Raw genomic sequence first — 72,089 nt, forward strand, 5'->3', positions numbered from 1 at the left:
TACTTCAATTCAGGTTTTCAGAGTATTTTTTCAGTATATTTTTCTTGAAATCAGACTAATTCAGTTTTCAACAGGCCGTAGTGGCTGTGAAACAGTTAAAGGTGTTGCTGGGGTGACAGTGATGTGTGTGTTTGTGCGTCAAGTAGAACTGTGGTGAGGTGTACCAGCTGCAGTGGCTCTCTTTCTCTCTATCTCCCTCTCTCTCTCTCTCTCTCTCTTTCTCTTTCTCCGTCGATCTGTCTCTCTCTCTTGCTCCCTCTCCCTCCCTCTCTCTAATCTACTAATTTTCAATAAACCAGACAAGGTGGAAGCTAGTGTTTGTTGCATTCTGCCGGCCCTGTGCACGCACGCCCACACACACACAAACACACACACACGTACACAAACACACTCTATCTCTCTCCCGGCAGACTGCCTGACAGACCTGAAATGGAACACCTGCACAAAACAACAACAACAAGAGAACAAGAAAATAGACTTTTGATAGTTGATAAACTATCAATGTAGTAGACACACACAAACACACACACTCATACACGCTCACATACACACACACACACACACACACACACACACACACACACACACACACACACACACACACACACACACACACACACACACACACACACACACACACACACACACACACACACACACACACACACACACACACAGTGACATCCACTTTAACCTCTCTTGATGAGAATGTAAAGAGGCCGTTAAGTTCCGTATGGAGGCAGATGAAAGAGACTGTCTTCACCTATACCAACACACTCACACACTCGGTACACGCACGTAAAAACCCTTCCTTGTCTTAGGTCAACAGGAGAGGAGATGACAAACCCAGAAGGAGGTAATCGCTGACTCTGCTGGTAAACACACTCTCGTGGTTTCATGCTCAGGAAGGCCTTTGTTTAAATTAAGCTGCTCGAAGGCAATGTGAACCAGAGTGAAAACCCAGAAAAGTTACATTTACTACGGCTTACACAGACTGAAAGGTCTGGAACCAGCGTAAAAATGTAACACCACATGAGTATTCGCTTTGGTCTTTTATTGTTTTTGAAAAAAGTACACTTATTCCTATTTTTACGTTTGGTATTGTGATGAAAAGCCTTTTGAAAACCCCTTCGGCAGGGAGTTTCCTGGGGAGTCAATACTATCACAAAGAAGTGTAACATGTACGTAATTATATGTTCTTGCACATATATATATATATATATATGTTTGTTTGTTTTGTCTTATGTCGACTGCCAGCTTAATGAAAAACTTTAGTCGGATTGACTAGGTGGATTCTATAAAAATATCTTAGGAAAATGAATATTTCCAGGAATGAAAAACATGTGGCCGTTGCATGTGTTTATGTGAATTTGGCCAAGAGTGATTTTGTAACAAATGAAAAATGGGTGGCTTTGGAGTGTGTGTGTATTTAATTGTGTTGCGGTAGCTGATTAACTGAGGTCTGGGAATGCGTACATCTGTTAAGTTCTTTAGTCAGCACCAGCTGAGGGTTGACCCTGCACAGACCCATGACTCACCTGCTGCACACACACACACACACACACACACACACACACACACACACACACACACACACACACACACACACACACACACACACACACACATACACACACACACACACACACACACACACACCACACACACACACACACACACACACACACACCTTGTAGCAGACAAATACTTCATGGAGCCTAATCCAAAGGTGGCACCTAGTCGCAACTTGTTCTATCCTCCTAGCATGCTGCTTAATTCTTGAGGAGATGCTCTAGGGAGGGCGATGCTCTGTAGTGTAGTACCACAGGTGGTTGACAGAGAGGGATGGCACTCTGTTTAACTGACGATCACCTACCAACAGCATGAATACGTGTGTGGTGTTTTGTCTGATTTATTCTGATTTCTGCCGGGTGTGTGTATGTGTTTTGCTTTAAAGTGCTTCTGTTTGGGAAAGCTCATGTGCGTGTGGAAAAAAATTGAGGGTGATCCAAGAAATGACATCAATCAAAACAAGCCAGACTTCCGCTGTCAACACCTGTCTTTATGTCTCCCAGCTCCCTTCCCCCTCCCGCCTGCCCCTCTACCGGAACATGAGGATAAGTGGATAAATAATTACAGGTGTAAACACCTCCGGGGCAAACGAACGTTGCTACTTCTTCTTCGTCGTCGTCGTCGTCGTCTCCTCCCTACTTCTGATATCCTTTTAAACGTTTCCATCCCTAAAAACGTTGATGTGTTTTCCCCCTCAGGGGCCGGTAAGCGTCACTTCAAAGCCGCGAGGGGAGGTGAGGGCCCTTCTTATCGTCATTTGTATTTTAATCGACTCGCCCCACCCAGACCCCCCGCCACGCAAACACCTCGCGGCCCCCCCACCTGACCCCCCCCCCCCCCCCCCCCCCCCCCCGCCGCCCCTCACAGCTACCACCTGTATCCACCCTGTCTCTCCTGGATGTGCTCCTCACTCTTGAAGTCTACCTGGTTCTACCTACTTGCTTTGCATACAATTCTTTACACTTGATTGGTTGCCGCTTTCCTCCTTTCATGCCTTCCGTTTTTTTATTAATTCTGTCCTTCCTTCCATCTTTCTCTCTTACTTTCCAATCCCTTTCTATTTCTCTTTCTCTTCCCCACTCCATCGCTCTTTCTACGCAGACATGAGCACCACATGAGGAACACTTCCTCTGCTAAACTGTCGAAAAACAAGACTTAAAAAAATGAATAAGTTACAATTCATCCCCCATGACGGTTTCTAAAGAAGATAATATTTGAAAGCCAAGCTAGCGAGGGAGGCCATGCCTGTGTTGTGAGTTTGCAGCAAATAAACCGACACAATAGTGCGCTCCCCATCGCTTGATTTGAAACAAGCCAGCGTGCCGACGTAACCTTTTGAATTGTGATACAATTAGTTTGAGAATCCACAGATTACATGACAACCTCATCCCTACGCCCGAGAACAACGCACAAAAACAAACAAGGACTTACAGTCCGATTCCCCTTGTTTGACTCATCCCGCCCGTTTCCCTCTGAGCGCCTGTACTACACTAATCTCCTACTTTCACCACAATAATCGTACACTACAGAGCAATAATCCCCCGCTAACCTAAAGATAATCTGGCACTTACACACAGCAATTGCATCTTAAGAGTCTGCCTCTCTCTATCGCTCTCTCTCTCTCCCTCTCTCTCCCTCTCTCTCCCTCTCTCTCCCTCTCTCTCTCTCTCTCTCTCTCCCTCTCTCTCTCTCTCTCTCTCTCTCTCTCTCTCTCTCTCTCTCTCCCTCTCTCTCTCTCTCCCTCTCTCTCTCTCTCTCTCTCTCTCTCTCTCTCCCTCTCTCTCTCTCTCTCTCTCTCCCCCTCTCTCTCTCTATCTCACTCTCTCTCTCTCTTCCCATCTCTTTGTTTACTGATGTATGACTGCATCTCCATCTTTGCTGTACTTCATGTGTAGCTTCATGAATACGCATATATTCCTCACATAGAGCAAACTTCATGACTAGAAGCACCGAAAAACGTCAGCTTCCAATCGCATTCTCAATGACTCAAGGAGGACCTTGGCCTGTCTATTCTTTCCGACAATGTTTACCAATAGTTGGTCCAAACTTCATCTCTTTCTCGAGGCCACTGAAGACTGCCGGGGTCCGGGGTTTATCGTGGCCCCTCAGAGGGGCACGGGGGCCTCTGGGCGGGGGCCCACCGCAGCCCTCATAGGGGCCAACGGAGCACAGAGGGATTAGGGCAGCATAAGCCACTGTCGCTGCCATTGTTTAGACAGCCCAAGCCGGTACAAGACACAACCCCCCCCCCCCCATCCAACCAGCACCACGCATCCCCTCATCCCACCAGCAACCCCCATCCAACCCCCCCCCCGTACCCCATCGGTCAACACCGCAACACAATGCACACGAGGAAGTGGCAAGATCCTGGTGGATATCCCTTTCTCCCTCGCACTGACGCACAATTCCCTTGATCTAGGGGATCAACGGTGTGTTATTAGGGGATTTGTGTGTGAGTGTGTGTGCATAGGAGGAGGGGAGGCTGGAGGGATCTTATTCAGTTGACTTTTGCCTTGACGTTCTTTCTAAACAGCTAAACTGGGAGCCCAGCAAGACCAACAAACTTCACATTTAAGGGAAAGGGTCCAGCTGATACGCTTGAAAGCAAACTTTAAGAGGCTGGCCATTATCATTTCATTCGAAAATAACACATTTGTTACGCTCTTTTCCGTTCAGACACATAAAGTTCATTCAAGACATAGTCAGAATTGAACCATTAAAAATGGTAATCGCTATAAAATAAACTATGGATGAAAACTCATGAATATAATATACTATTTAAAGAGTTCATAGAAACCATACATTGTTTGTATGGTCAATAACATGTCCATACAAACAATGTTAACCACACGCCAAAACATCCTCAATAGCCTTAAAATAAAGATAATAATAATAATAATAATAATTGTTATTATTTTGTTGTTATTATTTCTTTCTTTGTGTTAGTAGTTGTTGTAGCGCCTTATCATACAGCAAATCCCATACATTTCTCTCGAATCATTGCAGGAAGATATGATGAAGCGGCGAGAGGGTAGAGGAGACTCCACCACAGCCTCCCCATCACACGGCTACTCTTTCACAGCCTCTCCGGCACCACAAGACGCTACGCATCTGCATGCGGCCTGACATCCATGTATCTTCACATCAACCCTGTCTCCGTTACTACACAGAATGAAGTGCCAGCAAGTTGCCAAAGTTGGGTAAATAAAGTGAAATGATCTAATCTTATTTGCTTATAGCTTCAGAAACACAAAACATTGGTTGATATCTTCTTTCAGATTATGACATCTTGGGCCGCTCCTCAGATTAAAGCAGAAATCACTTTGGGCGTTTTCCAATATTTATGACAGTGCTGCATGGAACAATTATTTCATCAGTTGAAAAACTTGATTTGTTTTTGACATTAATTGATGACAGTGATGTAAATTGTGCAATGGCGCATTATCAAGAAATTATTGGATTAAATCAGCGAGTGTGTTGTTTTTCCACAGCTCATAGCTCACAGTGATGATAGCGATGATAACCAATGGGATTAGCCCATGCAGAGAAGTGGATCAGTAACATTTGGATATGATAAAAAAAGGTCAAAATGAACATAAAAACCAGCGTCACAGAGCTGACTTTCGGGCTCTCCTTTTTCTCGATAATTTATGTTCTTACTCCACACTTATATATTATATTTTCCTTTCTGTCATCTTGCCTCCACTGTCTGACTAACGTCTGCATGTTTTCCCTCCTATATATACCAGTGGTGGTATATGTACATTTAATGGCTATAATCATCCATGATTTGAGTGGTAGGGGATTTGAAATAATAAGGAGGTAGCTTCTTATACACCTATGAAGCATCTTGTGGTAATCAGCTTCCATGAAACACACACACATCTGTACACACACACACAAACAGACACACACACACACCCACACCCACACCCACACCCACACACACACACACACACACACACACACACACACACACACACACACACACACACACACACACACACACACACACGTTACAGCAGGCACTTTTTTTGACTTGCACAAACTCTGCACTACTGTACAGGCACAGACGGTCACAAGCCACGAACACACACACACACACAAACACTTATGTGTGCGTGTGCGGAGGAAACACGTGCACAGGAAACATTCACGAAAGCCTCGATACAGATACACACCCTGAGAAAAAAATCACAAATAACACACAGTCTGCAAGGCAAACTAGTGATAACTAGTGAGGACTCACATGCACAAAGTCACGTGGCTGAAAGTAACTCAAAACATCAACTCAACTACAATGACACGCTGATGCACTCTATTCGTAGGTGATCCTTTAGCTTCGGCGTCAACGCTCTAGGATTGCTTGTTCCTCAGTGGAATACATCTCCTTCGGACATTAACACACATTAGGGCTATAACGGCCTCCCCTTAGTAGTTTAATATCAAAAGGTGTGATGTGAAAATTGTTCATTCAGAAGAACTTGAAAGATGAGTTACCTAACAGAAAAAGCATCTTAAGAGTGGCAGCAGAGGCACAATAAGCTTTGCCTGACAATGTTTTCGTAAAGGGGCTCCCAGCGTGATCACATATACAGATAAAACCGTGGGGATGGGGCGCGGCAGAGGACAGCACGGAGGACCAGAGATGACATCGCATAGAGGGACACAAGGGGAGAGGTGGGTAGAAATCCATCACCCCCCACCCCTGTAAACAAAGATCTGCCTGTCTTGTAAACCCATACTTTTTACAGTTTTCCCATACATTGTGTCCAGTCCATCCCTCACACACAGTCACACACAAAGCGTCCAAACAGCCACTCCCCCACACATTAATCTCCAGGTTCTTTCATGTGGCAGGGGCATGCTGTAAGCTCTCTAGTTGGTGGGCTAATTACAAGGAAGGCTCTAACAACTGAATATTGTGTGGAGCCTCTCAGAACACCCAGGTAAGGAAAGTGCTCGTCTTCACCTGGCCCCGCCTACAACACTTAAGCACGCTCACAGACACACACTTACACATACACTAAAAATATATAGACAGGTAGACCCACACATATATACACACGCGGCACACATATACACATACGTGCGCACACACACACACACACACACACACACACACACACACACACACACACACACACACACACACACACACACACACACACACACACACACACACACACACACACACACACACACACACACACACACACACACACAAACAGCTACGTGTAAATACAGAGGCAGATAAACACGTGAACAGAAACACAGACATGATTGTAAGTTAACAAACATGTAGCCACACATGCACGTACAAATCTACAAACAACAAAGATGCACGTTAATTAAACACACAGGTTAAACACACAAGAATACTGGCAGAGCAAAGTTATATACACTTGTGTATATACACATTTGTAAACACGCATAGTATTACACACACAGACACACACATTTAACCACAGTAACACATATGGACTCCAGTCAGGGTTTGCTGACACCATCAGCTGGAGTCCTTGAGAGGAGAGGACAGGAGAGCTAGGAGGATATGAGTGATGTGGAGACACAGCGATACGCTAGACATGCCATTACACTTGTTCACTATGTTTGCCTGAGACAATGTGTTGTTGTTATCCAGGGATAACTACAGAGACATGGCGGATAATGTTAAGCGTAAATACAGGTTTACCGTTTTGCCGCAAACATCTTAGTTAGTCACATACCAAATAAAAACGCAGGCTTTGGGATTTAACAAAAACAAGGAACCTCTGGGATATAAGCAGGGTTGCATGCGTTGAAACATGCTAATTATATGGGCAGTGCGCATGCAAGTCCAGAGTTCCCCACCACACCTACCCCGTCCTCACACTCGTGCACACACACACACACGAACAAATGTGGAAACATTTAAAATTAGGTTTCCTAAAAATAAAGCGTGGTGGTTTGAAAATAAATAAAAAATAGTGATAGACAGATGTGATGATAATTTCATTCCTAGTGTAAAATAGAATTTGAAATGTTTATCTAAAGGGGGTTGGTGAACAAACTGTCCTTCAAACAGCTGTCCTCCAAAGAGGGATCTTGCTAAAGAAAAGATTCCCAATTTGTCCCAACGCACATTGCCTTCGGGCAATCTCAACAACTAACCCTGTTGTGAGGGACGCTCCTCAAAGTTAGGAGCGGGCAAGTGTGGAGCTGATATGACAAAATAATTTGATTGTAGTCCAAAAATAAAACGCAAAAACAAATTATGAATTCAAGCCTACTTCTGCAAAGTTGTTGGAGAAAGGTCAAAACAATAAATAATCAAAAACACACACACACACACACACACACACACACACACACACATGCACTCCACACACACACACACACACACACACACACACACACACACACACACACACACACACACACACACACACACACACACACACACACACACACACACACACACACACACACACACACACACACAAACACACACAAGCTTGACGGTCACATGTCCAGCAGTTAAATATAAAATAAATGAAGTTGGCATGGATAATCCTGACAGCCATTCAAACACAATTCAACCGATCACACGCCTCCCTCCTTAACGAATTATCTTTCTATGAAATAAAAAACCTGTGAGGTCTCATAAACACTGAACTTGTATTAACTGGGATATAAAATGGTCAAAGGAAAGATTTACAAGGCAATTACATTTTTGCAACATTTTTGTAAGCTTCAGTTACTATGTTTTCAGCCTCAATGTGAACAACACACAACAACAGACAACAATAACTTCCTTTCAGACTTGAAACGGCTCATTCCTCTATTTGACTTTGAAAATGGAAAGAAAACTGTTTTTCTCAAACTCAATATTTTTTTTAATTATTACTTCCAATTTGAATGTGATTGAAAACACTTGGTCGAGTCCCATTCAATCGGCATTGAATCAACGTGACCATGTCTTAATGAACCAATGATAGCAGATATAAACACACTCAAACCTTTCGACCATCAAAGTCTGGCAAGCACGGTGAAGGAGCAACAGTGGGGCAAATAATTGAATAACAAAACTTCCAAAGTGGACTACAGATTCAGACTTAATGTCTGAAGTCAACTTGAACTTTGGCCTCATGTGAAAATTCAAACTGTTTGGTCGGTGAGTGTCTGAGGGGCGGTTCACAAGGCCTCTGTGTTCATGTGTAGCTCCAGAATGACTTGTTTCAGTTCTGCTGAAGTGGAGTTATTGGAAACACGGTCAAAGCAGACCACTGAAGCTCCTCTCTAGCCCTAAACAGGGCTCGGCCGATCTCTGCATGCCAAACATCACAATGCCAACATATGATTTCTACTGACTTACAGAGTCTGGAGACCTCATAATGCCAGAGCAGAACTTCAACCTAGCCTATTTAACACACTTTTTTTTTTATGAAGCACAACATTTTCTATGAAACACGCTCAAAGACACAGTAAACAACAGCAACAACAAAAACCCACTCAACGCGAGCACCAACAAGCCACTTCCTACACAGGAAACACTGTATATTAACTCTATATTGACTTGTTGTGGACTTGGCTTGGGCTGTGCATGTGTGTGTGTGTGTGTGTATGTGTTTGTGTGTGTTGGCAGTAGAGTTTAAGTTACGCCGGAGACTTACAGATGGTGGCATGGAGCTGCTCTGCAGGTAGGGGTCTGGCAGCATGAGGAAGGGGTAGCCCGGGTAAGATGTCTTGTACATGCCGCCATCTTGTTGTTTTGTTACTGCAGAGAGACAGACACACACACACAATATTGATTTTACACATTATGCATTTATAACTTTTAAAGAAATGGTTTAGGTTTTAAACCTTGCAACCTGACAAACAATTTGAAGGAAAAAAATGTGCCATTTAAAAGGTTTTGAGTTTCAATTTTCAATTTAGAAACACAAGTTAACCTTAAAATACATTTTAAGGGGTAGGCCTAGTTATATCATTTTTATTTATGTCAAAGACACAAGAAAACAAACCTTTATTGCTTGAAAAATAGATAATGAAAAGAAAGAAAGAAATATAGTAGGACAATGCTTACACAAGTGTTTGCGTTTGAAACATATGTATGAAATCCCGTTTACCGAAATATCTGTGATGTAAAAAATGTTTTTCTCCCACGGCTCTGTCCATTACCATTGAAGGCTTTCACACTCGAGCGGAAGTGTCACTACAAACTTCTGTTTTAACAACAAGGCCTGCAGTCTCCCGTCGTCGACGTGTTAGTTTATCGCTCACACCACCATGGAGCCACAAGGGCTGCACTTTATAAAGCATCTGATCTGCTCCTTCCACTATAACCTGCTTATAACTCATGCGGACAGCAACTACAACACCCAGGGCCGGACACGGTCACCCAACAAAACCCTGCGCAGACTGGAGTATACCCACGCATGTCTACTGTAGAGAGTATCTCATGAAATCCCAAGTTATTGGGATTTGAAATAATCAGACTCAAACTTAAATAGGACTGAGCAAGTGCAACACTCGTGGTGAGTGATTAGTCAGTATATCGTGTGTAATATCATGACGCCAGAATCGGAGAAACTGAGAAACTTGAGGCTAATAAGCGGAGAATGAAGCGCTGTGCTTCAGTGCGTCCTCACCTCCATTGAGATGCTCTCTGTGTTTCTCCACGTAGCACCTCGGTTCGGGCTGCTGTCCCCGTCGGGCCACCTGGGAGGGACACACGGCACGACGCAAACCCGTTTAGTTCACCAAACTGTTTCCAACAAATATAACAACCTCATACGAGTGTTGTTCCCACATGAGAACAGCGTGTTTACTCATGGGACAGACAGACACGTTGTTTTCGCCACACACGCACACGCACACACACACACACACACACACACACACACACACACACACACACACACACACACACACACACACACACACACACACACACACACACACACACACACACACACACACACACACACACACACACACACACACACACACACACACACACACACACACACACACCGCTCTCCGCGGGACCTACCGCTGCGCCGGGACTCTGACTGATCTCGGACTCGTTGACCAGGGACGACTTGAGGTCCGCCAGGTCTCTCTCTGTGAACGCGTTCTCTTGAATCTTCTCCTCCTGCTCCCCTTCGTCCTTGAAAGCGATCATCTCATCGTTGGCTCCCATGTCGTCCCCGCCGCCGCTACTGAGCTGAGGCATTTTGCGGAGGAAAAAAAAATAACAAACTCAGAAAGAGAAGCGGTGGCGATCCTTTGATGTCTTCAGAGGAAACTTTCTATCAAATCTCAGTAGTTCGCGTCAGCTCCGAACCAGATAAAGTGCCGAACACAACCAAAAGTTTGCGCTTCTCTCTCCAACAGCCCCGTAAGTGGATAGAGGGCTAATGTTCCTCCACAGCAACAAACAGTGCATTTGAGCTCAAGACAAGTCGAGGAGTCCCGACTTCAAAGAACGCCGTCCGGGTGATTGACAGCTTGAATGACTCGTTGGGGGTTGTACGATTGTTTCAACAGAGCGCCCCGTTCTTAAAGAGACATCACCTCTGCGCCCCGCATTATTCATGACCTCTCTTTTACGCTTCATTTTTGGCTCTTTCTTTCTTGGTTCCTGATTAAACAAGACGATTTAGTTGTATTTCATATTAGCTCACATGTGGAAACTATCTTTGTTAGTGTCGAAAGTAAAAATGCAGCTTGGATTAGATTTATATTAGACCTAAGTATTTTTTTTATTAACCCAGGTTATTATAAATGGGTCATTACAGTTTACCTGTTTCGCCGATTTTAGCCCTACGACAATTCGCTGACCTGAGCAAAATCAAAACGTTTCAGTGGTGTTTTATTTTTTCTCTGGTTTAAGGAATTGTTTGATGATCTCGGAGTGTGACGTTAAGTTAGGGGCAAATAAGGGAAAAACAGTGTTAATAATTATCCTTTTCGATATAGTTTAATTAGTCGAAAAAGTAAAAATAGGCCTGGATGTTGATTTAATCTTTTGCAAAGTAAAATAGGTTTGAAACAGTTGATTGCATGAAATAACTGCCAAAATTTCCCAGCTTAGCACTTCAACACAGTTTCCCCTGGGAACTGGCAGGTTTTTTTAGTTCAATTCGTCCACAAAACATAATGTTGACTTATAGCGTAGCTATGGTGTTGTTCATGTCATTGTCCCACAAGACCAAGAAATAGTAGCCCTACAAATACTGTTGGTTTAAATCACAGGTGAAACAAATACAAATATGAACTGATACGGAAGACCCACAATGACACTTTGAAAGAAAAGTTATCTTTCTTGCCTTTTATTTAAAATGGCCTTCGTAAAAGACAGGTTATTTAACAGCTCACCTTCATCATATGCCATGTGACGACTAACTTCGGCTGAACACTTTTTATAGGAGAGACAGCTTTGAGTCAGACAATTTATGGATATTTTGCATTAAAACTCTCCATTTGCATCAATACCGAGGCGAAAGGCCCAGAGAGAAGAAAGTGAAATGTAGGACAATCTGGGAAAACATCAGAAGGCTTGGCGAGCTCATCAATAAAAGAGGCACACTATGTTTTGGGCTAGTTCTTACAACCCCCATATTTTGTAGTGATCTCCAAAACATGGTAGAAATATGCTGGTTGCAGAAAACAGTCATCGTGATTTGAGGGGCTATGAGGGGAAAAATAAACAAAATCAGGAAAATGAAGAAAAAAAACTGTTCAAAGTTGTAGACTTGCATTTCAGATGTGTTATCAAGTCTTGATGTATTTTTCCCAGTATACTTTCCAATGCATTTTTAATGTTGACACATAGCTAGCCCGATCTGCCTTTCAGAGATTCTTAATTGAGGAATATTTATACTCCTTCATGCTGTGACTTAATATTTGACTTAATCTCAGTCGGTTGCCTTGAATGAAAATGACGATTCACAGCTGGGAAATAGAATTAAATACAAACAGAAAATGGGTTCGGTATTTGCATAAAGCCGCATATTTATACAATATTGTCTATGCATATTAATGAAAAGATTAAAATGTGGGGTTTGTAATATATGCAAATCTAAATTATAAATGAGTTGTTTAAACTCCTTGTTTATTAGACTTGATTAAATATAGACAGCTGTTTTTCCAGAGAGATGTCGACGGTGGTGCTCGGGCCCTTGCTGTGTGTGTGTGTGTGTGTGTGTGTGTGTGTGTGTGTGTGTGTGTCTGTGTGTGTGTGTGCGCGCGTCCTGGCCTATGTGATGACGCTTGTTACACATGTTGGGTTCACCTGAGGCTGAAGAGGATGTGGGCCTTCCTTTCCTCCTTCTTTCCATTCAGTTACTGTCTCTCTCTCTCTCCCCCACCTCTCTCTCTCTTTCTCTCTCCCCATCGCTCGTTCTTCTTTATTTGTCAGATCCCAATTTAATTCTGAATAAGTCAATCTTATCTGCCTGTGTTTCAACACACACACACACACACACACACACACACACACACACACACACACACACACACACACACACACACACACACACACACACACACACACACACACACACACTCACACACACACACACACACACACACACACACACACACACACACACACACACACACACACACACACACACACACACACACACACACACACACACACTCTCTTATGTGATGACATCAGATTTCATGTGGGGTAGGAAATGCAAAATAAGAAGACATGATATACCCATATTTGAAAGAAAATATCTAGATCTTAGACAAAATGAAAATAATTACAATACCAAAATCTAAATATTTGAAACTTTCGTCTTCGATAGGATCATAACTTAGTTATCAACCAAATACAGCTTTTTTTTTTAAGGGAGTGCTTTTCCATTGCTCATTCACTGGCAAAGGAAATTTGCTTTTCTATAATGTAGCCTGGATTTTTTCTAACAGTACAAAAGATGAATCACGGTTGGTTACACAAAAAAAAGATTATATACTGTGCTTTCTAAATAAACATCAGGCACATTAAAGCTGCAGAGTAATTAAATCATGTCCTTTCATTGGGGTTAAGCCACATCCAAGCCAACAAGCCCTAACTGGAACCACTTGTGTGCTTTTTATTGGTAGTTCTGCTTCAATCAAAAACATGTTCGCCAGGGTAACTTCCAGCCAGCAATACACAACCCGAACAAATCTTTTCGTCAGGGTGATTTTTAACAAAACTGTAGCTGTATAGACAATCTTCTATGAACACCAAGTACTGAATTGATCCGCGCGCGCATCAAATGCTGCATAATGCAAAACGTTCTAGAAATGGTATCACATGGATTTGATCTTCATTACTAGAGGTTGGTATTGAGGCAGAGGCTTGGGCCAAAATATAGCATTTAATATCCACAATCCATCATTTTAGGTCTTATTAATGAAGTCATATTCCTTTCAAATTTGTATCAGTTCACATAGCAGTACTGTAGAATGGTTCAGACAGAGTTTGGAAACCGGGAAAGTAAATGAAGAAAAAGTAAGTGCTATTTTTAGCAATTTGCCTTTTATTTGTGTATGCCTTCCAAGCCATGGCTCTCTTGTTTATGCAAGGTTCTGAAACAGTAGGTGCTGTTCTTATTGTGTCGTTTTAAGGATTGCACATGGGGGCGATTTCAATTCATACCTAGAATTTCTTTTCATGTAAAAAATACATAGGTATCTGTTCATAAATAACATAAAAAAAACAAGATAATAATAAAATCCGATGAGGGGCTGATATATAGGACATTTTAATAACAGCTAAATGCCCCCCCCCAAAAAAACAGAGCTATAACTAAGAATGACGAAGTGAATGCATGTGTCCATATAATGACGGTTCTAGTTGTAGTCTGAATGCCTGCTCAGATCTCCAGTGAGTGCTTCTCCAGATGTATCAGAATGCATTCCCTGAGATGCCTCCTTATCAAACATGTATGACTTCACCACAGAGCTGCACCAGGCTTTTGGCGGAAGTCAACAAACTGAACGAGCAATGGAATGCTATCAGATTTTGTAATAAATCACGAGACATAATTTAAAGTGCAGTGTGAACAATGGTTTGGATTTGGTAGAGGTGGAATGTCATATTCATATGTAGGTTTTAATTAGTTTATAATCCCATGAAAATATGAATTGTTGTGTTTTTTTTTTACCTAAGAATGAGCCCTTTATATCTACAGAGAGAGCAGGTCCTCTTCCAGATGTTTCTACAGTAGCCCATCATCGATATCTAACTTGTAAACTATAGTGACTAAATAACTGCATACAGTTTCATAAATCTATCAAGTAAGGTCATCGCTTGACACGTGACTATTTGCTGTTGCAGACAATGTCGTCATGTTGGATGCACCTATTTGCACCTTACTGGCCAGTACAGAGCACCAAAGCTTCCCATGGTGGTTGGAAAGGAAGAGGTTGATTTACTGATCATTGAATCTGCAATCATGGATCTCAAGATATATGTAAACTTGTACTACTCTATTCCGCAAGTAAGTGAATAATTCATAATACATTTGACAATCGATATAATCACGTGATTTATATAATGGCCAAAAATGTCTTGGAATTATTCTAGCCCTCCAATTGTTTCCTAAACCAACCAGAACATCTCACATCCTCTTCAATGCCAGGGTCCATCTATTTTCTCCAGGTCCTTCTTCCTGGTCATGGTATTGATATAATCATTTACATGACATGTTAAACCTACAACATAGTGTTTACCTTTAGGTCCCAGACAGTTGCATTAGAATTGTATAACTGGTATAATGATGACCTAAAGTTGAATATTCGCCTCCTGTGAAATATATGGTTTAAAAAACTAGGGTTGAACAAGGATGCCCCCCCCGCCCCCCATTCCAAATACACCCAATTTATTACCAACAAGTACGGTGACATACTGCCTCAGCCCATAAATATGTGTAACCTTAAACTACTTTAGCCTTAACTGTGTTTCTATGATAGTGGCTCCACCTAAAATAGCACAACAGATAGCAACATCACATCCTGTGTTTGCTGCCGTGTCATTAAAGTGAGTTTAATGGAGACAGCTATTGTGTCTACAGTAATATTTTCAGTACAGCAGTGTTACAACTCCTGTGGTTACTCTGGAGCTGATCAGCTCTAATAGTATTTCTGTTGCTAAGTTTCCCTCACACAACCAGCTTAGTTTTGGTAATGCAAGGTAGCATGTTCAATGTTCGAAGGCATTGCCTAGGAAAGAATAGCATCAAATCTGTATAATATTGATGCTATTATGGTGAATCTTTTAGATATGTTTTCAATTAAACTAAGTTAAGTGATATTGGTTTATATTAAACTGCATAGAATCCCCCCTTTTCATAAAGTACTGCAAATGGGCGTACTGTGATATGGATTTATATTTTAAATGTTCAAATGTTCACTCAGTGTTATTTTTTATTGAAATTGACTCCCTCAATGCATTTGCATAATAAACATACTATTAAAACCTTTCACAAAGAATCCAACAAATTGAAAGCAAATAACTGAACTCTCTTCCGATGAATATCCTAGAAAACACAGAAAGCCATTTTAAGTGGACTCATGTTGGTTCTCAAATTAGAGCTGGTGTCGCCACACAATAATCATACAAATAATTCATTAAACTGTATTTAATTAGATTGAGAAGTCATATTCGGGTCATCATTTTCTAAATATATATATATATGTTGTCCTCAATTACTGCATAATGTATATCGGGGATCACGTTGATACACCTCGACAACCATATTCAACACTTCAACAAATTGGTAAAGCAGATGTTTTGGGCAGACCTACAACTCCGCTTGCTCAGTCCCAATCCCGTTGTTTTCACATCCTGAACCTAAAAGACATAATAAGATGTCCATATGAAGATGGGAACTGCCACTCAATTTCAAGTGCTACAAAAACAGTTACATTGCTATGGGAGAGAACAGAACACATATCATTTTGAACATCTTCTGAATTTTTTTTGGCGTATTTTAAGTCCTAATTTTTCTTGGCACATCGCAAGTAGCAAACCACTGAACAACCGTGCAACCGTGTAAAAGCGTATCAACTGAGGTGCCAAAAGGCTCCTCCCCACTAGGCAACGAACCCCCCGATAATGAGTCTGCTGACTCAGTCTGGGGGAGCAGGGAGAGGAGGGGCCAATCGGGGCCGATCTAGGCTCTTATGGCCGCATAGTTTCAGGGGGTGAAAAGACGCGTGATTTGCCGCCTCCCTTAGAGACGAGGGGGCATTTTCTAAACTGATTGATATTGATATTGATATACTGACCCATCTTTTCAGTAGAAATGACGAGAGTTGTCGATAAATCCTTTTTCACAGTCTGAAACCCAGGAAGAAGTATGGATCTCTGCGTGTCTGGCCGACATATCCATTCTGATGTCTTCACCCCACCTGAAGCTCAATCTGGAGAAGCCTGAGCTGATGTTCCTTCTAGGGAAGGCGTCTCCCATCCACAACCTCTCCATCAATATCCACATCTCTGTGGTGCCTGGGACTCAGACGGCATGGAACCTGTTGGGGACACTGGAGGACCAGCTGTCCTGTGCTGCCAACATCACTGTGACAACCTGCTCCTGCAGATTCGTGTTCGGCATCATCAGGAGGACACGCCTGTTACTCACCCAGAAGGCCACGCAGGTTCTGGTCCAGGCTTTTGTCATCTCACACACTACACCGCATCCCAATCTGCCCAGGCTACTGGTGGCTAAATAAATGTTATGGTGTGACAATATTCCTCACAGACCTCATTCCCGTCTCAGTGAGTGGACAGCAAGGCAAGACGGAAAGGCAAGAGTGATCCTCAAGCCCAGTCATTTATTGTGTACTGCCGTTTTCATCCCGACTTTAAAATTCACCTATTTGGCAAAAAATACACAACTTTGTAATGTTGAACACTAGGCTATTCAGTGAGGGATTTTATTCATGGATCATGTAAAATATGTTCATGTTGGAGCATCCTCAACATCATTTGACAAGAAACTATCACAGTAAAATATGAAACCATTTGTCCTATCTTAGTGGGGCAGCTAAACACAGTTAAAAAACGGGGATACCTTTCATGTTTGGGTGTGCTTTGCTAGTGTAACTTGGGTCAAGAAGAAGAAGTTCTTCTTGAGCAGATCTCAACCCCCGTTTCCCTACGGCACTCCCTCGCGACTCGAAGGTAATGACACTTTTTTATGTTTTATGATTCACTCATATTCAATACTTTGAGTTGTTGGACAATTGGTGCCCATGTAGCGGTATATGCCACAGCCATACACACTGTGGATCTCTTCCTCCCTGTGCAAACAATTAATCCCAGAGCTTAATGACGGGTCACCTCATCAGCTTTCCCCTTTGGTCTCAAATCCATAGTATCTGTCTGTGGTATTGAAACCACACTGGGAGCTTCTCTATGACTAAGATAATGAATAAATTAGGGGAATCAATGTACACATTGTCTCTGTATCCTCACGTTTACAGGTTAGTAACGGTGGACTCAGCCCTTGAATGGTACAGGCTTTATCAAGGGATACATACAATTTATTTTAAACTGTGTTCTGTATAACTTCTGTATTTGTATAATCTTTCTTTCAGGGAATTTACCAGAACAAGCCGGCACTGCATTTACTCTGAGCAATTAAGAAACACACAGCTTAATTAATTAATGAATTAAAGATAAGCAATGAAAAACGATGAACCGATACAGACTGGACTCTAGCCTCAAGACAGACAAAAACAAATCAAATACACACAGATGCATGGAGGGATTCACAGATACACACAAACACAGGCACGAACACACACACGTATGTACACACACACACACACACACACACACACACACACACACACACACACACACACACACACACACACACACACACACACACACACACACACACACACACACACTAAAACAAGCACACACACTGAGGGGGACATGTGCAATCTGGGAGACAGGAAACAAAAGCCCTCGTTAATGCAGAGACTTGTAGAGGCCTTTGATGTGGAGCCAAGCCATTCAATCCCTGCTCCTCTCTCTCACACACACACACACACACACGCACACACACACACACACACACACACACACACACACACACACACACACACACACACACACACACACACACACACACACACACACACACACAAAAACACACACACACACACACACACACACACACACACACACACACACACACACACACACACACACACACACATACACACACACACAGACAAACACACACACACACACACACACACACACACACACACACACATGGGCACACAGATTAACACAGAGCACAAATGTACGATGCGTTCATACATACAAATGAACAAACAAGTACACATTGTGCAGACACATTACCCGCCCTCTCACACAAACTCTCGCACACACACACACTCATGCGCACACACATACATTCACACACTCACACTCACTCTCTCTCTCACACACACACACACACACACACACACACACACACACACACACACACACACACACACACACACACACACACACACACACACACACACACACACACACACACACACACACACACGTGCTTAAAGTAAATCTAGATCTTGAAAACCTTGATTGAAGCTCAGCCTTACTGAACTTCTGATGAGCTTATTCTCACTTCAGGGGATATGAAAAAAAAACTCAACCGATTTTATTCTTTCCACTGCACACGTCTGGTCTTGTATGTGGTAACGTCAACACAAACAGTTGGTTCCATCAACTTCAAACTGGAAACAGAAAGATTTGACATTAAGATTAAAAGATGTTTTCTTTTTTTTAATATGACATTTTCCGTTAATATTAGATAGAAATATTGATATTAACAATTACTAACAATTTAAGTATAAACATGTAGTTTCCACAGAGTCAGAAACGTCTCAGGAAATATTTGATCAAGTTAATCTGACCTACAATAAACCAATTATTTAAAATAAGTAAGTAAAATATTAAACTAATCAATTATTTGATGTGTTATTATTTGTTCATTAATGTGTTGTGTGAACAAGGCCAATTTATTGAGTTAAAGTGCTATGGTTATAACCCTGTCTGTTGCATCGCCCTTTTCTGCAAAGTCTTAACAATGAAAGGTGTCCACCTTCAATTATTACAGACATTATTGGTTGCGGTGAAACATTACAGTGTGACAATGTTCCTACACTTAACCAGGCTCAGGTGCACACTCAGATACACCCACACACACACGCGCACACACACACAAAAACACGTAATGACTTGGGACAATACGTTTTGTGGAAACCTCAATGATGACGACAGCCACGGTCAAATACCGGACATCCAAATCATCCCGTTCATCCCAGAGCAACAAACCGACCGTTACAATTAGGGTCAGCTCAACTCCACCATTGTTGTTTGCAGCACTAGAAGCAATGTCTTTTTTCTCTCCTTCTTTCATGCGAAGAGTGTCGTTAGCCGAGAGAGAGAGAGAGAGAGAGAGAGAGAGAGAGCTAGAGCTCGTGGAGGCCTCCATTTAATCTGGTGGCAGGCCTATTAAACGCACGCGTCCACAGCGGTCTCTTTCTAGTGGTGAGTGGGCGCTTTGGAGCTCAGCAGGCGACAGTTAGCAGCCGATTCTGGGATCAGTTTTTCCGCAGTAAAGGGACTGATGTGGCCCGGAGGAGGATGTGGATTCATGATGGATCATTGTTTGGGCTCGGGGACTCTGGGTGTGTGTGTGTGTGTGTTTGTGTGTGTGTGCGTGTGTGTGCATCCAGTGTGTGTGTGTGTGTGTGTATGTGTGCGTCCGGTGTGTGTGTATGCGCTTGCTTGTGTGTGGTGTTGTGTGTTTGTATTTGTGTGTAGGTTTACAGTGTGTTATCATGTTGCGTTTCCATAGATCAAGAATGCAAGACTTGTCTCTGAGCATGTAATAGGATAATGTCCATTTAAAGTAATAGATAATATTGTGTTTACGTGCAAAAGAAGACAACAGCCTATCCCAGCTCAACAATACGGCCACTTTACACTACGATCAATAGTACCCTTTCTACTACTACTACTGCCACGACTATTACTTCTACTACTACTACAACTACTACTACAATTACTAGTAGTAATACTACATCTACCATAACACCCAATATTATAAATGTACTTCTATGCAAGGTTCTGCAATATTCCTTCAAAAAAGACTTTCGGATTATCATCTTACTGTAATTGACATTGGATTCTTAAAACAAACAATAGTAATTTAAATAGTAAACCAAAGAAACGCATATAAAATATTATACACTGGTACACTATGAGCACATGTTCCAAGCCATTCAGCTTTAGGTCTGTATTGGTGGTGGTTGTTTAGTTCTGGTGTTGATACCGACCGTTTATGCCAACAGCAACCGTGGCTTTCCATCCTTTACAATACCACCAACTGCCATTCATGTGTACACATCCAATGGAAAATAATCACTACGTGGTGAGTTAAAAACCACCAGGGAATGATAACATGAGAAAACAGTAACCATGGTGTTTAATATTGACTAAGAAAGAGAGACAGAGAGGGAGAGAGAGAGAGAGAGTGCGAGAGAGGGAGAGAGAGAGAGAGACCAGAGCCTAGGTCATATAAAGTAGAAGCAGGATGGAGGTTAAGAAATCATTCTGGTGTTTACTATTATTATTGTTATTACTTCTTATTCCTCCCGGGAAGTTGGCTGCCGTCGTGGAAACGGAGCGGAGAAGCCTCAACGAGACAGCTGCTGCTAATTGGTGGCCCGAGGAGCGCTGAGAGAGATCCAACATGGCCTCCCTCCATCCTCTCTGTTCATTGTGAAAGATTCACTCCGTACTCTCAGATTTAGCTGTTAACTCTAAACTCCACTAATTTTAGGTTAAAATGTGTTCCATGCCCTGTTTAAGATGTGTCAGTATGTGTTGTAGTTTCTTTTTCCCATACAACCTACTCAAATAGCACAAACACATTTTTATTTTGTTATTATTTACATGTTTGAAACAATAACCTAAGCTCCTTACACTTCTTCTACTAACAATCATAATATATAATAGTTATAGTAAAAGTACTCATCGAGAGCTTTAATTTGTATTAGATCCTATTGTGTAATTAGTAGCCTGTTTTGACTTTTATCATTACATAAACTTTGATCGGTACTTTTGACTTTCTTAACTCTAGCATTTTCTTCTCTTGATTCAGAGAAAATCACCCAGATTGAACATGTTCCTGTAACTGTCACTTGGTCATGTTATTAGGTGGTTAAAATAAACAGATTGTCTTTCTCCTCTGTTCATCACTTTCATTCTTTCAGTCATTTTGTTCATTTGTGCCTCTCTCTCTCTCTCTCTCTCTCTCTCTCTCTCTCTCTCTCTCTCTCTCTCTCTCTCTCTCTTTCTAGAATTTTTTATTTTTCTTTAAATTGTTGTTTTTTGCATTCCTTTTTGCTCATCATGAATACATTCAAATCAGTTCCTTTCTAATGTCTTGAATCTTTTAGCCTCCCTATTTACCCAAATGTGTTGACCGGGAGTGGTTAGAGCAGATCCGGCAAAGCCTGACCTCTTGAGGTACGAGGAAGAAAGTGTTGCTGGTTCTCGACCAACCACAGTCAGAAGTATCATTAGCCGTTATCACTCTAGCAGAGGGGTGCGAGTCAGCAGAATTTAAGCATTAAGCATTTATTACATTCAGTTCAATTTATTCAAATCAGAATGTTAAAATGGCTGTTATTCACAGTAATGATAATAAACATACTCTCTATAGGCCTATGCCTTCTCTTATTATTATAATGCAAACAATTTAAATGTATGTTATTTGGGAACTAGTTTGTATTGTAAGACTGCAAATTCCCTACAGAGCCAAACATCTTATGTAATTATTGTTTCTTTTGCATAGGCATACATTTTCTCTACGTTTCTTCACGTGAAGTTCGTTAAGGGCCTCAAACTCAATTGTTAGATGGCCAAAAAATGGAGGAGTTGATTCATCTTTGTATTCTATGTTCAGCTCTGAGAGAAGAATGTGGTGAGTTATACAGTAATACTAAACAAGTAGAAACCACATTATTCATCCAACCACAATTTGAGAAACGATTTGGCCCCATGTGGCTTTGATCCCTTATTCCAGTGCAGCGTTTTTCTTCTCCCGATACCCACAGAGCAAGATGCCGTGTATGAAACTGAAAACCCTGGGGGATTTAACCACCATTTTACAACGGTTCAAACGCTAATATATTACATACTCACACATCAGATTTATCGTTATTTTCGGCCACATGGATCCAATATTGACGCAGGGAACCTGATTCTCTTGGATTCTCTTCTTCATGAAGACAAACTGGTGAACTTTTTCTTCAGAGCCTTGAGTTGAGGAGAAATCCCTTTTAGATGCAGTCTTTGCAGTTACTCTTTGCCGAGATCTATAATCAAAAGCTGAAGTTGGGGTGAGGATAAAGGTAGCCTATAGCTAACCACACAAAAGATTTATGGTAGGATAATATTTCCAAAATAAATTATCTTATAATCAAGACAGAAGATACACCCATATTTTCTTTCTTGATATACATAAATGATTAATGCAGTAATAGTAAAAAAATAAAATAGCCAAAGTTATATTCAAAGCCAGGGCCATAAACATATAATTTAATATATAAAACACATACATTCAAAGTTGTATTAGTATTAAATGCATTTTTAACATTGATTTTAACTCAGTTTATTTTGTAAATACAATGAGATTTCCACCTCTCATGATGTCAGAACACAGCAAACATTCTGTCTGTCACAGAAGCGTAACTCTCACCTTTCCTTACAGAGCGGTAGCTGTTGACAGCTGTCTGTAGGGCCAAAGCTGAAGGGTTCATCACAAACTTGAATGTCAAGCCAGAGACACATCATTGCTTCCGCTGATCTGAAGCAGGGGCGAGAAAACTACCCCTCTGGGCATACAAAAAGATTATTACTTTTTTTGTCTGCACTATTGCGCATGCACATTTTTTCATAATGCTTTACCTAAATAAACAAAATACACTGTTTATTATAGCTTTAAATAGCTACCTGACTGCTGTGCTGCTTATCCTTAAACATCTAAAGTTCCATTCAAGTTATTTCAGAGTAAAATGAATACAAGTGAGACAGAATATATAGATGTATATACATATGGATGGATGGATGGATGGATAGATAGATGGATCTGACTGGGGATAGGATAGCTTGATTCACGGTGGTAAACAGTATGGTTATGTTTTTAAACTGTTTATTATCTTTCCAGAAGGCCTAGGCTACTTTATTTTGAGATGTCCCTGGAATCCCCATTTTTCTTTCTAAATAACTAACTATCATTAGTGACTAGAAGAATCATTGTATCACTTCTACACTGAATTTAATTATTGCAGTCCATAGTTAGCAGTATATATACCATTAAATATCGATAAAGTATATCTTTTTTTAATTTACCCAAGAATTATATTCGGAGCTAATCAAATAATATCCAGGGCTTTGGCCCCGAATAAAACAGCCTAGTGACACCATTGATCTGAAGTCTCCTCACCACAGGTCCAGAGGGGCTGAATTCTGGTTTACCTTGGTTCCCTCTTTCATGTGTGTGGGTGTGTGAGAGACAGAGGGAGGGGTGGGGTTAATTGTGTTAAACAAGTACAAACCAGCCCTTTGACAGCTTCTCAAAAAGCTATGTTGGGCGATGGTGCTTTTCACTGATGGTTTTTGCTTGTGAATGGGAGGGAATAGGGCTGAACCATTTGCATCATAACCTTAATTCTCTTTCAGTCTCCTTCCTGTTTCCATTCTTTTCTCCTCTGTCCTTCTCTATCCATTATCGCCTCACTTTCTATTTATTTTATGTTTAGGTTATTGCCTTGATCTATCTCCATGCATATTGCCTTCTTACTCTCTTTCTTTCTTCCTGTCACTCTATCCTTTTTCTGCTGTTCCTTCATTTCTGTCTGTCTTTCTTCTGTCTGTCTGTCCATTAATGAGGCCTTGAGTTCCTTTCTCTATGCATTCATAAAAAGAGATCTCTCTGCACCACTGTTTGTCAGCCTGGTGGTACCCAGCCAAGGAGGGCGGTGAGGAGACAGGCCAGGGGCCAAGCCCAGTTCCTCAGAATTCAGAGCCCGCGGTCGTGAACCAAGGGCCCTACAACAGAAGCTGGTGAGAACGGGATGTGAATGGGGCTCTTCTCACAGTATATCATCTATACACTTCCACCAACCCTGGGAAGTCAGCACTGTTCTTTCCCAGGGCCTGGTCGCAGGGCGGCCTGGTACACGCCAGACACTGTGATAATGATTTAGAGCGATGGGACCATGGGGTTGCAGTACAATCTAATTTGTCCTGGTTGATTCCCAATTGCTGAAGATTATAGGTCTGTGTTTGTGATGGTGACAAATGTGTAACCACAAATGCCTAGTTTCTGGTTGGGTTTCTCGTTTTTGCACACGCAAACAGACACATAAAGACACAAAGACACACACATACACAATTCAACACTTTTGTTGTTGCTGTTGACACAATTGATGTGGCCCTCATAGTTGTCTTCACATTGGTTCTATCATTGTGGGGAGTTACCCACACAAACACACACTCACAAGCACACACACACACACTCACACACAAACACACACACTCACAAGCGCACACACACACACACACACTCACAAGCGCACACACACACACACACACTCACAAGCACACACACACACACACAAACACACACTCACAAGCACACTCACAAGCACACTCACACACACACACACACACTCACAAGCACACACACACACACACACACACACACACACACACACACACACACACACACACACACACACACACACACACACACACACACACACACACACACACACACACAGAATGACACAATGTATTCCGCTGGGAAGAATCTTGACTGAGATTTTATTATGGAGAAGGATCTTTCTAACAGTAAAATGTTCTGCTAGACACTAAATAGCTGTAGCCTTTAACACAACATCCAAATCTTTACTTGTTTTAAAGCCTGGTGGACGACTCATTTTCCATTATCCATGGAGTCTGTAAAAAATTCTGTTTTCCTTCAGCAAAGCAAAGACGGGATTCAAACCTATGATCTTCGGTTATCAATCTTTTTTATCTCTAAATTGGTAGACAAGCTACAATCTAAGGAACTGGCTGTTATAAAAACAATAAAAAACAAAAACAATAATTGACTTAATGCACATTTAAATGACACAAAGACAAGCTGTTCATCATCTTCTACTTGCGGTTATAAACTAGTCTAATCACTGGCAGCAAATCTTACATAGACTTTCCTGGGTCCCGTAACAAAAAAAAAAAATTGACTGGCATATTCATTAAAGAAGCTAGTTGAATGTACCCAAACCGAAATTAATTAAATGGTGTCTGATTTCGTATTTAGCATATCTTGCATCTGCATGCTCAGAATCAAGGTATTGTTTTATCATTGATGAAACTCATTAATTTGACTATGATGAAACCTTAGCAGTGTCCAGGTGTAATCCCCTTCCTTAAACAAAATCTTATCAAACCGAGGCCATTATTTGGGATGTAACAGAATAACAGAATCCCTTAAATGATCTTAATGTCTGAAGCTATTAGCTAAAGCTAAACTTTAAAAGGAAAAACTGTTCAGTTTGCGCAGCGCTAATAAACCTCTAGTAAAGCATTTTCATAAACCACCACGTTGCAGGCGGCTTAAAAGGCGGGCCTTCCCGCTGCCAGGTAGTGGCGACATGGTAGTCACAGAATGGGATTTCATTGGCTCCATGTTTCCCAAGCATGCATGCCGCGGGTGTGCACGTGCTTCACAAAGCTAATACCAACACATACAGTAGGATGGCTTTAAGGTGCAGAAGGAGTGTGGAGATATCACTCTATAGTGCCTTTGATGTGTGTGAGACAATTGAGGTGGAATACACGAGAGAGAGACTGTGTTGATTCCAAAAAAAAATGGGTATGAGTGGTGGTGGTGTTCGAGGCTCAGTGACAGACCTCGGCTGCACCCCGCCTTCACGCGAGGTCGCTCAGTGTAGTTTCCAATGGAAAAGGGCGCCAAGCCACCAAAGAACTCTCTCTCCTCCTTGCCTCGCGATGCCAAGCCCGTTTTCTGTCGCGTAGATAATCATCCGCAGCTGTGCACGTGCGTAGAAGAATTTTGCTGTTAGGTTGAGCGAAAAATTTAAGTTTAACTTTTGACATTTGACGTTTCAATTCTTAATGGCTATAGCTTACTCGCAATGAGAAATTTGGTAGGCCTTATCTTTGTGGTTGTCACTTAGCATTTTCATTACAAAATCGATGGAAGTAACAATTAAATAATTGATTAATTAAATGAAAAGGTTGTTTCATATTTTGGCTAAAGTAATTCAGCACGGGCATCTTTTGGCCCTCAATATATTATCCGAGGGACAGAGCAGACAGACTCAAAATGTTTATCATGATTTCCCAGTCAAAATTTCTAATGCCAAATTCGACATACATTAATGACCAACATTTTAGACATTTATTTTATTTAAATTTAATAAAGTATTATTTCCAGGTACGTCACAGCATCATGATTGACTTTAGCCCTAATCTATATCTTCTTAGTAACTGACAAAAAGCACAAAATATGTTGAGGATTGTGTCACACAATACCACAACCTCATGTTTGTTCATTTTCTTCAGATAGTCAATAAGCAAGGTTGTGAGTTGGTGACTTTAAAGTTGTTCCACCATCACCTCTGTTTCACACGGAAAAGTGAGGTTAAGGCAACAGGTGGCGGGTTGTGTTATCAGCCCTCATCTCCCCATTGTAGATAGGAAGGAGGATGACTGTTAAAACAGCATGTTTCCTTGGACAGATAAAGATCTTCAACAGCGCAATCTTCCATGCATGGACACACATACACACTCACACACACACACACACAGACACGTTACCACACATTAATGCATGCATGCACACGCAGACACTAACACACACACACACACACACACACACACATAACCACAGTTGAATGCATGCACACACACACACCACCACACACAAACACACACGCACCCACACAGACACACACGCACACACACACACATGACCACACTTGAATGCAAACACACACACACACACACACACACACACACACACACACACACACACACACACACACACACACACACACACACACACACACACACACACACACACACACACACACACACACACAAGGATGGGGTGAGTCACAGCCTCTCTGCCGTTCTCTGACCACAGTGGGGTTTGACATTTTCTTGTGCATGTTTTACGTTCAAACAGGAAGGGCACATTTCACACTCCCAACACAAAACCCGGATATAATTACATACATACTGTAATATCTCTCGAAGCAATACACTAGGAACAATCAACAACCATTTTTAGTGTACAACTAATCTGTGGGAATTGAGAGATGTCTTTTAAGAAATAGCTAGCTGGAAGGGGCGAGAACTGTTGATGTGAGCCAGGCAAATGCTGTTTGCCTTCTAGTTATCAAACCATGTTAAAACAAAGCTTATTGGATATTGTTTGGGTGCAACATTCTCTTCAACATCATGATGTTGTTCAGATCTCAACGTCTTAGAACACAGGTCTCTGTTATATAGGTCTCATTCATGCACTGTAAACCCCTTGGTAAACCAAATGGTTCCTGTTTACAGTATTTCAAACAATAGTGCTGTTTTCCATAATTGTCCTCAATGCATCATAATGGAATTAAAAATTGTATTTGTGCTTACGACTCATTACATTAATGTGATTCTTTTTATTTCGATGCTATATATAATATAGCACATAATACTATATTTGTGTGTGTCAGCGAATGTTTCTTTTCTCCACAATAAACAAAGGGGGCTCTACACATCTCCAACTCCTGACAATGGTCATTTATTGGTATCTGTTTTGTGTGCTGTTGTTGCTTCGATTTGATCTGTTAAAAAGATACTAATCAAAAGACATATTGATCATAATTGCTTTTTATGTTGCACTTTATATCCACAAGGTAGGCCAACTAAATACCTTTTATTGTTTGCGATGCATAATTAATCTCATATTCAGTCAATTTAAATAAATAAATGTCTTGTTAACTAATAAGATTACTATGCTTATTATCTTATGAATGAATGGTGTCTTCACCCTTGTTCAATTTGCCATTGAACAAGCATAAATAAATTGTAAACATCAAACCATTTTTATAGAAAATTCCTCTTGCTATAAACATCAGAGCACCCTCGTGTGAGAGGGTACTCTGAGATTGCGCTTTGGCCTCCAGGAACATATAGATGAAAAATATGAATTTTCCTTGAGCAGTGCTCTGGGCAGAGCTGCTTTCTATTCCAATCTGGAAAAGCCAACGGTGTTGAGTGAAGTCATAGACTCATAAGAAGAGCTCTGGGACGACACAGGGAAGAACACATGACGGGCTGTAGGGAGGCAGGAAAGTTAGGTTTTGGACCATATTTGAACCATGGAATAAAAAAAACAGCTAAAGAAAGATGACGCTTCATTGATCCACATGTTGTAAATTACAGCATCTGTTTACAATTTCTTTTGTTTACACTGTGGATGCTGGGGCCGGGTTGATTAACATTTTGTGTTGTGTTTGTCGTCTTCTGGAAGGGGACTGGGATTGGCAGTTGGTGACGGTCGTTTGAAGTGAGCATTGCGTTGGCTTTGATGCTGGTGGATGAAAGGGGAGCATCCAGATATGACTTAAGTATGAACCAAGAATGCATTTTGGCCGTGTCTGAAGGCGACTAGCAGGCGACTAGCAGGCTGCTCGTCTCTGATTAAATATTACACTGCGAGATCACGCTGATGTTAGAGCATTAGAAAAAAACCCATAGTGTGTGCCTTGAAATAACTTAAACACGCATAATGACACCAAGCTGTGGATATTTGGCGGGTGTGAGTTGAGAATGGTCTCATCTGCCATGTGAAATTTTAACTCATAAATAATGGCTTTTTATTCACGTTGTTCTATTTGTGTATAATTTGTGCATCGTAGCCTATGTGGGATGCTATATCTGATGACTTGGGACAAATGCATTACGGCTGGAACCTCCAACTTTTACCCATTAATACACAGTATATATATATAAAAATAATTATAGCCTAGTTCAAATTATGAAAAACTTTGTTCAGGTAGAGAAGCAAAAGAAGTTCTGAAAACGAGTAAAACAGTAATTGACAGCAAAATAGATATGTTGATTCTTTACCTGATATATCAATCATTTGTAAATAAACCAATTAGTCTATAATGTAAAACTATGTTTACGTTTCAATACATTCAGTGTTTATTCAAATAAAGCCTGAGGTTTATTTAAAATATTTGAAGCCTTGAGATATGAATTTACAGCATCATAGAACCATTATGATATTAAATAATAAATAAGACAGCAGCACTGACAGAAAAATAGACGAATCTACACCAATATTTAGACATATTTTTGAATTACTTGATAATTCTGGTTGACATCAGCAACCTTCATTTCATCGGCTGTTTCAAAATGAAGGAAGGCTATATTTTATTATTGGTTTAACATGATATAATTATTATAGAATTAGCCTACTTTCCATGGCCCATGTAAAGATTGCAATTGTATATTCATCTCAAAATATTATTATTTAACCATCATTCAAAAGAAGGTTTAGTGCTGCAATCGAAGGAAATATTGTTAAAGTACAGATTGTTGACAACAGTGACTCCAAGTGGCTAAAGTTGATACTATGACCACTTTCTCCGTCTCTGCCACTGTCTCGGTCTCTGTCTCTGTCTCTACAAATCGCAGAAAAAAGCCAATGCATACCGAAGCCCCTGGAAAACTCCCTGAATTTGGAATTAACGCTGATTGAGCAGTTTTAATGAACGTCTTGAGTAAACAGTTTTCGGCGCTCCACCAGGGCGAAGGCGGGTTAATACCGTCTATATAGGAGGCATCCGGCAGGTGTATGTATTTTTTGTCTTTTGTGAATAAGCCTACTTTCCTATTTGAAACAAAGGACCATGTTTTATCAATATAGGTGTCTCCTTACCAGTGCTTTGGAGTCTACTGCAGAACATCGCACGAGGAATGCCTCAATCACATCCCACTGTTTCTGTGAAAATATACAAGCAAAAACGCATTTAGTAACCGGGTGAAACACATGCGACGCATAGTAGCCTACTAGGCTTATAAAGTAGCCTGGCTAGAAAATAGGTTTAGGCCTACTTGTGTCGTGTCATATTGGTGTGGGCTAAACAAAGGCCTGGGTCCTATTGAACTTTGTAAATGTTTAGAATAGATTAAAGGTTAGCATCTTTAGGATGACGACTCAAGTTGGTTCGCTATATATTTTTTGGCAGACGATTCCGATTCCTGCAAAAAAAAAGTCTACAACTTTTTTTTTTTCGTTTCATTGCCATTTTTATCATATCTTTTTTTCCAGGTCTATACTTTGCACAATAGTAAGCCAGTCCTAATCATTCCGAGTGTGCAGCCCTTTTGCAAGCAACCAATATGCGATGGCAATATGTGCACGGGGACCCGCAACCTGATAGCAGCTGAATTGCAAACGGGCCGGTTGAGTTGCCATTCTCAGTTCAGCGGCTGATGCATCGCTCCACGGCTTCACGTGATGTCGCAACCGAATCCCAGAGTCAACTGCGCACGCGCACAATGAGATGACTCAAGAGGGCGTGGCTGACCGGCGCTTCGTTCTTGGCTGGCGTGACATCTTGTGTGTGTGACGCTACGCCAACTTCTTTTACTCCTCCCTTCGTGCAGTTCACAAGCTACCCCTTGGACAGGTTCGGAAACCACTGACAGAGGTATGTATGAACACCGCATTGGTTTCATTTATATAGGGCAAATGTGTAAAGCTAACTGACATCCGATGAGGTTTGCCCGCGTGGCGTGCTGCGGCTCCGTCACGCGCTGCTCAGCGGGATGCAGCGGGAGGGCGGGAAGGGAGGGGAGGGATGCTCGAGGCCCGCCGCTAGTTCACACACTGACGTTAGCCTGCGAGCTACATCCTCTAGTGCGATCGTTTAGTTCACCTGGTTAGTTCACCTGTGATATTGAGCCTGCTCTATTTCCCCGTTGGGATAGTCGACCCACACACGATGTGTTGTCGCGCTGTGCTTACCTTAGACCTCTAGCTGATGGCCTTTGCAGCTTGCCAACTTTAATCTTTAGCCGGCTATGCTAACAGTCGGGATGCCACCTTGACTCGTCTCCTGCCTTCTGGGCTCCATGAACCGGGAGATGATCCTATGTTCTTCCCACGATGGAGGAGTGTCCACTAAATTAACTAAACTAATACTCAGTCACGTTATTTGAGTTCAGTTTGTTGGCTGAGCGTCATGTTTCATCACGTTCAGTACTGGTTACACCGGTTACACCCCACCAAGGGTTATTGAAGGTTAATGTTTGGTCTAAACTTTTGCATCAATCTCAGTTTATTTTCAAAGTTGAGCTAGTTTAGGATCTTGTGAATGGTAGGTCTACATGTGGGTCATCTTTCAAATGAACCACAATGAAGCCCACGTCAAACACTGCTTTTATGTAGCTACTTTGTTCCAGACCTGTGTGAAATGTCAGCATCTCGCCACAGAAAGGCCTCACGTTAGTTAAGCTATCGGTTCTCGGTGAGGGTTTGCTGGACGATGTTTCAGACTCAAAGGCTGCAGAATGGACGAGTGGTTTAGCTATTTGAGCGGCTGTGTATCCATGTTTATACGAGGGACAAAAAGGCGAGTGCTCCAAAAGCTTAACATTGTTCGGTTTAAATGCCAGCAGAGACCATCTGTCTAGGTGGAAAGTCCTGGGCCCGGAATGGTGCATTTTCAGACGAAACACTTCTGGACATTTTTGTGTAGGTTAATTTTGAGACATTTGTAATCCTTATTGCCATATTTCATGTAGATAACATGCAATATGATACGTTTGGGATGCTTTATCTTTGTCGCCAAATAATTGTATTAAACACGTCTACGTTTGTGGCTGTAAAAAGCCAAAGCTTGCCCCCAGAAATTCCAACGTTATCGACCGTCTTTAGAAAAAACTCAGCAGACAAAAGGGATCACCGCATGAACCTGATAGGTGTGTTCAATGGAAACTATCTGACGTCGACTTTATAAGGAAATGGAAATGTATTTCACAACCAATCAGTACGGTCAAGGTTAAACTAAAAGTTATCTGAAGGATCTTTTCATGAATTGCTAAAACATTGGCCAAAGACATTGGTAGTTTGGAATAAGTAACTGCATACAAGGGCGGTATTTTGGTAGTACAGTTGTGTATTTTATGTTTGGGTAGACAATATGCAGTCAGTGCTAGAACCTTTCTCTTTCAAAGACACTGCCCTTTGCCCTGTCTCATTGGATCGGTCAGTCTGTTGCTATGGCTACCTTTTCTTCTCCTAGCTGCTGTGTCACTGTTGGGTCTTGCTGTACTGAAGCCCTGCCCTACCAGTACCATGACTATAATTTATGTTATCCATTTTAAAGGGAAAAATCGTTGCAGTGGAAGTTTATTCCAGTGATTTATCTCCATCTCTGAATTGCTTACTATCGAATGTGTCGCACACCTGACTCCTCTAACCCTATGCTTTTTTTTTTCAGATAATGGCCGTACCTCCTACCTACGTTGACCTTGGAAAGTCCGCCAAGGATGTTTTCACTAAGGGATATGGTGAGCGCTAGGGATGAGCTGAGGGATGAAATTATTATTTCTGGGAATCAGTTCGTTCAGTTCTGGTCACTATCACGATTTGTCTGTTTGATTTGCTTGTTTGATTCATTCGTTAAGTCAGATGGTCTGTTGCGTCATTTGGCAGGGAATCGAAAATCATGGAATAAATGTTAATCAACATGCATATAGCCTACTACTTTCTAATGTTCTTACCCAGGTCAAGTATAAATATTAAGCATATATATAAAGCACATGCGTGCCTTTTTTTTTGCTCATAAATATCCTTAATACATAATGGGGTGCAGTAAGGATTTAATGGCGTCTTCCAAGTAGCGCTAATAAGCAGTGAAGAGCGTAAGCAAGCAGCAGCACCACCATTGTGCGAATTCCCTGCTAGACCAAACGGGACTCGTAATGGTAGGTAAAAAAAAACATACTTTATTAAAGCATGCAATTGTGATGTAGAACAAAATAAAAATAAAACAAAGTGCTTGCATGATATTGAAGCCTAGAGTGATCGTTAACTACAGCAGGTAGCAGATTGCTACCTGCTGTAGTACTCTCATTGGCTGAATCGTTGAGAATGTTTTAGACTCAATCAAAGGGCCCGACCGATTTAATCGGCCGATTATAGCCTTTTTGAAAATAATCGGCATCGGCCAAAAAGACGCCGATTACAACCGATTTTATTTTATTTTTTATTTTATTTTATTTTTTTAAATGTTATTGCGCTTAGTATCCTGCAGATTGCGCTCCTACTCGCCTTGCTAACTAACAACTTTAGCTGGAGTAAAAAAGAAGAGATTGAATTTTACCGTACAACATGAAAGCACGCTCGCTCAGGCAGCTGCTCGCTCACCTCACCAATGTACACAAGACGCGTTGTTTGAGCATGTTGTGCCTGTTTTTCTTTAGGTCCCAGGCCATGTTAATTTGTTATACTGTAGACTCTAACGGTGAGACCATACTGCTCAGCACGCACGTGTTAGTCACTGCTCACGAGCGCAGCACATTGGGAGTTAGTTATTTATTTTACATTACACTAATTTTTGACTGTAAATGTATTCTAAAACACTCAAATGTTCTGCATTCAATTCACATATTCGTCAAAAGTGTTTAAAGTATATTTAAGGTATCAAAAACTACGTTTTATATGCTTTTTTTCTTGCTTTTTTTTAATCGGCCGATTAAATAGTAATCGTAATTTTTCTCTGAAAATAATCGGCATCGGCATCGGCACTCAAAAGTCAATATCGGTCGGGCCCTAATCAATATAAGGTCGCGGGGGGACAAAGCTCCGTTCGTTTGTATATTTTATTTACGTGAACATATTTTTGTTATATGTTTAGAAAAAAAGGAATCAGTTCTCTTGTTTTTGGAATCAGTTCTCGTCGTTCACCTTCCGGATTCGTTCGTTCTGACCGAATCGTTCGCGACCGACCCATCACTAGTGAGCGCCCATGGGCCACAATCATGCGGACTGCAGTTATTGCGATATTCATGGTCAGATTACGTCAATTTAGCTGGAAAGTTGCGAAGTCAGTAAAGCGGATGTCCTTGGGTCATGTTTGTGAAATATGCACTGCTGTGCTTAACCACACAACCCATTGAGAGTTCAAATTTTTATTTCCCAGTTGAGGCCTGTTTTTGGTTAGATCATGCATGTCTATTATCAAGTGAACTCTTAAAACATGTAATGGAACTGTTCTAAAGGAAGTAGTGCTGAGTAGGGACAGATCTCCAGACATCCCTCAGTCCGATAACTCTTTAGGTCAACCCTTCAGGGCAACTTAACCTAGAAATGATGGCATCAGAATGGTCATAGACATGGGATCAATTATCCTGTTTAGTATTCTATTCGCATATTAGAACATTAATGGAATAGCTCGGTATGACACCGTTGAGATGGAAAATATGCAAGACCAATAGAGATGGACTCTAAACTCACTGGTTTTAATAATACTGAAATATGAATTGAATGTTCTATGGTTCTCCCCAGGCTTTAGTTTTGGCACGACAAACTATTCATTTGAGGTCATAGAAATTACATGTTTTGGCAAGCAGGGGGTTAATGTTTTTAAGAAGGGTATTCATAATGATATAAAACGTAGTTGGATGCTATTTAAATGTTTTAAACACGGCGTGTGTTAATGGGAAGTAGGCCTCCTCTGATACTATGGGAGCAATGGGTCAGACATGAAACAATGACAGGGTGTCCGCGGAGGTCTTAAAAGTCTTAAAAAGTCTTAAATTAATTGTTCTAAATTTAAGGCCTTAAAAAGTCTTAAATTCGTCAAAAATGTCGTATGCTGGTCTTAAATTTATAACTCGGAGGTCTTAAATTTGTCGGGGCAGGGTTATTTAAAAAAAATAAATCTCGCGGGACTTTTCGGGAAGGAGATGTACGAGAGGCTACTTTCTTGCTAGCTGCATATATAAACGGATGTCTGCGCGCTTGCTAGCTAGTCTGCAACAATGGGTAAATGCAAGTTCAACGTCAGTTGGCTGGAAGACGTCCGTTTCCGAGGTTGGCTAGCGTCCGTTGCCAACCCAGAACAGGCCAGATGCATTCAGTGCAAAAGTAGCCTACATTCAAGCTCGGCACCATGGCTCTCGTCAGCCATATGCAGAGCCAAAAACATAAAACCTCTGCCAGGAGCCAAACACAGACCCCAGCCATTTCTACGTTTTGCATCTCTGCCCCGGCGCCACCGCCGCAGACGGTCCGCGCTGCTAGCACTGACCTGAGGGTAGCATTTGGTGCGACACCAACACTGAAAGCGGAGGTGTTGTGGATTCTAAACAGTCACAGTGGTCAAGCACCAGTCCTACAACTCGAATGAGGGGATAGGAGATCTCTTCGGTTTGATGTTCCCTGACTCTCAAATCGCGAGCACCTTTACTGCTGGAAGGGACAAAACGGCGTATATAACTCGCTTCGGACCAGCGCCTTTCATCCGAAACGAGCTAATCTGCAGCGTCAACAAGGCTGATTTTGTTTTGATATTTGAGACGTTGAACCACGCCACTAAAAGCAAGCAACTCAACGTGTACGTACGATATTGGGTCGGAGATCGAGTGCATTCCCGGTACTTGGGCTCGCAATTCATGGGGCCCCACATATATGGGGGTAAAAGGGGTGATGATACATAATATTTTTTAGACAATATGCAGAATCTTTTCACTTACGAATTAACACGGTCAGCTATTTTTGCCAGCACGCCACCCTAGCCATATTATGGGTAACCGTGTTCCCCTTGGCTGTGATTTGAACTTTGAATTCCTCGTAGGAGTTCATAATAATACATTGCTCGCCTTGGATGAAATACACCGCTCTTGCGTGATTTATTTTGCATAAGGGTGAGTCAAATGACGCGAGAAACGCCCCTTTTATGTGAACGCGCATAGAATCTAAAGCGGAAAAACCTGGTTCAACTAATTTAATCTAAAGTGAGCGTTGTGGTACCATTTAACTGTGATTGCGAGTTGCAGCTCTATCGAGCCAGGTTTTCCCAAGAAAGCCTGGGTATGTTCAACGAGGTTCGTGGTATACCCCCCAGGTCTTACTGAAGGCATTTATTTAATGGTGAAAATATTATTAATCAGTGGCGTGAATATCGACGGTGCAACCGGTGCAGCTGCCCGGGGGCCCAGACGCTGTCACCCCCCTCTCAACAACTCAAAACTTGGGTGCACCATAAATACGTGCTGGTGCACCCAAATAAAAAATGTAGGCGCACCAGTGCACCCAAGGAAAAAGTTAGTCTGGAGCCCTGGAGTATCACTTTATGTTCAATAAACAGACAGATAGTAAACTTGAATGAGTCTCATTGAGTGACACACATGCTATGCTTGGGTTGTAATACAGCGGGATCCCCCCCACCATCGCGGGTTTAAGGTCTTAAATTTCATTCAAGGTGGTATTAAAAAGGTCTTAAAAAGTCTTAAATTTGACTTGCTGAAACCTGCAGATACCCTGAATGACAAAAAACAACAAAACGGTATTAAATATGTTTGTATGGTCCATTAGCATTGGCAGTGTGACCCCTCCAAAACTGGTCTTTAACACCTAATTTCATTGATGAGTAGAACAATAAACAGGGGTGGTATTCGTATTGTACTGTAGATCTACCATCAAAAAGGGTTGCGAGATGTACGACTTATGAATATATATGCTTGTGTGTGATTTTGCGATAAGCCTTTAAGCCCCCATTGTGACTGTGACTTTGACCTTACCTATAAGCATATATGTAGAAGAGCGGTGGACAGATCTAAATCAATGTCATTCCACAAACGGTAATTTTCTAACTGCATTCTAAATATCCTAGCACCAATGAGGGTATAAGCAGGCAATGTGCACATTGTTCTACCATTTCTAGTACATGTACAACTAGAAATGGTTCTTGTATGTACATGTTCAATATCTTGCACCACCTTAGTGACTTATTTAAATGTGTAGAGGTTGTATGTAGGTACATGAGGACATCTGAGAAGCCATGCAGCACTTCATCATTGTTTGGCATCTTCCGCTAATGGTTTTTGTGTTTTAGGTTTTCAGAGATATGATTTAATATTCTTCCTCTCTTTTGTTCAGGCTTTGGTCTCATCAAGCTGGACTTGAAGACGAAGTCTGAGAATGGACTGGTGAGTGTCTCTCCAGAGTGGTTTCCCATTACTAGTCAACACTCCTGCCAGCTTCCTCTCAACCCTCCAAAGGGCCCTTGACTTCAGAGTGCTGTCGGACACGTAGTGAAGTGGCCGCTTATCCGACTACATCCATTCATGCCACAGGTCCTAACGGCCGACACAGCTATGTTAATCATTCTGGATTGGCGTTTTCTTCCAGTAATTTCTATAAATGGAAGAATAATTTTTCGCTTTTGTTATCCAAATATGCCCTATTGTTGGCCTACAAGATATTTTTGTTTAAATATGTTAAGAGAATATATTGAACGTATTGGGTACATGATTTGCAAGCCAGCTAATTGTCAGGAACGTAAAAGATGATTGATGTATATGCCTTGCATGTTTTGCTGAAGATTTCCTCAGAACAGCGGGTTGCAAGTATTATCTCTAATGTCTACTGTTTTGGTGCATCACATGACAGCATATCTTTCCCCCCTACATACTGCCTCTCCCCCCCCGGTAGGAGTTCAACAGCACCGGCTCTGCCAACACAGAGACCAGCAAGGTGTCCGGTTCCTTGGAGACCAAGTACAAGTGGGCAGAGCACGGCCTGACCCTCACAGAGAAGTGGAACACGGACAACACCCTAGGCACTGAGATCACCCTGGAGGACCAGGTGAGGCGCTGTCCTGTTCAGCCAAGCTGCTGATGGCTGCACATGGATGGTTTAAGGATATGAGCTTAGAGTTAATCTTCCTCTTCCAATATTCCATTCCAATTTCATTCTTTATTTTTTATATTCAAATTGTATTTGAAATTTGAATGCTCTCATTAAGCCTATTATTAATACTTACTATGTATCTACCTATATACTGAATACACAGGCTTATGTGTTGCCAATGCCACCTATAGTTATCACTCGATTATATTTATTGATCCTTTATCTCAATAGCAGTTGGCGCTACAAGAGAATGTTTAATTGCAACTAAACTGTTGTGTCCCAACGATTTAGTTTTGGACACTAATTTTCTACGCAATTCTACTCAACCCCTGAAATCATTTCAATTATGAAAAAGCTTAGAAAATATTATGAACTAGCCTCTTGAGAAAAGAGGCTCGCTGTGTAATCTTGTGCTGAAGCATGCTATATTTCACACTATTGCTTTGGGAGTTAACTTGGATATTGTATTTGACAAGTAATCAGTTGTTAATGGAGACTTCATGCCATCTTTTGATCTTCTCTTTGTGTACAGCTGGCTAAGGGACTGAAGCTGACCTTTGACTCCTCCTTCTCGCCCAATACTGGGTAAGAATAGCAGGCGGTTCTCTTTGGTTGGAAGATAACATTTGTTAACAGTTGTTTGGTGGTATGGGCTGGACATCTAGCAGGAAGGGCCCTGGGTACCTCCTCGGCCCCGGCATTTCTAGAGCCAATAACTGATTGGTCCCACAGGACTTCTCTCATTATCTGAACAGGCAGGAAGCTGCATGTAAAGAGGAATACACTTTGTGCTGTTGATTTTCTAAGCATATCAAAATGACCTTATACAACAACTGATGATCTCTCCAAGTTGTCCCTGGAAGTTTCCGCTAAGAAAAGATTGTCGTTTCCTGGAGCAAGTCTGTTTGATGGAGGAATTTTTATTTTCCCTTCACTATGGAAACTTTGTGTCCAAAGTGCCTACTTGAATTGGTACTATGATGCTTACCAATACAGGCATACTAATGTTAAAGTTCTTCAAAACCCAAGTAGAACTAGGTTGGAATTACCTCTCTCACCTCTTCCTCTACCTCAGCAAGAAGAGCGGCAAGATCAAGTCTGCTTACAAGCGGGAGCATGTCAACGTTGGCTGCGACGTGGACTACGACATCAACGGCACAGCGGTCCATGGTGCAGCGGTGGTGGGCTTCGAGGGCTGGCTGGCGGGCTACCAGATGACCTTTGAGGCCGGCCGCAACCGCGTCACCCAGAGCAACTTTGCCGTGGGATACAAGACCGAAGAGTTCCAGCTGCACACTAATGTGTAAGGCATTTTTTGCAGGGCTGATGATCGCAAAAGTTTTTTTAGAGCGCTACTTTTATTTGGGCCATATATCATGTCATCTAAGCCAGAAGAAACTATTAAAATGGATTAGTAATCATTTTGTCAGAACGAAGTCGATGCCAGAGGTGATGATGATTTGTGAATGATCCATGGCAGTTTCTGTATTGCAGTACAGGGTGTAATTTATCGGGATAACAGCCGTTAGTTCAAAATAGATTTAGATTTTTTTATTTACTTTTAGTTTGGTTTGTGCATGCAAACAAAGGACGTCCCCATTCCAACACAAGCTAGAACCTATCCTAGATGCCATCCTTGGCCACCCTGAAGGAAGAAAAAAAAACCCCACCTCAGACCTTAACCCGACGGAAGCAAATGAGCTTTATCCTTTAGCTAACCCTTGTCTGATGAATAGCCTCCCAGCCACTACATTCCCTTTTTAGAACCACGGTGATTGGATTTACCGTCGTGTCGCCCTGGGTTAGGAGAGTGACGGACGGGTCAGCATGTGGTGAGGTGGTAGAGCTCTACGAGAGGAAGGGTTGGCGAGAGGAAGACATTGAGCTGAGGGTGATTTGCACCCTGCTGGGCTCCTGGAACCCGGTCTCTTATCGTCTCTTATCAGAGATGTTGACTCCAAACTGGATGGGGAGTTGAAAACTGATGCTTAAGAAGCCATTCAATGTCACGAAGCAGAAGGTCTTGTTAAAGATATTGACGGGATGATTTCACTGGAAAAAAGAAAAGACTAAGTTGGCATAATAGTTGCAAAATATATTTCGGTCAAGAACTGATGACGATTAAAGGTTTCGTTTTTAAAGATCCAACTTCACCTCAAATAACCTCTTCGCTACAAAGAACCTTGTCTGGATATATCCTTTATGCAGGGTTCTAATGTCTGGGCACAACATTGTATTAAAGTCCCTAGAAAGATCAAACCAGCTTCACCACGAGTTCTTGCATACCAAATATGACGTTTTCACTTAATGGGTTCCCTCTTTGTCTCTTCCTCTCCTCCTTCAGCAACGACGGCACCGAGTTCGGTGGCTCCATCTACCAGAAGGTCAACAGTCAGCTGGAGACGGCCGTCAACCTGGCTTGGACCGCGGGGAACAGCAACACCCGCTTCGGCATCGCCGCCAAGTACCAGATTGATGCCGACGCAGCCTTCTCTGTGAGTGGTTTGGTTAGCTTCATCACTTCGACAGTCCTTCCCAATACTTTGATCATGGTATTCGGATTGTATTTTAGTTGAGGTTATAATATAAATAAAATGTTCGGTACTTGGGCTTTGGCGGACCCGTGTGGATGCAAAGGGGAAGAGACATTTCTTGGCAGAATTAGAAATGCTATTTTAACTGTAATTATGAATTATATAATCAATCATGATTAAAATAATGTTTTTATGATTTAATATTGGTTTCTTTTTATTTAAAGTGTGATTTAATACGTTTTTCTTGACTTACAAGTTGAAATGATTAAATATAATCTCCTTCCTTCGCAGGCTAAAGTGAACAACTCTAGTCTGGTGGGCCTTGGCTACACACAGACTCTGAAGCCAGGTGAGGGTCTACAAATGGCATCATGAAGGGTTATAAACTAAATTCACAGGTTGCCAACGATTTGCCAGTTCAAAATATTATTTGACAATGCGTGGTGTAAAAATAAATGGCTATCAAACGCCATTACGGTAACCGGATTACTCAAGAAAGTTGGAGGGACGAGTTGGAGATCGCAAATACAGTTGTGTGTGTGATCCATCCGTCTGAAACAAACCAAGTAAAATATGTCTTAAGTAAATTAATTCAATGGTACACGTGCGCTTGCATCTATGCTCTGGTAGTTGTAGCCCTAGCACGGCTTGGTGCACACTCACTGGAAACACTGGAATGTCACAATAGTTCCTGGCCTTGGATTGCTTTATTGCGGTGCCTGAATAGCCAAGATCTTTTCCACTTTAACTGGTTTTAACAAGATCAACACGCGTTGAAATGAACAGATCGCTGAACAACGATTCAACCTGACTATTCAGCCCTAGGTGGAACCCTTATTGAGTAGAGGAGTGTATTATACCAGTATTGGTGTTTGTCTTCGTAGAAGGTTCTTGATGCATCTCTTCATATTCATCTGTTCATTGGATCGATTGAGACATTCGTGGATGGGTTTTATTTTTTTTACATTTAAAAAAATTGAGATTGCTGCAGTGCGAGAGACTCTAGTGTAGGAAAGTGAATTCATACAGAAACATTAATTAATACATTATAATAAATAATCTGTTAAACCTGCGACCCAAGGCCATCTCTTAGCGAGGTAGCCCATGTTGGATCTCCTCTGAGGTTGTTCTCCTCTGTGCTGCAGGCATCAAGCTGACCCTCTCTGCTCTCCTGGATGGGAAGAACATCAACGCCGGGGGCCACAAGATTGGCCTTGGCCTGGAGTTCCAGGCATAGAAGAAGACTAAGTCCCTCTGACCTGCCTACACACCATACCACCAATCGAAAGCCCGGATCATTTGATTGACGATAGCTAACCTTCACCCCCTCTCCCCGCCCCCGTTGCTCCCTAGATGTGCCCAAGTTGAATCAAGGCACCATCATTATAATCATACTTTTCCAATCATGATCTAGCACACTGGATCTTAACTGGAACACTTTAAGAGAATATATTTTGAACATGGGGCCCGTGAAGGATTACAACGGGACTGGAATTAGAATTTTTAGATTTGTAAAAGGGAACAGGGAATTCTAAAGCGTGTAGAAATGTGCCTGTGACCAATTTTCATTCCACTACAATCATGCTCAATACTATTTGTTCATCCTTTTTTAATTTTAAGTGGATACAAATAAAAACTAATGGCACAGAATCACACTATGGACCTATTGCAAAAAGCTGGAACTGAAACGTTTCATATCTACAGTAGATGGTGCTGTTGCTTTCCTCCAGATGCCACCCTGAAGTCAAAGCATTCCGTGTTCGGCCACATTCCATGTCTGGCCAGTAGTCCCACACTATACAGTAGAGAACTGTCCTAGTATGTTCTAGTTAGGTCCAGACTGAGGGAAGTGTGTCCTAGAGTTATTTATAACGGGAGAAGTGATAGTCAATGTTTTAATCTAAGCAGCTGCTGTTTAGCTCTTCCTCAACCTGTTGTGTACATTCTGTGTTATTTGTTTCACTTTGTCTTATGTCTGTGCATTTGGTGTGAATCATGTCCTTTGTTAAATATAGTGAAAATAATTTTATTTTACCACTGGACTTTACATATTTTAACCATAATCTGCTTATATTTACAAAGGCAAAGACCTGTCAGTAGTTCTTGGTCTGACCGAGGGAAGTGGTCAATAGTGATCAATACTGTTTAGAGCCTCAAGAGGAACACAGTAATGAGAATGAAGAAACAACATGATATGAAAAGATAGTCTTCCAAATGTGGTTGTTTGAACAAAGCCTGGTGAACCTGACAGTATTGTTACTCCCTGACTTTAATAAAGATCATCTTGAACCAGATTTCCCTTGTTATGATCAATTTCTTATCACCCAGCCACATGGAGTTCATTCAATATTACACTCTACTCTATTTTTTGCCAAATTTGTCTTATGCTTGTTCGTCCAGAATGAAATGGAAAGCAATTTTTGAAGTAACTTCTTGAAAACATGTTTGCCTTAGGTGTACTAAGTTCATAATGGAGAAAATGCCTTGGTAGAGCCTGATGTCCATCTGATTAACACGGAAACTGCAGCCCACCTCCACGTCCTCGCGCTGCCCTAGCCCCTCAGGCCACGCCCCCAGTCATTACACACCAAGATGGCGACGTGTAGGAAGATGGTACTCGGCAGGAGAAGCCTCTACGCTCTTTCTATTTGTATTACTCTACAACTGTTCACTCAATGTTCTCTATCGGCCCCCACAAACAATTCCTCTGACGGTAAGATCACTTTTCTCCATTTAAATCCGATCCACAACCTCGATGTTGCTATCATTATAGCTAATATTAGGCAATGCTAGCAAAGTGTACAGTTACCAAGCTAATGACTGTCAGGTGAGAGACGTGATGACAGTCAATGTATATACTTTGCATTTTTGATACATCAAGGTGGGTGTGCTTGTAGGCAGGTAAAGTCATCATAGGACGAGAAGTTAGCTCTGTAACTAAACGACTGACGGACTTTGCCCGCGGCTGTGACGTCATGGCTCTGGGGGTGTTATGACCTGGTCGGTCATATATTACAGGATGTAAGGAGCACCCACTGTCAGGTTAATAACTGCACATCTGATTCAAACCCTTTGAGGTGGTCGATCGTTATCTCAAGTCCTTCTGTGGGAAAAGGAGAGTGAAGTAGTCCAAATAGTGTCAGCATTGTCACAGTTTGATGTTGATGACTGATATCGTATCCTGTTGTGACGTCTCTGTATCATTTATTTACTTTCCCTTTGACATCCAAATTCATCATCACATGTCGGACATAGAGAGGTTGTTCAACTTAAAAACTTAAACACACTATTTGAAAATTGTAATCTTTGAATAGACCATATGATTTTTTTCAGACTTTGGGAAGACTGAAGTATCCCTAGGCTATGTACACTCAAACTGATCTGGACAGGTCCGCTCTATTCAGTTACAATGGGACCACTGTCCCAGTTAATCGAGGAAGGTGGAATATTTATGATCTTATACTTGACGATTTGGGCAGGCCTCCCTCAAACCAGCTGGAGCCAGTTCACGAGAACGGCCATTACTCTTAGTCACCCAATTAACATGACAGCGCCTTTATTTTTGTCATGATGGCGTGCCGTTTTTTATGAGTGACTGATCTCTTCAAAAGCCTTATAGCCTTCCTTAAAATTACAAAACAATTGGAGGTAAACAAATAACATGAATAATATGTTGCTTTAAAAAATGTTCAAGTTAAAACAATCTCGGCATTGGCTGAGGAACCTAGACTGGACCTAGCAAGATTTCATTGCAAATTCCTGCAGAGACGTTGGCAGCCATTGGTTCCACAAAGCTGCCCTGTCTAGCAAGTGTTTATGCAGGCTTCCCGGGGCCCATGTGTATGAATGTTACCTTTGTGAGGAAACCTGTTCAACTATCCTTTGTTCACTGTCCCATATCGGTCAACCACCACCAGTCATCCACATAATAACATCATTCTGACTCTTCTTGGTAATAGTATTTATTAGCTAGGGCTGACAGACTTGAGAGGACTGTCGTTGTGTGTGGGGTAAGGGGTATATGTATGGGTTCTAACTACTAAGTGTGTAAAAGGTTGATGTCGTTGTCGCCATTTGTTTATATCCTACCACTTCTCAGGCTTAACAATGTAGGCCTTTTTCTTGTGTAACCCTCTAAAATGAAAAACACTACAGTCATTCTGTCTCGGGCATAATATCTACTAAACTTTGTAGAGCGCTGTCTTGGGCCGACACGGTAATGTACTGAGCTTGGTTTGGGCCTTGCACAGGTTTGAGCCCTTGCAAAGGGGGGGGCACATTATGGTGTCTACTGTAGAAGTCTTGGTGATGCAAGGTTCCCAACATTCATGCACACCCTTAAACCAACCATCTTTAATGACAAAAATTCAGCGTCTTTATTACAATAGATGCTCTACATTTGGCATGTTACCTTGAGTGGGCTCACTGTGAAATACTGAATGATGAAGGCTATGATTATGCCATGAGATGGTGTCATAATTTTTTTCTCCCTTTTTCTTTTATGACAAAAGTTGTCCTTCCTGGGTCAAATGATACCCACGAAGAACTGACAGCCGTCGAGGATAAAAAGAAACCAGAACCCGACGCAGGACAGACGACAGCCAACGCCGGCCCCGTGCTCACGGCAACAGCCTTGTCTGCTCAGACTGGTTCCTCTACGCTGGATGACCATCATCTGAACGCGCCCCTCAAACCAATCCAAACCAATCCTGTCACAGTCCAGTCCCCTGAGACACGCGCGGTGGTACTGGATGAGTCAGATGGCTCCAAATCAGAGAACAAAAAGGAGGAAGTGACACCACCGGAGCTTTCCACAACCCTCCCTACTGCGGACGCCGAGACTGGCCGAGACACGAGTGCTCCAGAGGCTCCTCCCACCACCCCTGCGCCTAACCCCCCCACCACCAACACCACCACTACCACCCCCACCACCACTACCACCCCCACCCCCACCACTACCACCACCCCGAACCCCACCACCACCACTGCCACTGCTCCAAAAATCACAGAGCCCACCGCCAAAGAGCAGCCCCCAGCCCCTGCCACAGAGCCCCAGCCCTCCACTACTGACGGCCCCTCCCCCACAGAGCAGAACACGGCCCCCCAGATGTTCCCGACCCTCGAGGACCCGGCAGAACCAGACTCCTCCGACACCACGGAAGAATACGACGACGACGAGGGGAATGTCTATGGGAGCCACCTCCCTAGTGAAAGCAGGTACCGGCTGCCAGACCATGACACAGATAGAACCAACGACCAGGGCAAGGAGCTGGAGGGGAACCATGACCAGGCACCGGGGCCGGGCTACACGGCCACGGAGGACCAGGACTCCCACTTCTTCTTCCACCTGGTGATCCTGGCCTTCCTGGTTGCCATCGTCTACATAACCTACCACAACAAGAGAAAGGTAAGAGATGGGGACGGATGGGGAGCACAGGCGGACAGTTTTATAATGGAAGTCGGGGGGGGGGGGGGGGGAAAGACGCTGACCTCAACCACTCTAGAGTTGACAACAGGGGGTGCTACAACTCTTGATCAAAGTAAATCAACAAAACGTAGTATAATGGCTAGGGCCCGACCAATATTAGTGTTCTAGTCGATTCTAGGGTCTGATACCGATGTACGGCTGTTATATGTATACAATGTATATATATATTAGGGGTGGGAAAAATAAAAGATTCTTTGATGCATCGCAATTATCTCTAGAACGATTCCGTCTCGATGCAGATAAAATAAAATATTAGATAATTTAATTCATCTGTTGATGTCTTTAATGATCATCAAAAAAGTAGGAAGTGATTAGCAAACTCTGAGTAGCAAACTCAGATGTGTATATATTTTGGAAAATCATGCATGGAAATGTACATAAAAAAAATTGTTGCATCGACGCATCGAGATGCATCGATAATCGCTTTAGAATCGAATCGTTGACCTCATAATAGGAAGGAATCAAATCGATATCGTGAGGTGCCAAGAGATTCCCATCCCTAATAAATAAATAAATAAATAAATAAATAAATTAATTAATAAATTTAAGCAATAGATCACGCCAGGCTGTGGTATGTGCTCATTATACCACTGTTAAGGGGCGTTGTCCGGCCCCGACACGCAGCGGCAAAAGCAAAAGCTCCCATAAAAAATATGGGAGCTTTTATTTAACTCCCATATTAGGGATGGGAATATTATATATATATATATATATATATATATAGCATGCTCACAGAAAACTGCATTAGACGAGTTGGCTCATGCAACCCCATGCATTTTTGGCAGAAAAATAGCATATTTCAACCAGTTATATTTATAGTTATATATCCTCAACATAATACAAAATGTATGTATAAGATAAGCGATTTTTGATTACAATATTTCTGGAATCTTTTATGGTTTGCTTAACGAATACTCTCTTTTCCCTAGTATCCGTTTGCAGCCCAAGTGTCTACTGTGTTACTACCTAACCACACAACCAAATGAATGATGACCTTCTCCCTCAGATCCTACTTTTGGCCCAGAGTCGCCGCTGGAGGGACAGCTTGTGCTCCCGCAACACGGTGGAGTACCACCGGCTGGACCAGAACGTCAACGAGGCCATGCCCTCCCTCAAGATGACGCAGGACTACATCTTTTGATCCAGTGCTTTAAGTCGACGAGCCACAGCTACAGACTGAACAAAGCCGGTTAGCTTTCACTAGGTGGCTCACACTGCTCACATTGCTTTAGGCTTTTGTGTGTGTGTGTGTGTGTGTGTGTGTGTGTGTGTGTGTGTGTGTGTGTGTGTGTGTGTGTGTGTGTGTGTGTGTGTGTGTGTGTGTGTGTGTGTGTGCGCGTGCACTTTCTCTCTATGCTTTGGAGAGGGTCTCTAGGAGCTAGGGAGCCCTACAGGATGGGGGTGGAGACGTGTTGTAAGATGTAAACAACAATGGATTACAATCATCTGCACAGAGCAGGATCTTTTTCCTTTTCTTTTGTAAGTCCTTAATGCCTTGGTTTCTCGGTTGGTTTTTGAGGGGTCATTTTTTTTCCAAATGATTGACTTATAGTTTAATAAGTCATTCGATATATTAAACGTTTTTCATCTCTGTTAATGAGGACGAGCCTTAAACTTTTCCATGTTGTTTTCAATGTTGCTTTTATCCAATTGTGCTTGATACTCTCTTCAGGAGTAATAATAATTAAGATGGATGTTATCACGCTAAACTGTAAAGAAATGGTAATGATCAGACTCAAAACAGATAGAGGTCCATCTAAACTTTTTAAACAAGATCAAAGTTCACGTCGAAGAAACTACGGTAACAATAAAGAAACCCACAAACATAAAAAATGCATTAACCAAAGCATTAGCTGCTTTAACTTTGAGAAAATTTGGCTTATAGGTTTTCTTTTCATTAAAGTAGGAATGAGGTGCCTCTGCCTTGGTGTGAATATCGGATCTTAGTAGAAGTGTGTAGGTGCCATCGTTCATGCACTTCTCACTGCTCAATAGGATGCAGGCAGAACCATATGTAAAATAGTCAGCAGCGACTGAGATAAAAATAATGAGCTAGACCATAACATGATTTATCGAAGGATATAGGTACATTCTGTGAAGGATTCACATTCACTAAGCTATGGCTCTAGATACCATCAGTTATATTTTTATTACCATATATAACAATGAAAAATGTTCCATTTCCATTTTCCTTTCCGTGAAATCATGCACACGTTCTCTGCTGTCAGTGTTTGAGCGTTCACGCATTCTCTGCCGTCGGGCGGTTCAAAGCCTCACGCTTTTATTTAACTCCTCTATTACTGTACGTTGTCACCAGTGAGCTGTGGTTCGTCATGCACAAATCACCAGGGTTGGGCCCTCTGTCTTTGATGTGAGACTTATGCAGAAACTAAATAAGTCATTGTGGATCTTTCAAATACATAGCTCGGATTCCCACACATTGGAAGACCCTTTTCTCTTACCCCCTGCAAATATAACGCTTTCTCACACAAAGAGAAGAGACATGGATCGAGATGATTAGCACACGCCTTTCCCCCCAATCATTTACTGCCTTCTGCTTCGTTGCCGTATCTCCTTTGTAAATATTATATGTATATATATATATTTATATATATATATATATATATATATATGCATTCAATGCCTGCCACTTTATGTAAAACGTGTCGTAGAGTGAGAAGTTCTGCCCCGAAGGAGTGCTACTTTCTGGGGGGACCGCAGCCCTCTGTGAAGTCCTACAGTAATACTTCGCAGAGTACGAGGGGGTAGGTGTGTGACACGCTGCTTTTTGAAATCAACAGTAGAAATTGAACAACTTCTTTTTGTGAATAAAGCAAAAAATTGGTCAGAAATAAAAAACTGTCAGATTGTGGTTGTTATTTTTTGTTAATTTAATGTGTAATACAGGAATCAGTTGAAAAGCATGATGTGTGAAACATTTAGTTATGTAAGCATTGAGAACACAAACGATGAACACAGGTAACATTATGTCCAAATGACCATAGATAAAGAAGGGATGTCCATTACAACATCAACTCCAGAAAATAGAATCAAAAGAAGAACGAATCGAGTCTGTAGCTTCATGTCTGAACAATAGACTGAACCAAAAAGAAACGGATTTTTGTTTCTTTATAAAGTTGAATGTTAGTATTAATTCATAAAATCCTCATAACGATATCAGCACATTTTAATTTCAGTCTTTAGAGGGAATGTTACAAAACCGAAACTAATTTGTAAAGGACTGATCAATGCAATATGTAATCTAACCACTAGGCGGCAATAAACACACACAAATAAATCCTTCGACAATCGACATGGCCGTTTGCCTCAATAAACATAACATCAGCCGATTTGTGATAGTGTTTCTTACCCGGTGCAGTAACATTTATCTCGAAAATAAACAAGTTATTCCTTATTTTTCCGGACATTCTTCCCCACATTGGCAAATGGGGAAAGATGGCGGGTCTTTCAAAATTAACATTCCCCACAGCGAGCATGGGGAGAAGGCTGCCTCATTTCAGCTCGAGACAGATGCCTGGGTCATCAATCAAAATGTGAAATAATAGGCAGGCATACATAGGCCTACAAACTGTGAATACATGATAATAAAACATTCACATGGCTGCTCCCCCATTATCAGGCATATACACTTAGAGATTGTAGCATAGGAAGGCTATTTTAAAATAGCAAAATAGGAAAGGCAATTTTCATTGAATATAGATAGATGTGCTGTTCCGATTTGTATAAGCGAAACATTGAAAACAAACAAAGATTGCTTTCTACATATCATAGCTACTGAACAGCTAAAGGTAAAATAGATTATGATCATCAAACAAATATGCATTTCATAAACTGGACAGAAAATAAGAATATATGCTGACTTCAAAAATGAAGCTTTCAAACTATAATTGAATGAATGTGTTTAGTTAGGTCTTTGTGTCGACACACCCGTAATGGGATTTGTAACTAAGCTAAACACTAAAACACACTAAACACTGAAACCGTGTTTTAGTGTTTTACACTTGCAATAATATTGGATATTAAAACTTTTTATACAAGGACAAGTTTAAAGGCACCCAGTGCAACTTTCGAGGCTTAAAAATAAACATTCAATTTCTAGTCTTTTTTACACGTAGTAAGTTTCATTAACTCCATACCATTACATACCGACATTCAAGCAGCAAAGATGAGACGTCGTTGTGTGGTGAGAACTGATAGAAAATCGATAACAACAATGCCGCCATTTTCTTTATTTTTTGTAACCTACAATAAATAAAGCAGGCTTCCAGTCAATGGAAAAATGGCTTCTCCCCACCGGCGATTGTTGTTGTTTACGATTTTCTATCAGTTCTCACCACACAGCGACGTCTCATCTTTGCTCCTTGAATGTCGATATGTAATGGTATGGAGTTATTGAAACTTACTATGTGTAAAAAATACTAGAAATTGAATGTTTATTTTTCATTGAATGTTTACATAAAGTTGCACTGGGTGCCTTTAATACTGCCGTTAATGAAGTCCCAGGTTGACCACCTTACTTGATAACAAATACTGAGGTAAGTTCATAAGTTATCTCAAACTAAACAAAATAAACCAAACTCTTACCGTAGATCATTGGTTGGGGGGAAAAGCAGTTCCCAGGAGGCCTTCTAATATTAGCCTGCATCTTTAATGGGTACAAACTGATGATTAATTTCCTACCATGTCATTTTCCAAATGACGTTATTACAATAACTCGCAAGGAAGGGAACATCACAGCAATCATCTGAAGGTGTGAGGGACAAGACATTGATAGGTAGCCCACTGTTATCCCAGTAAGCACATGTGTCTAGTCTTGTGACTATCGGTTTCTGTTACATTCCATCTTTCTAGCTGTGAACTACCTTCAGGATAAGGGAAATATATAACCGCATGAAATACAACCAAACAATAAATTAATAAACACTGTCTCCTGATAATAGTCTCAACTTTTACAGATCTTAACCATCGCTCATTGGCTACCTGGTTACCTTTAATCGTTGGCATGGCAACAAATCAAACGTGTTCATCCAAATCTGGAAATGCTGTTTGGACAGCTCAGCATGGAGGCTTTCTTTAGCTCAAAATCTGGCTGAAACTATTCTCTTCTTTAACACAAATTGGTGTCTCAGCAGCAGACCAGTTTGGGTGGGTCTTGACAGCTCTGGCTTTTGATATCAATTACGTATTTTCGGTTTTCTATCCCATAACAGCATGTGTCTACCTTCCATCACACGTCAATATAGGGGGCCTTCTTATGGGGAGGGCGGGACGGGGAGGGCTATAATAAAATGATTGGCCGCTATAATAAAATGATTGGCCACCAGGGCTAATCTAAGACTCAGTCCTATTGAAGTGTTTACATATAGACCAGCTGGTCGATATTTAAAAAAAAAGTTTGAAGTAACAAACTACTTTCAACATCCAATCTCGGATTGAGTGTATTAGCGATCTACAACATTCATAAACCATGACTATATTCAGTGTTTTTGTTCGTAGGCCTAAATACTGATGCTCACTACGATTTCACCGAGGCATGTTTTGAACTGTTGTCCGTTAGTTTGTTAGTATCCTCTGACTTCATTTTTGCTATCAATGTATTATCCATTCGTGGCACATGCAAAATAATATTTTTTTTGTGCACATTGCAGTTACCAAACAGGAGGACCATCCACGCAAACTCGTAGCAAAAGACCTTGAAAGCCTGTGGAGGCTGCTAGCTAGAAAGGACTTGAGTCCTTTCTAGCTAGCAGCCTCCACCATAGTACCATTCAGTGACTCATCATCAGATAGTTAAGGAATACTGAATTATTAGAACATCACTTCTCCACTGTTTTCTGGACCCTGCAATTGAAGAATTTGAAGTTATCTTAAGGTCATGTGGTGTTGGTTGTTTTAAATGAACACTAGGCTATACACTAAAGTCCTTTAGCGTTCAAGAGAACAATATTAGTAAAGATATTAGTTTTGATAAGGAGTACATATCTATCAGCAGACTGTAAAGGCAGAACTTGTATATGCTACTGCTCTGTCTGATTGAATAGTGGTATGGCGTGAGATGATGAATTATGTTTATCCTACTCATCGGTACCTTTCAGGTACCAGCTCTAAATTACAAGTTACAAGAACTGAAAGTAAATTACAACCTCATTCCTCCGAACCGTGGTGTTCCAAACTCAATGGTAAACTGAACGAGCTGCTCTTTTATAGATATTTTTCATTTTTCATTTAATTCATTGAATATAAATACAAACATCGCAAAGCAACGTTTTTATTTGAAAATAAACATTTATCTACATAGATAGAAATAATGGTGCGTTCCAGGCAACACGCAACCCGTGTTTTCAGCACCTTCTCCCCGAGAAAGTGCCCTGGAACTGCAGTCCAACCCGCAACTCAATACCGTGCACTCGTACCAGATTGATGTACTCCCAGGGCACATATTAAAGCAAGAATAAATTATAAAATGTACAAAATAATGACTAACCATTCACTTCCATAAAGAGGAATATATTTCTAAAGAAGGTAACAGGAGTGATGTAACAGTAATTATAACAGTGCTGCCATGAACCCAGTGGGCTGGCCACTGGGGTCTGGGTATCGGTCTCATATGCTGCTCACTCCTGTCGTGCCGCCTGCTGATGCCGTCCCTCTTCCTCGACCCACCGGTCTTCCTCTTGCCGCACCGATTGCTCTTCCTGTCCCTTTTCTTTTTCCTGTGGCCGTCCCTCTTGTGTTTCCCTGTGATGGGTCTTGCCCCCTGCTATAGGGGGGACTCCAGGTCTCATCAACAGTTGAAGCTCTCAGTCTTCCTTTAGCAAACAGTATTCACGTGTCAACAAAAGCACAAAAAAGTCTTGAGCTACAGAGAGCACCTGATCAGTTGACAATATTTATGTGGCTACATTGAAAGAGCTGTCATGTGTTTGAACTCAAGTTATTACTTATTAATGCTGAGTGCAGAAATCATTTAGCAATATATTTCTTAAGTTTAACAGTCGTTAATACAATTAAAGCCTTGCTTTTGTGGTTATGAAATTACAACAAAGTTTTGGTTTTAGGCCATGAATATGGCAATGACTTCCAGTACAGGGGATGTTATACATAATATAATGATATACATAATTAGCAACTCAGCCTGTTGCACCAGCTGTGCGTCATTTCAAAATGAAATGTAAGGCGAATACAACTTTAATACATTAGCTCGTTCTCGAACATGATTGCTGCTGAGTCGTTTCAGAATTGATTTTCACCAGAAACGACATCATCCAAATAAGACTTTTGTTATTGCTTTGATTGAGAGACCCCTCCCCCCCTGGAAATAACATAAACCATATCTACCTTTAATATGTGATGTATACATTTTTTTTATGATAAAGTTAAAATATAACTCAGGTAAGAGAGAGACAGAGCGAGGGAGAGAGCGAGAGAGAGAGAGAGAGAGAGAGAGAGAGAGAGAGAGAGAGAGCACAAGATAGAGAGAGAGTGAGAGCGAGCGAGAGAGAGAGAGAGAGAGAGAGAGAGAGAGAGAGAGAGAGAGAGAGAGAGAGAGAGAGAGAGTCAAAGGTGAGGCTGTGAGAGGAAAAAGGAGACAAATTGATGGAGAGGAGATCAGTGTGAGCAGTCCTCCCATCCTGGAGGGTCAGCCCATATTTCCTCATTAGTGTCAGAGGGAGGAGATGGCGAGGATGTGGGAGCCAGGTAGGCTGATGGATGCAAGCTTAGCCTTCCATAGGTCAGAGTGCCACCCTGCTTTGTGATAGCACCCGTGGGCCCGCTATCAAAGGGCACTTCAGCAGCGGCGGCAGGCTGGAACCACATCCTCGCTTTTATAACACTTCCTGTTCGCTCCCCGCAATGCACCCCCTCCTTTCTCCCCCTCCTTTACCCCTAAGTACACCCCAACCCAGAGCCCCACATCAACTGGGAAGAAAAAATGTGCAGGACAAATCACAAGCACATTAAGGACACATCTTCAACACTTTTACAACGCACATTGAGTGTGCAACCACGACAACTTTTGTTCACAGATAATTAGCACTAATTTTGGTGCTTTTATGTTACCATGGCTTGTGGCTTGGTAGTCTACGCAGGGCGTAACCTCTCAGCCTCGCATCAGGTAGCCTTATAATAACAGTGCAAATAATAGTGCTGAATTAACTGGGAGTTTGACGACACATTATAATCTTGTTGCTTGGTTACTGGCACCTGTTTGAATCATTCCCCAGTTGCTGTTTGAAGCAACTATTCTATCGGCTATCGAAAGAAAATACTACCCAGAATGTACAATGGAATACTTTCAATACTTCTGCACGGACATTGATGACTATGGAATTAAACAACTCATCTGAATAAGGGAAGGACAGGCCATAGGCAATTGAAATATATGCGTATACTTTTAAGTCTTTTTTTGTTCTAAAATAGAACAAGTTAGTTTGTGAGTCTCCCCCACTATATTTGATGTGATTAAAATAGCTCCCCTCCAAAGACATTGCCTCAGTGATGACAAGGGTAGACCATTAATCCATCTCATCACTGTTCGCAACCGCCATGCCTGAGCTGTGTGTGTGTGTGTGTGTGTGTGTGTGTGTGTGTGTGTGTGTGTGTGTGTGTGTGTGAGTGCTCTGTCTTTCTCTTCTAAGACCACTCCTCCAGCCTGATTGGCCGTCCTGTATTTGGGTTAGTACCCTACAGTCATTCTAACATTTAGAACAGAGCCTTCAGTTCTTTCTCCACTGTCTACGGTTCTGAGATCCTTGTTTGCGGACAGCCGTAAGGGTCGGTGCACCAATCAGCCTCTTCACGTTTGTAGTGTAAGTGAGCCCCCTTTCAAACTCAAAAGGGGGGGGGGGGCTCCCCTGGCCACGCCTCATGGAGAGTTAGTGTTGTTGTTGTTCTTTTACTGTGAATAAATCTGTTGTTCGTATACGTCGCACACCGCAGCATTACGTTATACGTGTGTGAGAAACGTAACCCACTCGGAAGCAGAGCATTTACACCAATTACATCAGGGGCCGTATTCACAAAGCATTTTATCTTACCGCTAGGAGTGCTCTAAACTCGCGCTAAAACATTTTACGTAGGAGTTTTTTCTTAAAAGTTATTCACAAAGCCGCTGAGACCTACTCTTACGAAGGATAAATCACAAAGAGTGAACTAAGAGTGACGACTGCGGTCAAGCCAGCCGACTCATCAAGATCGGCGGTCAAGCCAGCCGACTCAGTTTTTTGCCGTACCTGTATTAGCCATTACGGTAATAGCGTCTCAGAACTAGTTTCAAATAAAAGCATTCGTCGGGTACATACAAAAAGACAGTCAATAAAAGCAAATACTATCAAAGGAAGTGTACGGCCTGTGTGGTATTTACTTTCAAAATAAAAGCCCACCAAACATTCCAATATGAGATATATATAGATATATATATGATATATATGATATATATGAGATATGAGACATATTACATATGATTTTGGATACGATTTAAAAGAAAATGCCCTGTTATTCCAAGCTCATTTCACTTCAGGGTTATAGTTCAAGAACCCATGGGGTCACGCAAAAAGTTTCAGAACATTCTGATGTGGAGTTTCAAAATAAAAGCCAACCAAAGTTTCCAATATGAGACATATTACATATGATTTTGGATTCAATTTAAAAGAAAATGCCCTGTTATTTCAGGCTCATTTCACTTCAGGGTTATAGTTCAAGAACCCATGGGGTCACGCAAAAAGTTTCAGAACATTCTGATGTGGAGTTTCAAAATAAAAGCCAACCAAAGTTTCCAATATGAGACATATTACATATGATTTTGGATTCAATTTAAAAGAAAATGCCCTGTTATTTCAGGCTCAAAATCAGCCTGAAATCGTTTATAGTAATATGAACTGTCTCATATTGGAAACTTTAGTTAGTTAGTTAGTTAGTGCCTGTAGCACCCCTGCTGGGGTATAGGCCGTCGACAAGGGACCTCCAGAGTTCACGGTCGCTGGCGTTCTTTTCTATCTGCGACCAGGTGCCTCCCAGTCTCTTTGTGTCTGCCTGAAGGTCCCGGCGCCAGGTGTTTTTAGGACGTCCTCTGCTTCTCTTTCCTTGAGGGTTCCAGGTCAGAGCCTGTCTGGTGGTGTTTGACTCTGGTTTGCGTAATGTGTGCCCGATCCATCTCCATCTTCTTCGTCCAATTTCGTCTGCTGCTGGGGGTTGTTTTGTTCTTGTCCACAGATCGTTGTTGCTGACCTTGTTTGGCCAGTAGATTTTCAGGATTCTTCTGAGACATTTGTTTATGAAGGTTTGCACTTTATTTATTGTGATCTTATTGATTCTCCATGTCTCTGCCCCATAGAGCAGGACGGATTTTACGTTGGAGTTAAAGATTCTGATTTTAGTCGTTTCCCGTATCTCTCTAGAGTTCCAGATGTTCTTGAGAAGTAGAAATGATGTCCTTGCCTTACCTATCCTAGCTTTTACATCTGCATCTGTACCACCCTGACTGCTGATGATACTCCCCAAGTAGGTGAAGGACTCTACCTCTTCTAACATGGTGTCACCCTGTTATTTCAGGCTCATTTCACTTCAGGGTTATAGTTCACAACCCCATGGGGTCACGCAAAAGGTTTCAGAACATTCTGATATGGAGTTTCAAAATAAAAGCCAACCAAAGTTTCCAATATGAGACATATTACATATGATTTTGGATTCAATTTAAAAGAAAATGCCCTGAATTTTCAGGCTCATTTCACTTCAGGGTTATAGTTCACAACCCCATGGGGTCACGCAAAAAGTTTCAGAACATTCTGATGTGGAGTTTCAAAATAAAAGCCAACCAAAGTTTCCAATCTCTTGTGCTATTTGAAAATAGCACAAGAGATGAAAAACTATAATCTTGTACTAATGGGCATCAGCGAGGCAAGATGGACACAATCAGGCCAGAAAAGATTAATGAGTGGAGAGCTGCTGATTTACTCGGGCCATGAAGATGACCATGCCCCACACACAGAAGGGGTAGCCCTCATGCTATCAAGAGCCGCACAGAGAGCACTGATAGAATGGGAGGCCCATGGACCAAGGATCATCACAGCATCGTTCAGAACAACAAAGGAGAAGATAAAGATGAATGTCATCCAATGCTACGCACCAACGAACCCCAGTGAAGAAGAAGAAAAAGAGGAGTTCTACGACAGGCTTCAGAACATCCTGGACAAATATCCAGAGAAAGATACCACCGTCCTCATGGGTGACTTTAATGCAAAGGTAGGAAAAGTAAACATCGGATATGAGGAGGTGATGGGAACACATGGACTTGGAGAAGCAAGCGAAAACGGAGAGAAGTTCATGGATATCTGCGCACTGAACAAGCTTGTTATCGGAGGCAGCATCTTCCCACATAAGAGGATACACAAAGCAACATGGGTATCACCAGACCACACAACAGAGAACCAAATAGATCACATCTGCATAAGCAAGAAGTTCAGAAGATCACTACAGGATGTGAGAGTTAAAAGGGGGGCAGATGTAGCATCTGACCATCATTTGTTAACTGCTAGACTGAAACTCAAGCTCAAGAAGAACAAGACGGAGACAACAGCTAACAGACAGAAATACAACGTGAGCCTATTGAGGGACGCAGAAAAACAAGGGGAATTCAGACTGAAACTATCAAACAAATTTGAAGTTCTCCAGGACCTACTTGAAGACGAAAACAGCATCGACAGTCAGTGGCAACATATTAAAGACGCACTAATATCCACATGCCAAGAAGTGGTTGGCTACAGGAAATTCCAGCAAAAGGAGTGGATATCTACAGAAACCCAAAAAAGAATCCAAACAAGAAAAGAGAAGAAAGCACTAGTGACAAACAGTCGTACAAGAGCATCCAAGGCAAAGGCACAAGAAGAGTATACTAATATCAATAGAATGGTTAAGAGGAGCATTAAGGCGGACAAGCGGAAATACATCGACAACCTAGCCGAAGAAGCAGAGGAAGCAGCAAGAAATGGAAACATGAAACAGTTGTATGACACCACCAGAAAGCTGTCGGGCAAATACAGCAGGCCACAAAGACCGGTCAGGGATAAAGAGGGAAACAGCATTAAAACAAAGGACGGACAACTACACAGATGGGCAGAACACTTTGAGGAACTGCTAAATAGACCCCCACCAGTAAACCCACCAGATATCCCACCAGCACAGACCGACCTCCCCATCAGCTGTGACATACCCAGCAGAGAGGAGATCAGGAAAGCGATACAGCAGCTGAAGAGTGGGAAAGCAACTGGGCCAGATAACATCCCGGCAGAAGCCCTAAAGGCAGACGTTGGTATCACGGTGAGCCTGCTGCATCCACTCTTCAAAAGGATCTGGGAAGAAGAAGAGATACCATCTGACTGGAAAGAGGGCCTTATTAACAAGCTCCCAAAGAAAGGAGACCTGGGAAACTGCAACAACTATAGAGGGATCACCCTACTCTCTGTGCCAGGCAAAGTGCTAAATAGAGTCATCCTGGACAGAATGAAGGATGCAGTTGACCACCAACTGAGAGATGAGCAAGCAGGATTTAGAAAGAATAGGTCCTGTGTCGACCAGATTGCCACTCTTCGCATTATCATAGAGCAGTCACTAGAGTGGAACTCCCCACTCTATGTCAACTTTGTCGACTACGAGAAGGCATTCGACAGTGTACATAGAGAGACCGCATGGAAGTTATTGAGACACCATGGAGTGCCCACTAAGCTAGTGAACATCATTGAAAACAGCTATTCTGGAATGACCTGTAGAGTGATACATGATGGACAGCTCACGGAACAGTTCCAGATCAAGACTGGGGTCAGACAGGGTTGTCTTCTATCCCCATTCCTGTTTTTACTAGCCATTGACTGGATCATGAGAACAACAACAGAACAAAGGAAGAACGGAATCCGATGGACATTATGGACCCAACTGGATGACTTAGATTTCGCAGATGACCTGGCACTACTGTCACATAGCTACCACCAGATGCAAGACAAGATCAATACACTCATAGAGACTTCCTCACAAGTAGGACTTAACATCCATGAGGGAAAAACTAAAAACATAAGGATAAATACAACTAGTACGGAACCGATCACCCTTGGTGACACCATGTTAGAAGAGGTAGAGTCCTTCACCTACTTGGGGAGTATCATCAGCAGTCAGGGTGGTACAGATGCAGATGTAAAAGCTAGGATAGGTAAGGCAAGGACATCATTTCTACTTCTCAAGAACATCTGGAACTCTAGAGAGATACGGGAAACGACTAAAATCAGAATCTTTAACTCCAACGTAAAATCCGTCCTGCTCTATGGGGCAGAGACATGGAGAATCAATAAGATCACAATAAATAAAGTGCAAACCTTCATAAACAAATGTCTCAGAAGAATCCTGAAAATCTACTGGCCAAACAAGGTCAGCAACAACGATCTGTGGACAAGAACAAAACAACCCCCAGCAGCAGACGAAATTGGACGAAGAAGATGGAGATGGATCGGGCACACATTACGCAAACCAGAGTCAAACACCACCAGACAGGCTCTGACCTGGAACCCTCAAGGAAAGAGAAGCAGAGGACGTCCTAAAAACACCTGGCGCCGGGACCTTCAGGCAGACACAAAGAGACTGGGAGGCACCTGGTCGCAGATAGAAAAGAACGCCAGCGACCGTGAACTCTGGAGGTCCCTTGTCGACGGCCTATACCCCAGCAGGGGTGCTACAGGCACTAACTAACTAACTAACTAAAGTTTCCAATATGAGACAGTTCATATTACTATAAACGATTTCAGGCTGATTTTGAGCCTGAAATAACAGGGCATTTTCTTTTAAATTGAATCCAAAATCATATGTAATATGTCTCATATTGGAAACTTTGGTTGGCTTTTATTTTGAAACTCCACATCAGAATGTTCTGAAACTTTTTGCGTGACCCCATGGGTTCTTGAACTATAACCCGAAAGTGAAATGAGCCTGAAATAACAGGGCATTTTATTTTAAATAGAATCCAAATTCATATGTAATATGTCTCATATTGGAAACTTTGGTTGGCTTTTATTTTGAAACTCCACATCAGAATGTTCTGAAACCTTTTGCGTGACCCCATGGGGTTGTGAACTATAACCCTGAAGTGAAATGAGCCTGAAATAACAGGGCATTCACCCTAACCCTTAAATTGAATCCAAATTCATATGTAATATGTCTCATATTGGAAACTTTGGTTGGCACTTAAAATGCGCGAATCATGGGTAGCTGAAGATCCAGGCCACTTTGCAACAACATCCAGTAGGCTATGTTAAAATTTGCATCAAAAACAACCTGCACTTTCTTCCTATTGACGAACACGTCCTCGTCTTTTGATGGCGCAATTATTTTAATGTGCGTCCCGTCAATAGCACCGACCACACCGGGCATACCTGCAATTGCCATGAAGTTGGCTTTGATCCTGTGTAATTGTTGAATGTCCAAAGGAAAGTTTATGGCACGGCTGACTGATGGTTGCGATATTTTTAAATCGTCGGCATTGCAAAGTTGCATTTCCCCTGTTGCTATATAACGTAGTGTGGCCAAACATTTTATTTTGGGATTAATCGGATTATTCCTGTTAGTCGGGGATGTTATTGCATCACGCATTAACTCCACAACAAGTTTAATACCCTAACATTTCGTCTCGCAGGCATTTTACGATTCTTTGTGAATAGGTCTTACAGAGTTAGGAGTCCTCTTGAGGACTTTTAAGCTCTCCTAGACTTAGGTGCTACTTTTAGGCCTAAAATACTTCGTGAATTGCTCTTAGTGAAAAAAGTTAGGAGTCCTTAGTTAGGAGACACGCCCATTATTTTTAGGAGTTACTCCTAAATTCGCCAGTTAGGACCTACTTTTAGCCCTAAGATCCTTTGTGAATACGGCCCCAGGTGTTCAACGAAAAGGCACTTCAACAGAAAGGGTGGAAAGAATGGGACCTGATTTCGGAGCAGAGTAGGATCTCAAAACTTGTTGGCAGAGACAGACAGAAACATAGGAATTTTCATTTCATTTCTGAATGACAGGATTATGTGAGAAACAGTTATAAAAGGGCAGATTACTATTTTAAAACAAAAGGCAATTGTTGGTTTACTGCCATATTGGATTTTGGAGCGGGATATGCTTACTTCAAACAGATCTCCAATTCATTTTACTTCAGTATTTAGTTAGTGCCTTGTGTTGGAGCTATGCAGTCGTAAGATTTAATTGTAAAACATTTATTAACATTATATATAAACATTATATATTTATTTAAACATTATATATTTCGTTTGTTTGTAAAATAATATGATTATTTTATGTTTATTTTCTCGTTTGTATTATAAATTAAAGTTAATTTGAGTTTGTTTATGCTTTTGTTTTGAAATTATTACTAGCCTATATATAGAGGTAGGCGGGCATAGGTAAGACAGGCACTGGGAAGGGTCATGGTTTTTTACCAGCTGTACGAGAGAGACAAAGGAGATGATGCGGCAAGTTCCCACTGTTGCACATTTGTTTTGTTTGCTTGGAAGATCAGAAAATAAACCTTCAGAAACCCAAATTCACGACTGGACAGTTGACTCTTTTCCCTGCACTGCGTAAGATTCGTCCCCCTGGTGCCTCAGTGGCTATTTTGATTACGTTGCTTTGTTTGATTTCTTAATTTTCAAGTTATTGTTTTATTGAGGTCAAATCGCCACTACACCTTATAACACAGTAAAAAAATAAAAGCGTGATACTCTATGGGAATATTAAATATTAATAACGTATTCCCTTAGTTTGTCAAGTTAGTTCATTAATAGATTTGTTACAAATATTTGAAACCTTTGACATACACCCCCCCCCCCCTCACACATACACACAGACAAACACACTCTCTTATTCTTTCTTTCTTTCTTTCTTTCTTTCTTTCTTTCTTTCTTTCTTTCTTTCTTTCTTTCTTTCTTTCTTTCTTTCTTTCTTTCTTTCTTTCTTTCTTTCTTTCTTTCTTTCTTTCTTTCTTTCTTTCTTTCTTTCTTTCTTTCTTTCACAAACGCTATTTATTACTCAAATTCCAGGTGGTGAAAAGGGGAGGGGAAAGTTTACCTTTCCCGTTGCCTTCAATGTGGCATCAGAGAAAGCATCTGAGGAGGCATAATTGTTCTCTAAAGTCACATTGACCACAGAGGACCTATGTGACTCCTATTAACATGTTGCCTGCTCGGTGGCAGCCTTAAAACTCCTGTCACCGCCTTGGTTCAAATGATGATTACTTTTCTTTGCAAGCAGAATAAAGCAAAAGCTTGTGCTTATTGAAAAGAAAGATTGCAGTGACTTTCTTCCATCTTGTAATGACTGGTGGTCAAACCTTTGTCAAACAGACATCATATTTAATTGCAGAGGGCTTGGGAAATCAACTAAACCTCAGCTTAATATGGCGGCTACACTAGTGGACTACATGTCTATGAATGTAGCCGATTTTCTCACCACTATTGCACAGAACTGATCCCTTCGTCTGACTCGGCCTTTGCAAACCTTAGAGGGCTTAATCGACCAACCACCAATCAGCCAACCATTTGGCACCATAGCGACTGCACTACTATACTATAGATGTATAGACTGTGTATCTCCTCACATACAGGGTGGGACAGAATTGCCTAGCCTAAAACTAAAACACACAGAGCCGTCCCAGCGCTCTCTGGTGTCTCGTGGACAAGGAAACCATTTTATCCCCTCCCACCCTAACCCTCTGTGTCTGTGCAGCTGTGCGTATGTCCCTCTTGTATTATAATCCTAGGGTTGGTTTTGAGCTAACTCATATAAACAGGTAGGCAGAGTCACATGACTTGATGCCTATCATGAATTGCATGTGCCAACAAGCTTTTGATGGTGCTTATCACTGGTCGCCACTGATAGGTTGTGAATTCCAGCTGGCTTGTTTACTGATTTCACTAGCTAGCTCAATTAATTTGAGGGCAGCCATTCAGAGGCAGAGTAGGGCCAGGACTTCCGAGAATGTGGGTTGGGTGGGGCCTGGATGAGAGGACAGATTGCAGGCCAAAAGATAATTGCTAATTGATTTTAGACAACAAAATACCACAGCAATATGCGATTCAATTGATTAAACTTTAATTTTAAAATAAATCAATAATACATATTGCATTGACAATTGCAAAATGCATTTAAATTTGAATAAAGACACCAAAAAAACAAGGCAATGTGGTGGTACACAAATTATTCTTATGTTGAAGCGCAGATACTTATTTACTTTACATTCAACTTCTTTACTTTCATCAAAGTGGAAAGGAACAGGCTCTGAAATGTAGTGAAAGTATAAAAGTGTAAAGTAGCCCTCTGACATTTCTACCGGCTGTTTCTGTGCAAAGCTCACTGAACCTCATGTCATATTAATGTAATAAGAAGACTGTTAAAGTTAAACCATTCCAAATTTGAATAAAATAAACAGTATACTGAAAATAATGAGCATTAATTCCACTCCAATGTGCAAATCAGAACTCAACTCAAAACATTCGCCAAGAACACATTCGCCAAGAATCATTCTTAGAGCCGACAACTTCAAACATTTCTCTTAAATCAGGCCATGGATGGGGAATGTCTTGGTGCTGCTCTGAATCTGCTTGGTCTGCAATGTTTGCTGGTTCACTTTCATCCATTCCCACTCACTACACTACTAGTTCTCCCATAGACATAATTTCCCCACGGTGAGGTCTCCGTCTTTAGGTCATTTTCATCTTGTTACGTCTGTCAACTTGATGTTTGGAAGGCATGCATAAATGCAAAATTTAATAAATATTGGATCATTTCCCCTCAAATGCATTTAAAACTAGTAGAAGTTCTAAGCCTGTTTTGAAAGGAGTAGAAAGTACTGATATTTGTGTTGCAATGTTGCGAGAAAAGTAAAAATAAAGTAAGTACAGTAACAAAGTATTTTTTACTTTGGTACTTCCCACTTCTGGCAATATGGAGGGCAATTGATGAGCTTTCATTATAATATTTTATCTCAATAATTAAAACTGAATTGAGGATTGCCAAATGCATGATGGATTTTCAAATTGCATGACCCTCGAAATAAAGAGGCCAAAAAACTGATACAGAGTTAGAAAGTGTTTACAACAACACTGTGTAGACTGGCCACTTTAGAAATGCACTTTTTAAAATCCCATTTGAAAGCATTATCCACTGCGCCTCCTTGAGTTTCTGGGTTCCGGCCCAGGAAGCTTCTGTTATTACATAGCTGGACTGCTACAATCCAGACTGCTTGAAGGGATAGCTTTATGTCAAAGGAATCACGCATCTTTTCGTTCATAGTAAGCCAATAGTCGCAATGTCCATTTAAAGAACATTAAGAACAGAGAGCAAATTTAGCTGTCAGTCATCGTCAAGTACACAATAAATAACAGATCACTGACACTAACATCCAATTTGTGTGTGTGTCTATGTCTGTGACCCGGCAGACAAACAGCCTTATAGCAGACAAACAGAGCTCCGGGACATAGGGAGCATGAACAGGTTATTCTCCATGTCTGCTAGAAAAAATATTTTAGCCACCATCAAATGATTCTGGTTGGGATGGGACTATCGATGAAGTTCCTTGTCCCTTGAGGATGTCATATCTTTCTCTGTACAGGTGGAGTTTAATCCCAGAGGGGATAGAGGAGGGCTGCAAGAAGTCTCAACGAACACTTCAGGACTTGGGAGACGTCAAATTATTATTAAGTGCTGTCAGCCCAATTACTTTGCCACGACAGCCCTCAAGTTCTCACAAGGTCTACTTATCCAAATGTGAAGAAAATGATTTTGAGCGGTTGTACTTTAACAGCTGTTTTGAACACAGCATGCCTCTCTATCCATTGTCCACCTTCCACCCTGTGTGACTCCACCATCCTGATTCCTAAATTGGCCACAAATGAGGCTTCTTTGGTCCTGTGGTTGTGTGGTTTCCCTCCTTTTGGTTCAACACAGAGAGGCTGGTTTGATACTCCTCATAGTGACCGGCCACAGGGGTGGACTGAAACACTAATTCAGGCCGATATTTGACTCCATCCCCGGCCAACCTGTTCAGGCAAACCACTAGCCTGCTATTTTTGTAGACTAACACTATTTGCTGATGTACCAGACTATTTATACATTTGGCTACTATTTTCATCCTGCAGGAAAGTTGTCAGAACTAAATAATGACAATGTTGGGACTGATATGCAAGAAGCCTGTCTGAGTTTTCAAGGTATGCTATGGCTATGGCTGGAACCTCAAAACTCACTAGGAAAACAACAATCATAGCACATAGAAAGATAAAACGCTAGACACACCCAACTAAAACCTACACTTATTTGAAAGAGAATGAGATGCAGAGTTGGGTCAAATGTTGAAATGATTATCTTTAAATTCAACCATCAAGCAGATAGAAAGTACCAAAACACTTCCCACACTGGAAAAAGCCTTCTGTTGAACCAATTAAAAAAAACATGGGTAATGGTTCACATCTATATTACATAACTTGAGCCAATGACAAATATATAGCTTGCCTCAAACAATATTTCCTATGTTCATAAAAACAAAATAATACAACTTGGCACCAAGTATAATTCTATTCTTTGAATGAAGTTAATACATTTAAATCGTATGTTAAATCCTAAACAAAAAAATATTGATTCACTCCAACAATTGGTTCTCATTTAAGAAATATCTATCAGAAATAATTTGGTTTATCCAATCAAAAAGATTACAATTTAATCAAACAATTGTTTCTCATTATTGTATACATCATCATCATTTTTTCCCGCTCGGCTCTCGCCGCTTAATGGCCTTGAGGCGCTTCTGTCAGGGTTAGGTGCTTTGCCAAAGACACCTCGAAACACTGCTTGGTGAAGCCGGGGATCGAACCAACAACCTTCAGATTACCAGCCAACCCGCTCTACCACCTGAGCTACTGCCGCCAGTGGGTCATCGTCACTCTGGTCAAGCGTAGTGCTTTCACCTCAAAAAGTCGCCAAAAGTCACCAATAGCAGCTGAAAAAGAAGCTAGATTTGTCGCTTGTCGCTGTTTTGAAAAAAAGTCGCCAAAGGGGTCTGAAAAGTAGCTAAATATAGCGACAAAATCGCTAAGTTGGCAACACTGCGGTTTGGTCCAGTAGTCGTAAGCGTCTTTGTATTTAATGCGCATGCGCAGGCTTGTACGTAACCTTGACATTTTACATTTGTCAAAATAGATATTTCTTAATTGAACTCCTAACTAAAAATATCTATATTTCACAGTATTTTGAAGTAAAAAAAAGTTATTTTAAAAATAAAACAAAAAATGTTTATTTGAATTGAATTACAAAATAATAATCAGATGAAGTGCGGCATAAATCCCTTTTTCCAGTGTATAACAGTGTTTTAGGAAGAAAACAAAAAAAAATATTTGGATTGAATGACAAAATTATTAATCAGTTGAATACACAACCTTAAAATTTTACATTTGTCAAAATGGATATTTCTTAATTGAGCTCCTAATTAAAAATATCTATATTTCACAGTATTTTGAAATAAAAAAAAGTTATTTTAAAAATAAAACAAAAAATGTTTATTTGAATTGAATTACAAAATAATAATCAGATGAAGTACGGCTTAAAACCCTTTTTCCAGTGCACTTGATTTATCAAGTAGTTCAGCTTATGGCCCTTTACTCTCCTGAAACAAAAAAATAAATAGTAACATTTTCCACAACATTTTCCGCTAAATAATTGTTTCAAAGTCACCTCCCCTCACTGTATTTTTCCGCCATTGATCGGCACAGAGACATTTTATTGCACTGGAAAAAGGGTTTTAAGCCGTACTTCATCTGATTATTATTTTGTAATTCAATTCAAATAAACATTTTTTGTTTTATTTTTAAAATAACTTTTTTTTATTTCAAAATACTGTGAAATATAGATATATTTAATTAGGAGCTCAATTAAGAAATATCCATTTTGACAAATGTAAAATTTTAAGGTTGTGTATTCAACTGATTAATAATTTTGTCATTCAATCCAAATATTTTTTTTTTGTTTTCTTCCTAAAACACTGTTATATTTGATTAGGAGCTCAATTTAGGAATATTTTTTCAGACTCAGCTCAGTCCTGGTGGTAAAAAGCAAACTCAGGAACCGGATGTCCTTGCAGACCTTAAACTCCATCCTATACATTGTCTATACACGTGTCTGGAGGGAGGTCTGGAGTAGGCCTAACTCTGCCATTTACATTGTTAATATAAATACTGTGTGGCGGCAGTAGCTCAGGTGGTAGAGCGGGTTGGCTGGTAACCTGTAGGTTGTTGGTTCGATCCCCGGCTTCACCAAGCGGAGTATCGAGGTGTCTTTGACACTGCTGATGCTGGAACAGAGACTTCCAACTCTCCAGCAGAAGCGCCCCAAGGCCATGAAGCGGCGAGCGCCGAACGGGAAAAAATGATGATGATGATGTATACAAAAATATGTTATGTTTAAAAATGTTCATGTTTAAATGAGAAACAATTGTTTGATTAAATTGTAATCTTTTTGATTGGATAAAACAAATTATTTCTGATAGATATTTCTTAAATGAGAAACAATTGTTGGAGTGAATCAATATTTTTTTGTTTAGGATTTAACATACGATTTAAATGTATTAACTTCATTCAAAGAATAGAATTATACTTGGTGCCAAGTTGTATTATTTTGTTTTTATGAACATAGGAAATATTGTTTGAGGCAAGCTATATATTTGTCATTGGCTCAAGTTATGTAATATAGATGTGAACCATTACCCTTGTTTTTTTTAATTGGTTCAACAGAAGGCTTTTTCCAGTGTGGAGCACAAGATTCCCTAGACAGATCGAGTCGTTGATCGATTGCTTTTTATTCTATACACATTTTATAACTTAGATAATTGTGAACGTGCAGTGAAAGTTACACATTAGAGCTTTAAAATACGTTTTTCTGTTGCTATAACATGTCAGGTAAACGCTATTATAGTATTGATCAGAAATTACACAGTGATTGAAGACGCCCTCCTCTCTGTCCTCTGGTCAACATGCATCACAATTAGCTCTGGAATGCCAACCTCTCCTCCTCGCCACCTCTGGTTAGGGGGTGGGAACTTAATCCTCTTTCTTTCGATTTATTTTAACCAAAGTAACCACGACAGTCCAACCATTATAGGTTGTCGTGAAATATGAAACTTTTATCTAATCAACAACAGACAGTATCATTATTTCCCCCCTGGAATTATCCTAAACTCTGCTCTGTGTAAATGAGTGTTACTCTATGACGATCTTGTGGCTGAATCTCCCTGCAGATACTTCTAGTTTCAGTAGAAGCAATGGATTGTCACTTCAGACAAAACCTCACTACCAACTATCCTTGAGAAATTTTTCTAACCCTAACTAACTTGCGACTATCATTTTAAATCCTTGGAGATGTTACATCTCGATGTGTTAAAAAAAAACAGATTTAGATATATGCGTAAAGATAGGATAATCTCTTAAATCATACTGGGGATTTTGAGGGTAATTTAATTGGCCAACCAATAGCAACGATCCATAACCCCGAACCACATAACACACTGGAAAAAGCCTTCTGTTGAACCAATTAAAAAAAACAAGGGTAATGGTTCACATCTATATTACATAACTTGAGCCAATGACAAATATATAGCTTGCCTCAAACAATATTTCCTATGTTCATAAAAACAAAATAATACAACTTGGCACCAAGTATAATTCTATTCTTTGAATGAAGTTAATACATTTAAATCGTATGTTAAATCCTAAACAAAAAAATATTGATTCACTCCAACAATTGTTTCTTATTTAAGAAATATCTATCAGAAATAATTTGTTTTATCCAATCAAAAAGATTACAATTTAATCAAACGAATGTTTCTCATTTAAACATAACATATTTTTGTATACATCATCATCATCATTTTTTCCCGCTCGGCTCTCGCCGCTTCATGGCCTTGGGGCGCTTCTGTCTGGATTCGACATCACATCGCGACATCAGTCAGGGTTAGGTGCTTTGTCAAAGACACCTGGATACTCTGCTTAGTGAAGCCGAGGATCGAACCAACAACCTTCAGGTTACCAGCCAACCCGCTCTACCACCTGAGCTACTGCCACCACACAATATACAATATATATTAACAATCTAAATGGCAGAGTTAGACCTACTCCAGACCTCCCTCCAGACACAGACAGACTGTCCTAGCTCACAGAACCAGTGAGTCATCGTCACTCTGGTCAAGGCTAGTGCTTTCACCTCAAAAAGTCGCCAAAAGTCACCAATAGCAGCTGAAAAAGAAGCTAGATTTGTCGCTTGTAGCTGTTTTGAAAAAAAGTCGCCAAAGGGGTCTGAAAAGTAGCTAAATATAGCGACAAAATCGCTAAGTTGGCAACACTGCGGTTTGGTCCAGTAGCCGTAAGCGTCTTTGTATTTAATGCGCATGCGCAGGCTTGTACGTAACCTTGAAATTGTACATTTGTCTGAACAAATATTTCAAAATTGAGCTCCTAATCAAATATAACAGTGTTTTAGGAAGAAAACAAATAAAAATTATTTGGATTGAATGACAAAATTATTAATCAGTTGAATACACAACCTTAAAATTTTACATTTGTCAAAATGGATATTTCTTAATTGAGCTCCTAATTAAAAATATCTATATTTCACAGTATTTTGAAATAAAAAAAAGTTATTTTAAAAATAAAACAAAAAATGTTTATTTGAATTGAATTACAAAATAATAATCAGATGAAGTACGGCTTAAAACCCTTTTTCCAGTGCATGCACAGAGACAACCCCTAGCCTTGTTACCTTACACTGAACTGTGCTCAGTAATGATCATGATTTAATTTCTTCCTTGTTTGCTGTCTCCTGTCTTTCCGCTCTCCCTTTATTTCTGTGGCAGCCATTTTCTTTTCTTCTTATAAAGGATCAATAACACTGAAAGAGTTGTATTCTGACAGTTCCTTCTTGATGTGACCCATTTCCTCTTGTCACTTACTCCACTCTCACACGAGATTACTGAGTGGAAGCAAGGCTCTGGCTCAGTGTCTTCTCTCTGAGCCTTGGCAAATAGACACGTCACTTTGAGAGAGCATACTAGAGTCTCTTATCATCTCTCTGTTGGAACTCCCATTGTCGTGTTTCCAATGAGACCTCAAGCACCTGCGCCGCCATACAGCTGCGCTATGCCTTTAGGCGTTGCTCAAACCCTTAGCGAGCATCACAGCACCATTTTATATTCTTAATCTTCAGTCAGTGAATGTGAATGATGTTTAGTATGTAAGTTACTGCAACGTTTTTCCATCGTTGCCATGGGGATTCATATGGATGCTGCCCTACCCCGAAACCACTCAGCTTGCATGTTGTTTGAATCCTGTCTTTGTGCTGTGTAGTCATCTGTGCTGTTGTGATAAGTGCTATTTTATGTAACTGATGATTTTTCAAATGAAGTGAACTGACATTTATTTTTCCTTTGGACGGATAAGGGTTATGTGGTTTTGCTCAAAATATCAGAAGTTGGCCGCAGGGTGAGCTGTCACTATAGCATTAACTAAGGCTTCATTAGTACTAATTACATCACTTCCTGTAGAGCTGGATGTATAGCATATAATCTAGCATTTAAATAAACCCTAATGCCCTGATTAATATAAAAGACACCAGACGTCTCCCTCTCTCTCTCGCTCGCAAGTCATTCGGTTCCCCTGTGAATGGTGTGTTTGCATCACTTCCTGCAGGTCAACAACCGCCAATGTGGATCATTTTTGTAGCCTTTTGAAATATTTTTTGTCTTCCTTTTTCTTTATTGATGCATGAACAATACAAAATACTTTAAATCAGGATTCATCGGTTGATGATTATCTTGTGCAACCAAATTTATGAATAAAACAAACCATTGGATTGTGTATTAGGGCAGAAGCAAAGTGGACATAGACCTCGGTTTTCCCCACAAAGCAGAATAAATGTCAGCCATGGGTCACTCAAATTTATTTTTACCTGAAAGAACATCATCAGTTACGTAAATAGAGCTGAACACAACAGCTTAGATGACTACCCAACACAAGGACATTGATTCAAACAACATGCAAGCTGAGTGGTTTTCAGGGATAGCAGAGTCAATATTGTGGCGACCGTGGGCTTGGTCGCCGAGTTCAGGGTGCCGCAAAGGATCCTGGGGGGGTTTGGACCATCCCAAATTGGACCTCTGGCGCCCTCCTAGGTCCTTTGCGGCCGAAGTGTGTGGTTTGTTTGTCTATGGGTGGGATAGCGTTGCTGTGTGGGTTGATTTATTGTTCCCGACACTGTCACTGAGACGTTTATGGTAATTAGTTATGTTGAGTGTGTTTTGGTGTGTCATGTGTGTGTGTTGATTAAAGGCAACTCTCTTAGTCGTGCGGTGTAAGGGACGCGAGAGATGCA

General features: G+C 41.1%; 3 protein-coding genes and 1 long non-coding RNA gene across 10 annotated transcripts in view; 2 read left to right on the plus strand and 2 right to left on the minus strand.

Annotated features, from left to right (window-relative positions):
- Nucleotides 1-11,040, minus strand: part of tcf7 (transcription factor 7) — a 44,859-nt gene extending 33,819 nt beyond the window's left edge. For all 7 annotated transcript variants that reach the window (XM_056594605.1, XM_056594604.1, XM_056594603.1 and 4 more), the window contains exons 1-3: nt 10,610-11,040; nt 10,206-10,275; nt 9,228-9,331 (exon numbers count right to left, since the gene is read on the minus strand). In XM_056594605.1, the coding sequence (XP_056450580.1) occupies nt 9,228-9,331; nt 10,206-10,275; nt 10,610-10,792 (357 nt within the window). In that variant the 5' untranslated portion in view covers nt 10,793-11,040. The remainder of the gene's footprint in view (nt 1-9,227; nt 9,332-10,205; nt 10,276-10,609) is intronic.
- Nucleotides 11,041-22,290: 11,250 nt separating this feature from the next.
- LOC130385831 (uncharacterized) lies at nt 22,291-31,414 on the minus strand. Its single transcript, XR_008896071.1, has 5 exons — nt 31,137-31,414; nt 30,639-30,701; nt 26,585-26,724; nt 23,364-23,499; nt 22,291-22,980 (listed from the first exon to the last, which is right to left on the minus strand). It is a non-coding gene; the product is annotated as an uncharacterized LOC130385831 (long non-coding RNA).
- Nucleotides 31,254-43,472, plus strand: vdac1 (voltage-dependent anion channel 1). The gene is made up of 9 exons (XM_056594549.1): nt 31,254-31,413; nt 33,208-33,277; nt 37,872-37,921; nt 38,427-38,579; nt 39,157-39,209; nt 39,700-39,927; nt 40,969-41,119; nt 41,450-41,507; nt 42,304-43,472. The coding sequence occupies exons 2-9, from the start codon at nt 33,211-33,213 to the stop codon at nt 42,393-42,395; spliced, it is 852 nt and encodes a 283-aa protein (XP_056450524.1). The 5' UTR covers nt 31,254-31,413; nt 33,208-33,210; the 3' UTR covers nt 42,396-43,472.
- Nucleotides 43,473-46,135: 2,663 nt separating this feature from the next.
- On the plus strand, nt 46,136-49,711 carry c7h5orf15 (chromosome 7 C5orf15 homolog). Its single transcript, XM_056594350.1, has 2 exons — nt 46,136-46,565; nt 47,653-49,711. Exons 1-2 carry the CDS (start codon nt 46,266-46,268, stop codon nt 47,785-47,787), a joined length of 435 nt encoding a protein of 144 aa, XP_056450325.1. The 5' UTR covers nt 46,136-46,265; the 3' UTR covers nt 47,788-49,711.
- Nucleotides 49,712-72,089: the final 22,378 nt, after the last annotated feature.

This window comes from Gadus chalcogrammus, chromosome 7, assembly GCF_026213295.1.
Source record: "Gadus chalcogrammus isolate NIFS_2021 chromosome 7, NIFS_Gcha_1.0, whole genome shotgun sequence".
NCBI lineage: Eukaryota > Metazoa > Chordata > Actinopteri > Gadiformes > Gadidae > Gadus > Gadus chalcogrammus.

Coding starts and splice junctions, on each gene's coding strand:
- vdac1 (XM_056594549.1), top strand. CDS start 33,211: ATGGCCGTACCTCCTACCTACGTTGACCTTGGAAAGTCCGCCAAGGAT. Junction 37,922..38,426: donor CGAAGTCTGAGAATGGACTG/GTGAGTGTCTCT, acceptor CCCCCCCGGTAG/GAGTTCAACAGCACCGGCTC. Junction 41,120..41,449: donor ATGCCGACGCAGCCTTCTCT/GTGAGTGGTTTG, acceptor CTTCCTTCGCAG/GCTAAAGTGAACAACTCTAG.
- c7h5orf15 (XM_056594350.1), top strand. CDS start 46,266: ATGTTCCCGACCCTCGAGGACCCGGCAGAACCAGACTCCTCCGACACC. Junction 46,566..47,652: donor CCTACCACAACAAGAGAAAG/GTAAGAGATGGG, acceptor CTTCTCCCTCAG/ATCCTACTTTTGGCCCAGAG.